A 72,089-nucleotide genomic window follows, 5' to 3' on the forward strand; every position below is an offset into this window, starting at 1 on the left:
TACCAAATTTTCTGGAGGTCTAGGACGATGACGAATAGCTGGTGAGGTCTAGCATTTTAGTATATTAATTTAAACTGGTTCCCAAAAAAGGTATCAAGGGAACTACCATATCTTGGACAACTTCTTAGTACAGAATCAGTACGTGCTTCACTACAAATGCCTATCCAAATCCTAACGGAACTGCCATGATATTCTCTTTGAAATGGTGCAGTCCGTAAATGCTTCATTTCGACATCTGTAAACACGCTCCCGATCATCGGTGACCTCAAACAAATCCTTTATTCCTCGGCGAATAAAACATTACATGATTGTACAGTCTAGTGGATATGTAATATTACAAACTCCAGTCGCTGCTGTTGACACCGAGGAAGTAGTTATGATGCTGTCGCTGGTCTTCGTGAATGAAGCTTTACTTAACAGCAAATCTTCTTTGTATAGTTCTTTCACTAAAATTTACATGAGAGAGGCATTCTTAAAGAAACAGCAGTATCTCTTTAATCTCTCAAGGATCTAACAATGATAAAGCGATTATCAGCTGTATTAGTTTATCTTCTTCGTTTGTCAGAGCCCCGGCGTCTTGCGAAATTTACAGTCTACAGAAACCGATCCCAAGCATATTGAATTGTAGAACGTGAAAACCCCAAAGTTTTTTACAAATTAAAATGTAAATTGCAGTCACTCTCATTTAATTTTCATTGACGTGCCAGGCAAGAGATACATGTTTATGAGTCAACCAGTGTTTTTATTTACATAATTATTCCCTAAAAAAAGAAAAGATATCTGAATAACTCAAAAAACAAAATCTTAGCCTTCGAGATAATACGAAAGGACTATAAAACAAAATCAGCTTTTCAATTTTTCCACAGAATTTATTAAAGTTATTAGAAAACACAACGCTTCTATTCACCTGCGTATAAAGCCATCTAAACAAAAATTGTTTATCACGAGAATAATAACAAACGATGTCAAAACATGTACAAACTGATGCAAGAATTTTAAAAATCAGAATACAAATAAAAAAGTTATAATTTCTTAACCTTCATCAACAATTTTGAGTGGACGAATTTTGTGCTGGAGAGTGTAGAATAAAACCATTTTAAAATACTATATTTATACTTTAATAACATTTTTGTACAGTTGAAAATTTTTCGAAATTTCTTCATTTCTATCATAAAGTTTTTGAGTGAGTTTTGTAAAGTTAACTTCGTTTTCGCCACCATACTCTGTAGGAAGCACACTTTTGTCTATATGCTCATATAAAGTTTCATAATTGTTAAAATGGCAGTGTACCTAAAAGAAAAAGTATATTATTAACACAAAATATAATTTTTTTTTGTTTTTCTATTTATAGAGTTGTCTTTCCAATCTGCACATTTTCCTATTTGTCATTACAATCGTTAATATTGACAATATTTATAGATTATTTCTATGTTCTTAATTATTATAGACATGGATTTTGTATTGTATTTAGATATTCTTCATACTTATCTTACCGTTTTCTTTCGTTCTTCTGGAACAAATGGCCACACAAGTTTAATTGCTACATCCACCATAATGGCATGGTTAACAAGGTGCACCTGTATTTCCTTAAAAGGTAAAGTGTCTGTTTTACGTCTTCCATTAGTTAGAGCACTTGGCGTTAACCATTTAAAAAGTTTCCAGTTATATCCACTAACATCAACAAGCATACATAGACCTTTTTCCGCTTTTTCAGGATACCTGCTTAAAATATATTCAAACCAAATTTCTTCAACTGCTACTGCATCCATGGAAGTCATTTTTGCTGGATCAAGTCTCTCTATAAGGTTAAATAATATTTATTATTAACGTAGTATAAAAATCTTGAAAAATAATATGAAAATATAATTGATAAATAATGAATGAATAAATATATGTATATATTGATTTTGAATGCCTGGAATGAGAAACAAATCCCGGAAGAATGGTAGGTGTATTATTGGGATGTTTGCCCGCTACACAAAAAGGGAGATCAATTGGAATGTAGAAACTATAGGGGAATAACCCTCCTTAATAGAGCATACAAAATATTTTCAAATATTTTATATGGTCACCTGAGTGCATATTCAGAGGAGCTTCTTGACGAATATCAAAGTGGTTTTAGGCCTGGTCGATCAACAACAGACCAGATCTTTGTGCTAAAGCAAATACTGGAAAAAATTAATGAATTTAATATCGTGACATACCATCTTTTTGTAGATTTTAAATCGGCCTGTGATAATATCCTAAGAAATATATTGTATGAAGCCATGGATGAATTCCACATCCCCGATAAACTGATAAGATTGGTTAAGACTACAATGCGTAACGTTGTTTGCAAAGTCGAAATACAGGGCGAAATATCGTCTCTCCTTTTCAACATAGCTCTGGACAAGGCGGTCAGAGATGCCCAAACAGACAACAGAGGAAACATTATATTAATAAATCTTTCCAAATTTTGGCATATGCAAATGATATTGCCCTAGTTGCCCGCACAACACGCAAGCTAGAAGAAATGTATACCATCTTGTCAAACGCCTCAAAAAATATGGGCTTGCAAGTAAATGAGAAGAAAACTAAGATAATGGCATCAACACCCAACAATAGAGCCAGAAATATCGGCCACCAATTCACGGTTGATAACTCTACCTTTGAAGTGGTGGACAAATTCACATACTTAGGCTCCCTGATCACCAAGGAGAAGGCTCCCTGATCATGACGGAAGAAATCAAGCGAGGAATAATCCTAGCAAACAAATGCTATTTTGGACTGAGTAGACATATGACTATATATTATACAACCAGTGTTAAAATATGGGTCGGAGACATGGACCATTTCCAAGGCAGATGAAAACCTCCTGCTTATATTTAAACGAAGGATCCTCAGAAATTCTTCTCAGGATCCTTCGTGGGCATCTGTGAAAATGGTGTTTGGAGAAGGAGGTACAACTACGAGATATATCACAGATATAAACATATATTTGGTGGTAAAGACGTAGTGTCCCTTATAAAAATAGGAAGACTAAGATGGGCAGGACATCTGGCAAGAGCACAGCAGAACAACCCACCTAGAAGAAGTCTTATGTCACAACCTGTGGAAAGTAGAAGTAGAAGTAGGCCTAAACTCAGATGGAGGGATGGTGTAGATGAGGATGATAGAAAAAGAGGCATTTATTATACTTCTATATTAAAAAAAATTTAATACCTTAACTGCGCCGATTAAATACTTAATATACTAGTTCTTGCGTCACATTCCCCCGGAGATACGCTATAGTCTATTCTGTCTGTGCGTCACATGCCCCCTATGGCATGTGTGTACATGTAAGTACTTCATGCCCTCTTGTACACAGAAGTATATAAGAGATATTGAAATTATAACTTATTTTTTTTTCTTACAGTAGGGCAATTGTTTTATTCACAATTACCCTACTCGAGGTAAGTGCAATTTACACATTGCGAAAACCAAAGGAAGGCTTCAAGGAGCTCCTTGTTGTTTAAGGGTTTAAATCTTTTTAATAAGCTTCCTTAAACAGTTAAAACTTGTTCATCTGTACAAATGTTTAAAAAAATGCAAATTAATGGATCATATTAAAAGCACTAATAGTTAGAAAGTTGTTTTGTAGTCATGTTTTATGTTATATATTATTGTTTTATATTTTTAATAAGTGTAGGTACTATATTTTAAGTGTAATTGTTATTTTTGTCTTATTATTTATTAATGTTATAAATTGATTGCTTTTGTATGTATCAGGGCTTTTCCTATTTTTGAATAAATAAACTTCTATGTTTCATGATTTTTAAAATGAAGAAGTTTCAATAAAAGCAAAAAGCGGTCTCAAGTTAAAACTTTTGCGATAAATTTATTATAAAATATGTCATCTTTAGACCAATATAAATTTAAATGTGGTACCTGACTGAGACTTATTCCGATTATTACTTCTAGGAAGGCTCTTATTTCTTTGTGGCTGTCCATAAATTTAACCTGAATTTTCTTAAGTGTCACATACTTAATTGTTGAACAGCATAAATGTTGGTTTCATTAACAATAATATCTAATGTTTTATTAGTTACGAAATGACTAAAAACGTCTATTGGTTTCTGTACCGCATGTGGTTCAGCACCAACTAATGTATTCTTTCTTACTACAAAATCGTCATCAACTACATCTTCTTAATCTCATCATTCATCACTATTACTATTCTCAGCACTCTATTCATTATTATCTGATGGAACTTGCTCATATGGTGTACTAATAATTTACGTCATCACTATCAATAGAAGAATTTAAATCGGAGGATGAAGAAGATTTAGGAAAACACCTTTTATCTAGCAATGAATCGTCACTGTCAAAGGGATCTTTGATACTGTCGGCATCAGACGAAGATTGAGTTGCTGTCTGCTCATTATCCATATCGAGTTTATCAGCCTGTTCGTTATCCATTTCGTATTCTACTTCTGTTCGTATAAACTGTTGTTCGTTTTCAGTTTTAAAATTTTCCTGACTTTCAATCAACTCTGTGTTATCATTTAATTCATTTAAAATAGTATTTGTTTCAGAACTCTGTCCAAAGACTGATTGTTTGCTCATTTGACACTTCTATCACCTTTTGTTTTACTATATAAACTATATATCTTGCCCTTTTTAACATTTTAACAAGTACATCGAAGGTAATGAATTCCAATAAACTGAAACTGAATATATACAGCGACAAGCACCAACAAGTTGGACAATGGCAATGACACATGCCTTCCGGGTCTGTGGCGGGGTACACGTAAACTCATCACCAATTACCATAAATACCCTCGTACATAGTACAAACTCATCACCGCCATAAAAATAGGAATTTTAATATAGACCCCGAGAGATTGGTAAATCCATCACTGGCCTACCGGACGTGTACGAACTCATCACTATATAGCCCCTCATAAAATTATTAGACCCTCGGAGATATAGTAAACTGATCACCGGCATCCTTTGGAGATTGGTAAACTCATCACCGCAGATAGGTAAACTCATCACCGGGATTTTTGCCTGGTTTCTAATGCGAAAGATTGCCTCTTACCTGTTATACTTCTCGTTTATGTGATAATTTAATAAAATCAGAAATTATTTTAAGCAAGTTGCTTTAAAATTTAACTGAGATATTAATATGTCTCACGGTGTGGCCTATTAGACGTATCTGCCAATCTAAATGGTTTTGAGATCTTAAAATTTAGTTACATAGGATTTCGATAGTGAACTTTAAAATGAAAATATTTGTCAACATTTGCTATTTTTGTTTATATCGGAAGTAGTCCCAACTTCGTTATTTGATTTTCATTGCATTTTTATATTCCTCATTGAATTCTCGAAATAATTTGTTAAGCATATATTCGGTCTAAGTCTTACTGTTTTGGCGTTATTTGACTATCTTGAAAATACTAGACGATTTTGGACAGGAAGTAAATATAAAATGTCTAAAAAATAAAAAAAGCTAAAAACTTGAGTGTGCTATTAGTGCATTGAAGTCGAAGGAAACTTAATTTTTTACACGTGCAAAGCTTTATATTTTATGGCATCATTGGCGGAAATTTTTAAATTTGAAGTAATCAGCAACGCATATTAGAGTGCTTTTAAAAGCAATTTTTTTACATTTTGTGGTTAGTTTTCGCCATTATTTGTAGGAGTCAGATGAGTTGTTCATTTCATTTTATAAACATCATGACAATTAACCTCAATTAGTGTAAGATACAAAATAATTTTGATTCTGTAATTTGTACTAATTTTGTTTATTGTAGCACCCTGATGATGCAAATAAAGATTTGCGAAAGCTTGGTAGACTAAACATAGTACTTCTTTGTCCTATCTTCAGCTGCACACCCAAATAGTTGTGTTTTGTAGTCTAACTGATCAGCGTTGACTACAAGCGTTTATCGCTTTTTCATATATATATATATATATATATATATATATATATATATATATATATAGTCGGTACCATATGGAAAATTTTTTTATTTTTAGTTTTATGAAAAAAAATTTATTCTCTAGTTCTGAATGATCTAAAACTTCAATCATCAGAATCAGATATTAGTATTCTTCAGTCATTTACGCGGTTCGTTAAACAACATGAATTTTATTAAGACTTGAGAATATCCACAATTCATTTTTTTGACAAACCGCGTATACAACTAAAAAAATTTAATATCTGATCATTGTATTCTAGGTTTTAGATCATTCAAAACATTCTGTGTAACATCATTATTTTATATAACAAAATTTATAAAACTAAAAATAAAAAGGTTTCACATATGGTGCCGACTTAATTGGATACCATGTATATATAATATATATAACAATGTGACTTTAACAATTTAATTAGAAATCTCAAAATGTAATACCAGAAAAGGTAATCTACAGCAACAAAGTAATATTATGCCTTGCTTACAAGAAACATCTTATACAGTTAACTTAAATAACTTAATTACGCTGATTTTTTTCTGTTTGATTAGGATGATTCGCAAAAACTAGTGCGAAACAACTAAAATACAATACAATAAAATTTCTACTCACCAGTTGTATGACATTTAGCCTTACACACTTTCGTCGCACAAGTCCACAAAAGGCAATTCGATTTTTTTTAGAGTTTTATTGAAATTTGAAATTATTGATAATCATTATTTTTTGTCCGCGTTGGCTCAAGACGTAATCAATTAGCAGTTCACTATCCATGTTGAAGAAACAAGGGCAAATGAAGAGAAATTTTGCATTTCGCATAATTTTAGGTAGCTATCAATAGAATTTTGTGGAATTCCCAAATAAAAACCAATAAATTGCAGTTGCATTTAAGACATCTGGATTTGGATTATACTGTGAAATTACCAAAAACTAGCCGTTTGCTGGGATTTTATGGTCTATACCTGATCCGGAGTGCAGGTAGGCCAGTGATCAGTTTACCAATCTCTTAGGGTCTATTTTGAAAACCCTACTTTTATGGCGGTGATGAGTTTGTACTATGTACGAGGGTATTTATGGTAATTGGTGATGAGTTTACGTCTACCCCGGCCTACCTGCACCAAGTGACAGGTATAGAGCCCTTGCAAACCGCTAAGGTTTGGTAATTTGACAAAATAATCTCCAATAGAATGTATTTAATGCAAATGCAATTTATTGTTTTTATTTATGAAGTCTACAAAATTCTATTCTAAAATCTATCTAATTCTAAAAATTTCTCTTCATTTGCTCTTGTTCCTTTAACATGGATGGTGAACTGCTCATTGATTACGTTTTGAGCCAACGCGGACAAAAAACAATGGTTATCAATAATTTCAAATTTCAATTGCGAAAGACTCTAAAATCGAATTGCCTTTTGTGGACTCGTGCGACGAAAGGGTGTAAGGCTAAATGTCATACAACTGGTGAATAAATTTTATACCGTTTTTTTTTCAGATCATCCCGATCAAACAGAAAAAAAACGACCACTTGCAAACAACCTAAATCATGCCACATACAACATATTGTATAGCCGAAAATAATTTTTGGTGATAGACCACTTGATTCTAGAGAACTTCGCTATTTTTCTTATTTGACACAATTTCCATGTTTCGCGAACGGTGGTAGAGTGAAACACGCTGCATGAACTATAAACCTTTGCGCGTGTAGAACATTAAGTTTCTTTCCTCTTCTATGCAATAATGGCACACTCAAGTTTTTAGCTTTTTCTTCTTTTTTAGATATTTTAAATTTAATAAGTGTCAAAAATCGCTTATTATTTTCAAGAAAGTCAAATAACGCCAAAACGGTATCACTTGGACCGAATGTGTACTTAAAAAATTATCTCTAGAATTCAATGAGAAATATAAAAAGAGAGTGCAAATCAAATAACTAGGTTGGGGACTTTTTCCGATATAAACGAAAACAGCACATGCTCACAAACATTTTCATTATAAAATTTACTATCGAAAATCTATACAACTGAATTTTCAGATCTCAAAACCATTCAGATTGTCAGATACGTCTAATAGACCACTCACCGTGAGACAACCGATATTAATATCTATTTTAAAGCAATTTGCTTAAAATAATTTCTGAATTTTGTAAATTATCACATAAACGAGAAGTATAACAGGTAACAGGCAATATTCTGCATTATAAACTAGCGCCTTGGGTCTGAAATGCTGGTGATGAGTTTACCTATCTGCGGTTATGGGTTTACCGATCTCCAAAGGATGCCGGTGATCAGTTTACTATATCTCGGAGGGTCTAATAATTTTATGGGGGGCTATAAAGTAATGAGTTCGTACACGTCCCTGTGGCGCATAGTAACAATAAATTTGTTTATGTGCGGCACGTGTCTCCGGAGGCATGTCTCATATTACCGACATCAGTAGCGAGAATTAAAAATTTATTTCTAATATATATTCTAATATATATTTATTATATATAAGTGTATATTTAATACACTTAAAACAACGTACAAATACCATTTTTATCGCTACCGCAAGATGCGACGGTTTGACCAATTTTACTACAGCACAGTTGAAAATTTACGCACATGCCCCTGGAGATACGTGACGCAATCAAGGTGTTAAGTTAAAAACTACTTGACTTCTTTATCCATGACGAATCTTATATGATTTTTGCCCTTTGATTATAATTATATAATTATATTATAATTAACAAAAGAAACTAGCCGAAAATTATCTATTCTTAAAGGTTTCACTTATTGGAAACAAAAACAAAATAAAAAAGTTCCAATACAAACCGCATTTTGTTAATTTTATTCCTTTTAGAGTTTTTGAAGTTAAGACCGCTAGTATGGACTTAACTTAAAATAAAGAGTTTAAACCTGTTATGCAAAATTATAAATTTTAAATAAAAACGTGCCCATCTTTTCATAATAAATTGGTCTTCCTTCTTTATCACACTCATCTAAAACTACTGAGAAATTCATATCCAAGATATGCTTTTTGTCTTTAGGGCATAGTTTGGGATAATAGTCGGGAATCTTTACCATAGTTTCGTGATATAGCAACATCTGCAATACAAACATTTATTTAAGGTTTAAAAGTATAATATGTCATCAAATTTGAAAATTTACTTACTCGTTTGAAGGCTTCTTCTGTATCTAAACCAGTACTGTACAGAAATCTTTGTATGTATCTGTCATCAGTGTTTATATTTGTTAAATGTTTGACATCTACAACGACAAGAATAAGTGGTGAGGTATAATAAGGTAGATGCATAGAATATATATGTATATATATATATATATATATATATATATATATATATATATATATATATATTAATACATTCTATGTATTAGTGTATGGAAAATAAGACTTTTTTTGTTCTTAGGTTCGAGACCTATTTAGCCAGACAATTGGTTGGATAAGAAAAAAAAATTAACCTTTATAGTTGCTATAATTATACTTATATTAGACAATTTCCTATTTCGTTTATTCACTCAATTTTCTAACCTTCTGAATAAAAACACTATTGGTGACTGTACAAAAAGGATTGAGCAAGGTCACATCTTCACGATAAGGTGCCCTTTATAGCGTTTTTTTCTTAACAAACAATACAGGCAATAGTTAAAGTTAAATGGCATCTCAGGAAAGACAATTGAAAATACTACAACTAAAGTTCTATCATGTAGCATTCACACACCACTGCTTGGAAAAGGCGGATTAAATTTGGTACTTTTGAAAAACTCCCATAAAATCGATCTTACAGTTGGATTTCGACTATTTAACCCGGCGTCACCCAGGTGGGGTCTAATGGTACCTACCCCCAACACACTTAGAACTAGCGTTATTCTATGGTTAATACACGGATGTTTTATTGGTTGCCTATTGCTTCCTAAAACATGGTGCCGTTGGGTATTGTGAACCAATTTCAGTTGTAAGTTGATCGTCAAAGTGAGTACAGTGTTCTGCAATCCGATTAGACCCCACCTGGGTGACAAAGACACAATTTTAATTCGCAAGGTAACTAAGAAAATTTTAATTCGTGGCGTTATTTGTTGTACACATACAGTTTTTTCTCTAGAATAAATTAAGAATAAGAACAAGCCAAACTATTGGCACTTTGGCAGGAACTCGAAGACGATGAGTACGAAATTATGAACTCCGACGATGGAAACGAAATTGATCACATAAGTAATCAGTCTGATGGTAAACAAAATAAAGAATTTAAGGAACTGGAAGTATTGGAATCTGAAAATAAGCGAAAAGAAAATAAAAAATATCTTTATTATTTAGGTAGGGATTCCAAAACAAAATGGAGAAAACACCATAGTAATAAAGCAGTTAGAACGAGAGCAGAGAACATAATTTCGAACTTACCAGGATCCAAACCATATGCTAAAAACGCTAAGACTCTTTTAGATTGTTGGCTTCTTTTTTTTATGAAGAAATGCTTAAAGGTATCACGGCCTGCACCAATGTATTGATAGATGAAAAAGCGATAGCCTTCAAAGATAAAGCATATCGTAGCAGGACCAATATTTTTGAAATAAAAGCAGTATTTGGCCTTCTCTACATAGCGGTTGTATATATAAATGGTCATCGTAATCTAAAAGACCTTTGGCGAACAAGTGGTACAGGAATCGATATATTTCGTTTAGTGATGGCACTCAAAAGATTTACTTTTTTATTGCAGTGCTTATGTTTCGATATTGTAGACAATCGAAAGGAAAGGCAACAGTCTGATAAGTTGGCTCCTATTTAAGAAGTTTTTAAAAAATTGTTTCCAATTGTCACCAGAACAGTACTTGACAATTGACGAGAAGTTAGTCTTTTCGTGGGCGTTGCTCATTCCGGCAGTACATTCCAAACAAGTTCGCGAAATATGCAAAAAAATACAGAATATCAATTAGAAATCTATGCCGGTACACAACCACCAGGTCCATATTTTATTAGTTCAGCAGCCTACAATGTGATTGAGCAGCTTTGCAAATGAATCTCCAAATCCAACTGTAATGTTACAATGGACAATTGGTTTGCATTAATTGAAGTCGCACAAAATTTACTGACAAATCATAGTGTAACAATTGTAGGCACCCTACCGAAAAACAAAAGGCATATCCCAACCGAATTTTTATTGAACAATAGCCCTCCAAAATCATCTATGTTTGAATTTACCAAAGATATGACGATATTGTTCTATATACTAAAACCAAAAAAATATGTTGTTCTTTTGTCAACCCTACACCATGCTAACCAAATCGATCCAACAACGGGTGACGAAAGCAAACCTGAAGTAATAACGTTTTATAACTCTACGAAAGATGATGTGGACACGGTTGATTAACTTCAAGACTCCTATGCTGTCGCAAGAAATACAAAACGTTGGCCCATGGTCATCTTTTATGGATTGCTTGATGTTGCTGCAATAAATGCATTTGTGATACAGAGAACTAACAAACTGGATCTAAAAACATGCAAAAGAAGAAGATTTTTTTTTAAAGAACTAGGTCTTTAGTTAGTAATAAACAATATAAAAGAAAGAGCTCAATCTCCTCATTTGGCACCAGATATTATAAGAGAGCTTGCTGCTAAACTCAGTATTGTTAAACCAGTAAAAGCACCTGCGGAATTGCAGAATAAATGGGATCGTTGTGCTTTTTGTAGAGATCGTAAAGCTCGATACATGTGTCACTATTGTAAAAAAATTATTTGCTTGGAACATACCGTACCTGTTTGTCGCATATGCGTTGATAAAATGACTAAATAAGTTATATACAAGGTGTTTTTTAAACATCGGCCATATTGTAGTACGTAGTTTCTTATAAGTTTTTAGTTTTAGTATTATAATAGAAGTTAATTTTCTTTTAATGTATGTAAGTTGTATTTAGTAGTAGTTCTAATATATGCAACTCAAACCTGTTGGTACAAAATTAAACATAAAAAATTCTTAGTTTAATTTTTGGGCTTCTCAGACTCAACCCGTTCTTACGTGTATCAAAGTATCACCCGTGTACCGAAAGGTTAAATAAATAAACGTGGCGTGATTTTTGCCATTTTTTATGATTCTTGTGATATCAATAAAAGTGATTACTTTTATTGATCAGTCGTAGTAAAATTTCAATTTTTAGTAATTAATCTTTAAACCTATGACATGAACTTTTTATTTTGAGTTGTAGCAACAAATTTAAGGATACAAACATTTAAAATATGAATAAAAAACGCAGAATTTAAAGTTTTACATAACAAACGATTGCACTTACGGAAAATGCATTCAAAATGACAGTTCTTTTGAAAAACGTACCAGTGTAATTGAACAAAATGCTACAGGTTTTAAAGGTTAGGATCTAGTAATTGAAACTTTATAGTGGCCAGCCAATGGAAGGGATATATTGTATTGATCCCATGAGAATCATCAAAAGTGTCAAAAATAGCCTTTATATACCTTTATAAAATCTGAGTTTAATTGTGGCAAAACAAAAGTTCTTAACGCATCTTGACTTTTGTCGATGGGACACTTGAATTAAAAGATATCGAATTTTCACTATCCAGCTGATACAAATTTTATTGAACATTGAACGGTCGCTTCAAGCGTTGTTTGTAAGGGAACGATTGCTTCTACACAAAAAGTGATAGTAGACATGTTTGTTTAAAATTAACTCAGCTGCATTTTCTATTTAAAACATTTTTTTACGGCGTACAGATTCTTGGTTAATCGATTCTTTTGCGTTTTCACCCCTTTACGAGGGGAGTTTAGGGGGAATCCTGTGGATAAAAGTACTAAACTATTTTTACATCTTTTTTTTGGTCCCAAAATTAATATTCTCGGCAAAATTCAGCTTGGTCATATGATTTTTATGTACTCAGTAGCATTTTCGTCTCTGACGACTGGAGTAACTTGCCTCCTCTCACACGTGACTTTAAGGAGGTAACGTTACTATAAAAATGACACAAGAAACTATATGTAGAATCATTTTAACAGAGAATATTAGAAATATTAAAATCCTACAAAGAGGTGGCGATATGTGAAAAATGCAATAGTGGAAAAACGAATATAAAAGTTTCTTTTGTATGAAAAACTTATGTAAAGCAAATTGTTGACAGAGACAATTTTACCCAGTTTGTGTATTTATTGTCATATAATAAAAATAATTTCATATTTTAGAACTCCCGATACAGCTTACATGTTAATTTTGATATTAGAGTCTTTAAAATACAATTTGACTAACTATAATTGCTTACCTTTAATCTTTTTTCTTACGATTTCTGTTAACGAATCAACGTCTTTATCATACACACTCATTTTTGTAAACTTTATCGCAAACTAAATTGAAAATCCGTTCGTGAATACGTACTACATTAATATCTATGGAAATGAGAATACAAATTATTATGATTATTTATGAATCTTTTATACAGATAACGTAATTAGCTGATAAGAACTATTAGAATTATAGATTTTAGATTTTTTTGCTTCTCTTACATAATTTTGTAAAATGCAATCCGACAGAGTGCAGTGGTTTTTTACAAAATAAACATGAGCGTATGTTACTAATTTAGAATAAAACACGTGTGTATTTTTTATTTACAAACTCGCATCAGCCTATATGGTTTTTAGCGAAAAAAATGGGTTGATATATTTTTTTAACAGATTAATTCAAATTGTGACTGTTTTATATTTTCTGTCTCGCTTCTATAAATAACATGATTGTAGCCTCACACAACTTTCCAGCTTTTCCAATTATCTTATCCTTATAAGTATAAAACTTACATGAATGGGATACATTTTTGCAACATATAAGCGACCAAACTAATACGAATTCTGAAAATATTTATTTGAAAACCGGATTTCTTGAAAATTGTAAAATAATCCAATGGAAACTTATTACAGCCCATGAACTAAATGTATTTATGGGAATATTATATCACGTGGGTGTAGCTAAATTGCCCCGATTTCAAGATTATTGGAAAAAGAAACATCCTTTGTTTACCACACCAATGCAGACATATGTTCCTGTATAATTTGACTTACCAATGGGTTGTCTGTCAAAAATAATAAAAAATGAATCAGAAAATGTGAAAAAATCAAAACAGTTAAAATTTGTCCCGTAAAAAAACGATATGCAGAATTTCTGGGATTGGAGGAGTGATTACTTAAATTGTTTGAGCATTGTCGGAGACAAAATGTCAGTGATAGTATACAAGAAAACCTAAAGTATACTATAAATCATTGGAAGTAGCTAATTTCAGGGGCAGTAATGGATGGCAAGAAAAGTTCAGAAGAAGACATGCTTTTAAAAAAGTTTAGGAAAGTGCCAGTGTCAACACTTAAACCTGTATGAAATGGAAAAGTGAATGCAAAATTTGTTACATGGTTACGAACCTGACATCTTTAATGCTGACAAAGCATTTTTTAAAGGGACAGTTTTTTAAAAGTCTTTCTGTCTTCCTGATATGAATTTAACTTTTTAATAAATGCGATGGTAGAAAGCATAGTACAGAATGTTTGAGTAGTCTGCTAGTAGCAAACATGTTGAGCACAAAAAAAACTCTCACCATTAGTCATCGTTAAATCTAAAAAATCCCGTTGTTTTACAGTATGTCAATCACTAACTTTGAAATATGAAGCAAATACAAAAGCATGGATGACTTCTACAGTTTTAAAAAACTGGCTGCTAAATATTGACCAAAGAAAATGGCCAAAGAAACAATAAAAATCTTGTTATTCGTTGATAATTGTACAGCGAGAGCCATAATGATTTTCCACAAATGAAAACAGTTAAAATCAAATTTCTGCCGAACAATACCATATCAAAATTTCTGTTTAAGGATCAAGATATCATCAACTTTAACTTAATATATCAAAAATAGGTTGTCGAGAACATGTTTGATAATTTGAAAGAAAAAATCTGCTATTGCAAGCGATGAGAATAGCAGATAAATCTTGGCGAAATGTAACTACGACTAGTATAAAAAAAACTCCAATGTACACTATGGTTTTCCATCGTCGTTAACAGAGGAAGCTGAAATGAAGATATATTTCTATTTCACCTTCTGTAGTTCTGTAGAATGAAATACAGTGGTGTCTGAATCAGGTATTTCCACAAAATATTCGAAACTATCGATTCAGTGGCCCAGAAAATAAATGCTAATGATTTTGATGAAATAGAAGACTTGCATAATACTACATGCGCCCCGTTTTCATCGAAAAGGCAAGAATAGTATTGAATACTTTTTTGTACAGGGAATTTTATAGAGCAAATCAGCAACTCTAAAGAACAAGAATTTTCTGCTTTTTATACCCAGACAATGCTAGAGATAGAGAACGACCGAATTATCTAAAGCAAAAACAAATAACTGACTTTTTAATGCCATATTTTTTTATTCCAAGAATGCTTTGAAATGATGTTGATCTATAATAAATAAAAATATGATCGTTACATGTGTAACCTAAATTTCTATTTATTTTACTAATTATTAATTTATATTACTAATTTATATTACAAATTACAAAAATAAAAAGCGGTAGGTTAAGCAGCTGGAGTAGACGACATAACAGAGAGAAGATTATCAACAACAGATTAACAAATGCATCAGATGCTGCACAGCCAAGAGATCAAGCGGGTTTCAGAAGTATCCGTAGTCGCACAAGGTTTACTACACCAGTCTGTTTACTACACCAGTTTGTAGTTTTTTAATATTATTTATTATTATTATTGACATATTTTGTTTGACATATTTAAAATGTTTTTTACGTAGCACAAAAATATTCCACAATTTTTGTAATATTTTGATTTATTGTCTTTTTTACGAAACAAATTACAATTAATTTAAAATAAGAACATAATGTATCAGTCTTCAAGAACTATTTTAAACAAAAATAAAATAATATTTCACTAAGACTCATCATAAAAAAATATAAGAAATTAAGCCGGGATATTGTTACAGTCATTGCAAATTGGATTTAGATGTTCCACAAACAAAGATACTTACAAACATAAATATTTCGTTCACAGTCACCACATCACCCAATTGCTCCCGGAGTTCTTTGAACTGGCGTGACATCTTCATCCAAATGACAGATCTTATTTAGTCGAATCCTTATCGTCTTGGGTATACAAACATTTGAACTTCGATTTTTCTGGTGGTTGTACATAAGGCTAAATGCTAAATTTGTCAAAACTTCTCGTCGGATCTTTGTGGAGTTTGGAATGTTACAATTGTAAATAACAAAGAAGTTTATTGCTGTAACATTTAAAAGGATGTACAAAACAACCATAGACCATCTTCTGCTACAACGTGCCACGTCATATTGTTTGCATAATTTATCTACGGTATCAACACCGCTTTTGTGCTATTATATGCTAATATGATTTGCGATTTTCCAGTTACAGGATCAACGTCGTCCATATGGTGCATAGTGGAATATAACAGAACTTTTTTGTTATTTTTGGTTTATATGACACTGATGTTCATTTTAAACTAAACACAAATGTACTAGAGCCATTAAGTCATCCTTGATTGTTAGAGAAATATGCAGGAATTTCTACTATATATACTTTTATTGTTCCCAAGAGAGTTAAACCATTTTCTTTTAAGTTTATATCAAGATCCATGATGCTTAGATCCGTATATATTTAGACAGGCCCGTTCATCCATTGCTTTGGTACTAGTGTTGAGATAGTATGGATCATCCATTTGGTTTTTGCCAACGTATACTTCTATGTTACTGGTATAAAATAACTTTGTATCAGGCAGTGCAAATATTTTATACCGTATCTGTTGATTTTGCAAAATACTTGGATTCTGCAAAACTGCAATCTTGGATACAGGAATACTTGTGAACGGTGAAGTCATCTTGTCAGAATACTACTTGATAGTGTCGTTTAGAGTTGTAGGGAGGCAGGTCTGGATCTGAACATACGGAAAACCAAAATACTCGTAATAAGTAAACAACAGCATATAATACCGTCTATATATGTAAGTAATATCAAACTTGGGCAAGTTGATAAAATTATTTACCTTGGAGAGCAATTAAATCGTAACGCAGAAAGTCACGGCGAAATTAGATCTAGGATAGAGCAGGCTGGAGCGGCTTTTAGAAGGATGTCCAAGGTGTTGTAACAGATACCTAAAAATGGCATTAAGGATCCGCCTACTTCGCTGCTACGTCTTCTCGGTCTTACTTTATGGTGTCGAGTCCTGGACTGTGAATAAAATCGATCTAAATCGTCTTAAGGCTTTCGAAATGTTGTGCTATAGAAGAATTTTAAAACTTTCCTGGGTAGAGAAGATTCGAAACTCCGCAATACTGGAACGTCTCAGCAAGACTACTAAGATTATAAAAAGCATCACGCAGAGAAAGCTGGAGTATTTCGGACATATAATGAGAGGTCCCAAATATAGGTTGATACAAAATATCATGCAAGGATAAATAACAGGCAAACGCAGTCCAGGACGAAGAAGAAGCTCATAGTTCAAGAACTTGCGAGATTGGTATGGTGTTGATATAAGCATGCATGTAGGGTGGCAGTGAATAAAATTAAGATAGCTATGATGGTTTTTTTTAAACTTAAAAAGTTTCTTTGTTGTCCGGATATAAGGTTCGAACCGCGCCTAGAATGCTTCGATATTACGTGTTTTCTACTCTTCTTTATGGCGTGGAAGCGTGGACACTAAAACAAGTCCAACTGAATAAGTTGGCCGCCTTTAAATTTTGGTGTTACAGAAGAATCCTACGAATATCATGGATTCAAACAATGTCAAACGTGGAAGTAACTAGAATGATAGGAAATGGGGCGGAAATAATATTAACTATCAAAAGACGAAAACTAAGTACTTAGTACATGTGATAAGAGGGCAAAAATACGAATTATTACAACCCATTATGCAAGGCAAAATTCGAGGAAACCGAAACATGGGAAGCCGAAGAATATTCTGGCTTAAAAACTTAGGGGAATGGTTTGAATGCAGTAGTACAGAACTTCTTAGAGCGGCAGTCAACAGAGTCCGCATAGCCATGATGATTTCCAACCTTCGATAGAAGATGAAACTTAAAGAAGAAGCTATGATGGTAACCAACATTCTGAAAGGACATGGTACATTAACAAGAAGATTAGTTTTGCTTGGAATGTACTGGTGGAATAAGAACCGTCCTCTAAAAACCTCCAACTCTTCGTCCACGGTTACGTATTGCGAATGAGAGAAATATTTTTTCTGATTTTTGTTTCATGTTCATTGTCAGTCGGAAAGCGTTTTCCAGAAGTCTGTGTATTAAGGGACTTGTCTTTCTTACACCTGCAAGATATAAGAGCCCTAAAAGGCACTAATATCATCAATGTTTGTTGGGTATATATCTCTCGATCGCGACTGAACTTCTGCTTTTTTGTATTGGTCCCATCAACTCATTACCAGTTAAAACTTTTTCAAAAGTGCTAACTTTTTTTTTTGCTTTTCCCTTTCTGAACCTAGAGAGGTAGGCCCTAAAACACCCGTGTCCTGTGAGCACCTGCGTTATGAAATAATCCAGTCGCCTGTGACCACAGTCCACCCAATCTCTTATGTTCGGGATCAGCATTTTCGTCCACTGTGCCACATCCTTCGTGTTGTTCCATTCTTCTTGCCATCTTTCAATTGACCTTTCCTTTTCCTGTTTTCGGCCTCGGTCACAGTAAGGTTTTTGCCTCTTCTCTCATAGAGCTCTTTCTTTTCACCGCCAAAACTATTACTGAATCTGGATAAGGCTAAATAACGTTTACCAGTATGCGATTCAGTTTAACACCACATCCATTGTAATTGTTATATGTAATAATTTAAAGTTACCGTTGGAATTGGTAACATGGCCATGTTACCAATTCCAACGGTAACTTAAACATCCTAATTTTTAATAACATATAATGTAACATATTTGTAAATTTATAACATTTAAAGGGTTTTCACTCATATATTTTAGTGGCTCATAGCATGTACACTTTGTTACACTGATGATGGAATTTACATTCCGAAAACGTTCTGTATTTGTGATATAGCCCGTTTGGATATTTTATTTATACCTTTTACTAAAAATTTGAAATAAATTTTTTTTGTGATACATGGTATACAGCCAGCTACAGGAACTTAGTTTCCTAGTGGATTCTAATAGACATTATTATTTAAAGTAAAATAATTATTATTTGTTTTTGTTATTTAATATACATCTAATATTCTTGTACCAATCGCTATATTTGCCGTGATACTTTATGTAAATAAATAATAAAATAAGTGCCATAATTATTGCATTTGTTACGTCCTTTGTATATGTAAATGTTTGATAATAAAAAGGATACGAGATTTGTATTAACATTAAATTACGTATTTGACACGATTGACCTCTAAAACTAAAAATAATACTTCATTATTTTTCTTGATAATCCGCTATAGGCATAAATCTTTTTTTAAGGGACGAGTACGTGATATCTTATACCTTTATCACAATCATATTTTCTAGTCCTCGTAGCGTGTTTTTAAGTTAACTTTATTACTCGAAAACACGTTCAAAGGGTAAGGATTATAGATATAATCCATTCATAACGACTGAATCTGTCTGAAGTAGTAGATATATATATATATATATATATATATATATATATATATATATATATATATATATATATATATATATATGTATATATATATATATATATATATATATATATATATATTATTATTAAAAAAATTAAAAAAAAACACTCATTGCTCATTAAAAAATCATTCACAAACAATACATCATAACAATATATAGATATATATATATATATATATATATATATATATATATATATATATATATATATATATATATATATATATATTTGTATATAATATAATGTACATAACTCCAGTGGTTATTACTTTATGAATTGCATGAATTGTTTCAAATGAAATTTCAACTTTCGGATTTTTTTTCTGAACGTCATTTGTTCCTAATATTGCCCTTACCAATAATTCCTAATATTACCAGTAACAATATTAGGAACTAAATATTAAACTCTTTTGCAGAATGCCAAGAAAACGGGCTGAGTGATCAGAAGAAGATCTACGTTTGGCGCTGCAAATCATAGCGAACGAAATGTCAATCAAAGGGGCTGCCAAGCATTATAACATTCCTCACTCAACGCTAGGTCTTTATCACAGAACACGACATAATCCCGTAAGAAAGCTTGGAAGATCACTGGTGTTATCTGCAGCATAAGAAAATGATCTTGTCGAAAGAATTTACACATTAGTTAAAGTAGGTATGCCTATTGCAAGCAACATTTAAATAAAAAGTGTATTTTCTTACGCTACAAAAAATCATATTATACCAAATCCGTTTTCTAAAGAGTCAAATAAAGCTGGTAAAATATGGCTCAAGTAATTCTTGTGCAGCCATCCAGATGTAGCTAGGCGAAAAGCTTAACTAATGAATTTGGCTCAAGCCCAAAAAATGAATATAATATTCGTTTATGACTTCTTTCATAAAATGAGAGATGCCATAGAAAAACTAAACCTATTAGACAAACCTGGTAGCATATATATTACGGACGAAAAAAGGATGCAGATTGGTAATCCATAAGCAACAAATTGTTTTTGTTAAAATTGGAGCAAAACGGGTACATTTAACCCCGAGAAAACATGTCAGTTGTAGGTTGAGGAAATGCGCTTGGTCAACCTGTACCGCCTTTTGTGCTATTTAAAGGCCAAATGTTTAAACCTAAATGATCTGATCACTTGCCGCCTGGCTCAAAAGCTATTGTCACAAATAGTTAGTACGACATGCGAAGAAGCATTTGTTTTGTGGCTTGACCATTTCGTTTCATTCAAAAACCCTTGTCCTACGCTACTAATATACGATGGAGCTTAAAGTCACCTAGATATTCTCATAGTTAAGGCAGATAACCGCATGGACATAACTTTATTTTGTCTTCCTATCAACACGTCACACAAATTGCAACCTATGGACAAATTAGTGTTTAAAAGCTTTAAGACATTTTGGGATCAAGAGGTTCTACAGTTTTTAACAACAAACCCTGGAAAGGAGATTACAATGTCCTCCAAATGAGGTTTGAAGAAATTTTTTACTCAACTTGAGCTAAAAGCAATGACACCATCAAACATTATCTCCGGTTTTGCATTTACCGGCATCTATCCGTTTAAATCAGAAGCTGTAGCTGAAGCTGCCTTTGCACCACGTTTGATCACTCACAGAGAAGAAGACAAAGTAAAATACAGAAGCTTCCAAAATTTATCAGATGTTCTTAGAAGTTCTAGCAAGTCGGATGAACCCGCATATAAAAACGAGGCGAGTACAAGCGGATATCAAGTCTCAGAGAAAATTAATAACAAAAAAAAAAGAAGCATTTAATTACTGTCTCAAGTATCGAATAATTATCAGATTTTAGTCTTTACGATGATTCACTTTACGATGTCTTTAGTTAAGATGTACCTATGAAAAGATAAGGATGACAGTTCACTAATTAAATTAAAATAAACAGAGAGGCAATACGGTTACAAAAGAAAAAACAAAATGTAATTCGGGGTTTAATCAAGTAAAACCTTCTTACTCCAAATGCTTAAACAGTTCTTTTTAAAGATACAGGACTGCTGACTACACCAAAAATTAAATAATCCACCGTAAAGAGAAAGCCAGCTTTAAAGAGTAAGGCCCATCAAGTTACCAAAGATTTGTTAGCACCAATACCAAAATTGAATAATCTAATCAAAGTTGTAAAAAAAGCAACGAGCAGTACGACAAAAAAAAATAAGTAAAGAAGAATCTTGGTATTGTTTTCTTTGTAACATCTGCAGTAAAGAAGATATGAGCTTGTACATAGTGTGCTATCGTTATATTCACGAGGCCTGTGTAGGACTGACTGAAGACAACAAAGAAAACTTTACTTGCCCTCATTGTTCTTAAGTTATATTTTTTAGAAATGTTTGTTACGTTTATATTATTTAATTGCCTTTATTTTTTGGAAAAATGTGGTACTGTTAACTGTAGTTCTGCAGTGTCTAATATTGACATGGGTGGCAATAATAGGTGATCTATAATCCTAATATTGCCACTCGCAACGTCAATAGAAAAGTATTTTTTATTTAGTTTTTTAATATAATTAAAAAATATTATTGAAGAAAATACATTTCTTTAGTACTCAAATTTGTTTTCGTTTATAAATAAAAGTGTATGATTTATTTAGAACCAAACTGTAAGGTGGCAATATTTGGCTCACTTACCTTACAAACATTAATGTCAAACGTCAATAAACTTATTTTAACCTTCAATTGTGCCTTATTCTCATTAAAATTGAAAAAAAAATGCCACAAAAAAATAGCTTCAGAACAATAGATAATATCTAGATAAGAGAAGGGAGTGTTCCAAAAATGTCGTCATCGTTACAGCGGCCACCTCACTTTCGATGTACGGGTACGTGCAACAGTAAAGCCCAGGCATTTTATAGTCCCAAAGCACCAAAGAAGTCCACAAAAAAAAAGTGTTTTCCGATTAAATTACTTAGTACTAAACTCCTTTTGATATTTTCATTATAACGTTTTAACGTAAACTTTAATTCATGTAGTCAGCTATAGAAGGGGCCCGTCAGGCCTTCTATATACCGCATTGCGGACTAGGCCCTTAAGGCAGATCAAGTGAACTGATCTATTCACGAAATCCGAGCACTTAGGTCATGTGCGGCATACATGGGCTTTGTGGCCGGACTTCACTTGGATGCTCAGCCGAAGAGGAGAACAAAATTTATTTTGCCAAATCGGCGGCTGAGTGGCCGAGCACACACTCTTTTCCGGACAGAGAGTCGTCAGCTCAGGCTGGCGGCTCTATGAAAGGAACACACGCTCTTTTTTCTTTTTTTTTTTTAGGGACTCAAGTCCCGACGTAAAGTTAGAGTCAGTAAAGTAAATAGGGAAAAAAGCCTACATGTGGCTACCCCTACAGTTAGGTGGCATAACCATAGTCAGGTGGGGGTCAGATAGGTACCACTTCGACTAGCGAAGTGTGACCGGTTTGATCTTCGGACATGTGGATCCCACTCTTACATTGGTATACATATATTCCTAGGGGCAGGGTTGATCACTTCGTGTGTGTGTGTGTGCAACAGTAAACTGCGCACAAGTAGGAGAGGGTGGTTTTAGTTGGTAGACAGGATAATAGATACCTGAATCTTTGGCACAGCTACCTTTAGTACTTTAAATTAAACTAAAACCCAAATTTTAGGGAATCAAAATGGAGGTAGCATAAAACAATTTCGAAACCCCCCCCCCTCAGGCAAATTCTGGGTACGCCACTGTACAGAAATATAAATATCATGATTAGAATGTACTCACGAAACAAAACCAATAGAAGCAAACCAAGAGAAGCAACGAAAGACGAAAGAAGTTGTATTAATAAAAATTTATAGTATTATACCTTTACGAAAATTGACATTAATTGCTAATAAAGTAATACAGTGAGACATGTGCAAAATAGAATAATATAGTATTGAACCCATTTTGCGGTATAAACAAAATTCCGAGTTACCTAGAGATTTTCAGATTTTTTATGTTGCAATATGTATGTAGATAACCACTCAAATTTATATTATACATAATATGGTTCTTTAGATAATATCGAAGTTTAATAGCATTTACTATATTGTTTCTTATTTTCTTTGAAGTTAAGTCATTACGATTAAAAGGAGAACATACCAGGGTTATAGTAACAACTTCGAATATTTTTCAAAAGTATGCAACTAAAAATACACGTACTTGTTTTTTATAGTTTACTGTTTTAAAATTATCGATGTGTAAAGTTGGAATTACTTTGGTGGCTATTAATATACATTTCAGGATATATATAATAATTTCTTTTAATACTTCTTCGTTTCTTTTACAGGTGAGTACCGTATTAGGTGTAAAGCGTATACTAATGCCAACTCTTTGGTAAGCTATTTTTTTTAATAGATTATTTATTACATAATATACCTACTTAGTTTTAGGATTACTGAATATAAATATAAACTCTAATTTCACTATTTGGGAGAGTGAGTCATCGTTTGAAGGCGTAGAAGTGGGGAAAGACGTATGAAAATCCAGTGGCGTACACTCACTTTTATTTCAACGTTAATTATATTATATTGTTCAAATTTTTTTGTTCAAAATAGGCCACAATATATTTATCTGCAGGTTTTTACTGAAGTTTTCATCTCTATATCCAAAGACCGTTTTCAAAGATATAAATTATAGTTATATTTATTTTATTTGTTTATTATTATATATTTATATATTCTTATATTATTTTCTTTTTTTTTTCTTAACTTTAAAAACGGTCTCTGTACTAGAGATCGAAACGTCAGTAAAATAAACATGTAAATAGATGTATTGTGGCTTATTTCCAACATTCTCCCTAAAAATACGGAATACCACAAGCAAAAAGCCACAGAAAAATAAATATTGCTATCATTTTTATATATGAAAACGATCTCTTTATATAGACATCGAAACGTCAGTAAATTAAACATTTCAATTAAATATATTGTTACTTATTCCCACCATTATTTCTAAATATACAGAACGGCAAGCAAAAAGCCATAGAAAAATAAATATTACTATCACTTGTATATTTGAAAACGATGTCTTTATTATAGAGATCGAAAAATCAGTAAATTAAACCTATAAATAAATATTTTGTGGCTTATTCCATACAGTCTCCTAAAAATACAGAATGACACAAACAAAAAGCTATAAAAAACAAGTAATTTTGCAGAAAGCTTACTGATGCCACCAGGCTGTCGCGGAAGTTACGCTAAAACGTCTTTTGACGTGACCCGTCCTTAAAGAGTTACACAATGAAATTTTTTTAAAACAAATTTTAAGACAGTTTCCCCAGCACCCGAGAGGTATGTCTTGTGGCGCGTCACTTTTTAAATGGGTGTTCTCCAAGAGCCATACTGTCCCATTAAATAAAATAAACAAAAATCTTAAACAGTATAAAACAAAACAAAACAAAATCCTATAAAATAAAATAAAATTCTATAAAAACAAAATAAAAATAATTTTGGATGTAACAAAACATTGTACTATTCTATTTAAACACAAACACTATACACACTTACTATGTTCTTCTCGTTTTTTTTTTGTTTTTGGTTTTTTTATGCTAATGCTTACTAAACTATTAGAAAATATTATTCGCTGTCTAAATCTGAAGATGCAGTGCTGCTATCTCCGTCATTATCTTCACCTGGTGTAATTATAATTGGCTCTAGTAAAACTTTGACATGAGTGTCAAGTTCCCACATACGATATTCTTCTTTAATTATGTGGCCTATACATTTAGCCCATTTCTCTGGAGTTACATGGAGGACTGCTTGAAACAAAAGTTCCTTAACTTCGTTTAATTTGAGCGTTTTGTTATTGCGTGCTACTTTTCCTTTCACTTGCGCCCAGATAAGTTCAATGGGATTAAGTTTGCAATGATAAGGTGGTAGACGTAGAACTTTGACACCATAATCTTTTGCAGTTTCATCCACAACATATTTAAGATATTCACTTTTCCTTAACCGTACAATGTCAAGTAGTTGAGTTTTGAGCATTGATTCTTCGTATGCAATCCCCTTTTCTGTAAGCCATTCTTGACTTCTCCCTTTCCGCCATGCCGTCGTCGGTAATTGTTCTAGTCTGCGGCTATGATATGGCGCATTGTCCATAACAACCACAGACCCAGATTCCAATTTTGGTAAGATTCTCTTAAACCAGCGCTCAAATACTTCGGAAGTCATTTGTTTACGATAATCACCTGTTTTTTTTTTTACTTAAATTGAAGCAAACCATCATCAAAGAACCCTGTATCACTTCCTATATGGGTGATAATTAAACGCCGTCCCTTTCCTGATGGAGCTTTTAATCCTGTAGACCAGCCTTCTATAAATGCTTCGCGTTTACTTTTGACATTTAAATGTTGCCAAACTTTTCCAACTGTATGACCTTCGTTAATCCAGGTTTCATCCAAATAATATATTTTGCATCCAGTGCTGCGAATTTTTCGTATTTCTTCTAAATATTTTCTTCTCCACAGAATAATTTCATTTTTTTTGTAATAGCATACTTTTTCTGTTGCGTTTTACATATCGAAAGTTCATTTCGCGCATGGTTCTGATTAAGACCCTATGAGATATCTTGGGTAAAGAGTCATCGTTTTTGAGCTCTTGAGAAATTTTTTTCAGTGTTGGAATTTCACTTCGAAAATAAAATGAATAAATTTTTCGACGTATAATATTCCTTGTCTCGTCATCGAAAACAATGCTTTTCCTACCTCTAGTTTTACCTTTTTCTTGCTTTTTATTTTCCGATGTATTTTTAATATTGACAAACTAAAAAAAAATTAAATATGTTATGTACTATTAACAAGCAAATAAGTTAATACAAGTAATTCTTTATCGCTCAACTCAAGGAACCAAGAAATAACCCAAGTGATGAAAGAGAAAGAAATAGACATTTATGCTCTACAGGAAACAAAAAAGAAAGAAAACGGTCAATCAAAATTAGGTGAATACATACTTATCTACAGTAGAATAGCAAAAAAAAATAGGGCCAAAGAAGGTGTAGCCTTACTAATACACCAAAGGTACCAAAATCACATCAAAGGGTGTCAATACATATCAGAAAGAATAGTACCATCAAAGATAAGAATGGAGAAATAATAAGCCTCAAACAACAAGGGAAGCGTTTTATTTATGACTAATTACAAGTAGTAGATCAAGTCAGAGGGAAGATGATAATGTTGGGGGATTTTAACGCTCGAATAGGCAATCAAGTAATACTCAGCATTAAACAAAAACATAACGGGAGTGTTAAAAAGGAAAATGGAGAACTGATGATCAACTTCTGCACGAATAACGAACTAAGAATAAACAACACATTTTTTGACCACAAAGTCCAACACAAATATACATTTAATAACACCCGTGGACAAAGATCAATGATTATGTTATAACCAACAGAGATATACATCCATTGCAAATAATCGACGTAAGATGCCTCAACTCAGCAGATGTAGGTAGCAACCATAGCCTAGTATTATGTAAAATAAGAATCATCCTGAAATACTTCTCACCCAAGCGAGCGACGCCAAAATAAACAAAAATCAAAGTCAAAGGACTAAATACGGAATCCACAGAATACTTATACAGCAAAAGAATATCAGAGAAAATCGCTGGGAATGAAATATTAAAAAACGATAAGATCGAGGAAAGCTGAGAAAAACTCAAAAATAACGTAATTAACGCAGCAACAGAATCACTTGGAGAGAGGAAAGTAACGAACACTAACATATCAAAAATGAAAACACCATGGTTTAAAGAGGAAATGAAGACAAAATGTAAAGAAAAGAAGAAAGCCTTTTTACAATACAGACTACAACTAACACAACAAGAGTACAACAACTATAAATGAATCAGAGATAAAACGAATACTTTAGTTAGACAAATAAAAAAGGAACAGTGGTGGAGCTTCTCAGAACAGATTGACTACGACTTCCATGAAACTCAAAAAGACATATATAGAATGATTAGAGGATAAAGAAAAGAGATGAACGAACTAATAGAAATGGAACATATTCAGAAGGAAACATGGGTAGACTACTTTCGATCCCTATTTGCTAGAGGTAACGATAGTGAACCACCAACACCAGAGTTGACGACAAACGAAGAAATAAATATTGAGAAGGAAAAAGTACCTAAAGGAAGCATTAAGGAAATAAAAAAATAGAAAATCACAAGGAGAGGACAGAATACCGAACGGATTCCTACAGTACGGAGGACCAGATCTGACCAAACAACTATTAAGACTAATCCAAAAAATAATAGAACAAAACAGAATTCCTCAAGAATAGAAATCAAGCATCCTAATACCTCTCTTCAAAAAGGGAAACAAAGCGGACCCGGAAAATTACAGAGGAATTAAATTAATAAACACAACATTAAAATTAACAACCAAAGTGATAACAAATAAACTGAATGAAATTATAACACTAGCAGAAGAACAACAATGTTTTAGGTTGGGAAAATCATGCAACGATGCTATACTTATAATGAGGAACATGCAAGAGAAATCATTAGAATACAACAAACCGGCATATCTATGTTTCGTGGACCTTAAGACGGCATTTGACCGGGTCAAATTAAAAGACGTTATCCACTTATTGTACACAAGGGAGATACGTCTAGGAACAATTAAAACGATCCAAAATATCTACCAAAACAACACAGTAAATGTAAAAGTACAAGAAGAACTAACCGACCCTATTGAAGCTGGCAATGGGATAAGACAGGGAGATTCCCCGAGTCCTCTATTGTTCAACCTGATTATGGGTGAAATAATAAAAAAGTAAGAACTAAAAAAGGATACCAAATGAGAGAAAAACAACTTAAATTAATCTGCTATGCAGACGTCGCAATACTACTGTCTTAAAGTGAAGATGATTTACAACATGCTACAATGCTATACCAATTTAATATAATCGCCAGAAAATTTAACAATAATTTCCCCAAAAAAGACCAAATGGCTGTTTACAACAGCAAATCTACTAAGATGTAAATTGGAGCTGGACAGAGCCCCAGGCTGCCTAAATGAAACAATCTGGAGAAATTAAAATATCGGGAAAGAACTGAGAGGCAGAATTTACAAAACAGTCATCAGACCAATAATGACATACGCGAAAGAAACAACACCTGACACAGAGAGGACAAAAAGGATATTAAAAACAGCAGAGATGAAACAATTGATGGTAAGACACTATGGGAAAGAGCTAGAAGTACAGATATACGAGGTAAATGCAAGGTGGAGAACATCAAGAACTGGGTAAGAAATAGAAGAGTAGAATGGAACGATTATATAAGCCGAATCTCACAAAATAGAGTAGTAAAGATGGCAACAGACGGTTCTTCAATAGGATGACGATTAGTAAGAAGACCACGAAAACGATGGAACGACAACTTACTGGAGACACATTGAAAAACAGACAGAGTCATGTCTATATAAAAAGAAAAAGAAGAAGCAGGTAATTCTTTATAAGACATCTACAATATTTTGAGAAATTTGTATAATCTTTTTTAAATTATATGCGTAGGTGCGCCTATTTATTGTTTTTTTTTTTTAATAACTTATGGACTGAATAACTTAATACCTAAATGGACTACGGAAAATTTTAGTCAATCATAAGTTATTTCTTAGAAAAGTAACGAAAGGCTTAGAAGGATCTAGGTCTTACTACCTGTTAATTATTTCGTAGCAGCTGCAAAAACCGTTAGCCAGTATTCGGGATACAGAGCAGTGAATAACATATTTTTTGTGCGGGCTGAGTTTTGAAGAGAATCGTGACAAATTTATTTATTTAAAATAAACTTTTTTTTTTACTTTACACACAAAAATTTATTTATAGTCAAGATACAACTGTAAAAGCATTAAGAATTTGATTTTAGATTCTTTTAGATTATCAGTATAGATAATTTTTTTTGTATAATCTGCAATAAGACAGATGATACGCAAGTGTATTAAATTAAATAATCAGTTTTGAATCGCCTAGTGCAAAAATAGTGACATAAATATAAAAAATTTGAGACTTTACCATCAGATTCTATTTATCGAACTTACATATTAAAGTCAATATGATAATGGGACTGAAATAGCTACCTATAGTCCGTAGTTCAATACACATAAAATCAAAGAAGAAAAAAAATAAGTAAAGACCCTTTTACATTTAATTTTCAATCCCATTACTTTTTGTGAGGTGGGTGTTTCGGTAATATTTCAAAAGAAAAACTTCGATCCGTTCAAAATAACAATACAAGGCACTATATATCACAGTATATTTAAAAACAACACACATTAAATGAGTTGATTAAAAACATTTTTCAGCTCGTTTGAGAAATGTGCCTGATTTATTGTCAGTAAAAGCTCATTAACATACTACCTGTATGCTTACGTGTTATAAGAAAAAAACCAAAGGAAAAAGGGGTCGCTTAACATGTAAAAACACTAATATGAGTTTAGAAAATTAAATCACCTTTTTGACTAAAAAAATTGCTGAAGTCACTTTTAGATAAAATCCTACCTTTACTATTTAAAAAAACAAACAAACCCGTTTTTGTAGCTGATTCTTTTAATGTTACATATTTATGCTTCTCGTACAGCGCTTTCCGTTCTCCCAACAATATTGATATCATCAGCATAGGCCAGCATTCGCATTGATTTATTATATATTGAACCAGTGGTTGTGATTTGTGATATGCGTATTACACTTTCCAGAGCCAGATTGAACAGTATACAGGAGAGAGGGTCTCCCTGGCGCAGCCCGTTATGTGTTTTAAAAGGTTCAGACAGTTCCCCCTGAATTCGTACTCTACATTTAACTTTTTCAAGAGTTAATTTTGTTAAATTCACCAACTGATTTGGCATTACTAGTTCTTTCATTGCTTTGAACATTCCTCTCTGTTTAGCAGTTCATTCTGATCATGAACTCTGTTTAGCAATTCATTATATTTCGCCAATTTTCATAGGCATCATCATATGCAAGCTACAATTATTTAAAGTATGGTACAATTTGATAATTATTTGATATTTTATTTCTTACATGACCAAGGTTAACCGCAGTGTGATCTTTATTAACATCAAGTACGTTGCTGTATGGATGCAATGTGGATTGTAGCTAGAGTCGACATGTAACATTAGTTTTGTCAGTTTTGTGGAGCCGGAGTTTTTACCTTGTTTAAGCTTATACTTCTTCAAGGGAGGGGTACTCCTCTTTTTTTTAGGAGTAGTGGCGGGGAGAAACGTCTTGAGAGATGTTCGTTTGGAGAAGTAGTGGACTACTAAGGAGCAGTGGGGTCAGAAGGTGGCGTGCCTGTGTAGGCGATGTTTCTGAAGCGCACAAGAGGAATTTGGGTGAACTTTGGCAAGCATGTCAAGGAGGTACTTAAAGGGGTTATCAGCCATACAATGGAACGGCTTTTATTCAACGTTTTTGATGTGCAGTGTTAGCTGCGATATTTTATGGGGGTCGATTTAAGAGTTTCAAAATACTCATCAGGAAGTTCTTGTCCAGTGTTGTGTAGAAGTTTGGCTGGAGGAAACGGAACTTTTCTTTGACAAAGCCTGGTGCGTATTTGCCATCGGCGATTGCATGGAGTCTTTAGTATTTGTTTGGCTCTGTTGTTTGAGCCGGCAATGGTTCTGATGAAGGAATTTTATGTTTTTATTATGGAGTAGTTAATCTGCATTTTGTAAAATTCTCTTTTTCATTTGTTTTATGAGATTAATTTTTGTACTATGCTTATGATGATATATATATATATATATATATATATATATATATATATATATATATATATATATACATATATATATATATATATATACATATATATATATATATATATATATATATATATATATATATATATATATATATATATATATATATATATACAAAACCACCAGTTTATTAATGCTGCAGTCAGAAGGTTGGCCGAGATGTTAGAGAAACACTCTTTTGACTTTTTGTCGAGCTTTCGGAATGGTTTTATTCCTTTTTCAAGACACTAATATATATAAACAGATGTGTAAATATTTAGAAAATATCACAATTCGTCAGTGCAACTTACTAGTCGTTCAGATTATTTAAAATAAACTTTGACACTCAACATTAATAACACAAATATAAAATATAATAATGGATAATACATTCTTAATATTGTAATTGTTTTTAACAAACAAGAGGCCCATATTTGGGTAGTTTTGATTTTTAATTATTAAAGCTGTCTTAATGGTATGCAACCAGTTATGCATACAAGAATATGTAGAAGTTAACTTCTACTTTTTATTTTAAGATATGAATACCTACTTTAAATAAAATTGATTTATTGTCCAAATATTCTCCTTTTGTTTACTTCGAACTGGATGGATTTTCCTATGACAACTAGTGTACATTTTGAACATCAGGGGCGTTTTTGTATACAGAACAACACTGTTTATTGAGTTCTTGGTGCACTGTCCATTCAATCAGAACATTTTTCCAATTTTTAGTTTGAGGAGTGAGTTTTGAGAACATTTTTTTGAAAAATAAATTATAGACTAGTATTAACAAGAATCGCAGTTAATTCGTCGTAATCAGGCCTTATATTAAAACTTTTGATAGACATGGGATATTCAAGGCTATACAGAAACATAAAAGTAATAAATTGTTTATTTTCACTTCCATTTTAATTCTTAAAAGTGCCACCAATATGACATAGTAACTTAGGTAAGGATGTAACAATATATAGAGCAAATTAGACTGACGAGCAACATGAAGCGCGAAATAAAGTTGAATAGAATCAGTGGAATCAAAATCAACAACGCAGAAGTGTCGTGTTTAATCCCCATCGAGCAGCATTTCGAATTAACGTGGCAATTGATTACAGTTTACAGAATATCATTGATATTGGATAAATGAACGGTGCGTCTCCACATTTCAATGCGCTTAAGTATAAATGTGGAGCCTCTGGATTGTGTTACGCTAGTGGCCAAGTTAAATTGGCACCAAATACTAATTTTCGGAAACGAATCAGATGTTTGTGCCTGTAGTACAATATTAAAAAGTGTTAGCTTTTTTATATAATTAATCTGCATTTAATTAAATAGTTGTACTTAGTCACAAATAATATTTTTTTATATTGAATAAAATTTATTAATGTGAAATAATGTGAAATATTTTGAAATAATGTAAAATAATGTAAAATAATGTGAAATAATGTGAAAAATGTGAAATAATTCTATAATTACAAAAAAAAGTAAAATAGTTTTCTGATGTTTAATCGTTACTGACTCTTACAAAATTTATCTTTTTTTTAAGCAACTTGTTTAAAGACAACATATTTTAAATTATTTTTTGTATTATCTCTAGCTCGATTCCACAGCTATTTTGATTTCTCTAAACTCTTTTTTCTTTGTCGAATATTTCTGTAACTCCTCAAAATGTCATCGTGCATATCGTAGTAGCTTTTGTGGATACTTTCGTAATCAATTTCTTTTGTTCCACCATATTCCTTTGGTAAAACTTCTGGGTCTATATGTTCATGTAGAGATGTCCAATCTGCGTGAAATCTCACCTAAAATATATTTAAATTATATTACTTTCGTTATGTTGTCGGATTATAGAAAGACTAGTTTTCGATCTGTTGTTGATAAAAGATCGTCTTGGTACCATTATAAAATAGATAAGAACTAATGCTCTTTAACAGTAAAACAGGTGCCAAATAAGAACTCAATTTCTTCTTTTAAATAATTAAAAGTGGCCAAAGAACTTCTTGAAAAGCTCCTAATGAAAATTAAATAAATTTATGAAGATGCAAACAATTTAAAGTGTTTGAAATGGAAATGTTCCTTTTAGATTTTATTTTCTAAATCAGATTTCTTGAAACTGGCCAGATGGTTTTACAGGCACAATATACTTTAAACAACTTTATATTTTTTGTTTGGACATGGTGTCGATTGATGATCGACCACGTATTTGAAAACAAGTGGAGTCTTGCAGCATATATGTGGTCAAAATATTGACATATTTGATATTAGGGTAGTACCCTTGTACAATATGATGGCTCCACTTTCTCGATAGTAATTCAAATACATAAATCCCAGAAGATATAATCCTAGAATAATATCAACAGATCAGGTATTCGAGGTAGATCACCGGCGAACTCTAGGAGATAACAACCCTGCTTCATCTCCTTTCATAATGTTTGCTGCAGTTGCAGAGAAAACATTAGGAACAAATCATTCCAGACTACTATTTATATACAGTGGCTCACAGCTTAAATGATGCAGTCGCTACTCAATGAAACTAGCTTGTGTCAATGGATTAATATTTATTAGAAAAAAATTACATACTGAAATTAAATTACTGTAAGTCTTCTACCAATCGGGATATTAACAAATGCGGATGGTACCACTGTAACTGAAACGCAAGGCAAATTACGTAGATGAAAAGAATACATTGAACACCTATTTTTTGACCAAAAAGTAGAACAATTAGAAGGTGACAACAAAAAAAAACCACAAAATGTAGATAACCTAATCATCAATAATACAACGATCGAAAGAGTAACAATATAAATATTAAGGAACGTGGCTAACCGAAGATGGAGATTAAACAGAAGTATAAGATCTAGAATAGAAATGGCAAGAAACACGTTCATAAAATTGAAGAACTTACTTTGCAGCCGTAACCCTAATCTAGAGATCCGTACAAGAATGCTACGTTGTTACGTTTTTTCTACTTTACTATACGGCATGGAAGCGTGGACAATAAAACAGTCTGAAATCAAAAAATTAAACTCCTTTGAGATGTGGTACTACAGGAGAATCCACAGAATATCGTGGATTGAAAAAGTAACTAATATAGAGGTGTTACAAAGAATGAAGAAAGAATGTAAAGTCATAAAAACTGTTGAAATTAGAAAGATTCAATATCTGGGTCATATAATGAGGGGCGAGAAGTACGTATTACTTAGATTAATTATGCAAGGGAAGATACAAGGGAAGAGAAACCCAGGACGACGCAAAATATCCTGGCTAAGAAATTTGAGAGAGTGATTCGATTGTAGCTCATTAGAATTATTCAGAAGCGCGGCCAATAAAATTAAAATAGCGATGATGATTTTCAACCTCCGATAGGAGAAGAAACCTGAAGAAGTCTTCTATAATAGCATAAGCTATTTTTTTGGTTTCAAATATACTAGACTTAAATGACAATAAATATTTAGTTATTTTATGTATGATTTTGATGTCACAGCTAAAATGATGCGGTTAAGATGAAGCATTACATAACATCAATTTGAAATTTGCGAAATAGGCGTTGCATTAAATTCATATTGTAGTTAATTTTATGTTTAATTTGACATTTCAAAGTATTGGCAAATAACAAAATTATTTAGGAATGGATCACCGAACTACGATTAGGACGAAATTTAATTATTACTCACCTTAAAAATGGATATAGCCAAACAGACATATTCAAAATTGCACATTGTTGCAGCTCGAAATAAGATTTTTACCGAACATGAAGAAAGATGGAATATCTGAGAAATAGCAAATAATTCTTAAAAAAGTGAACCAACATTGTGAGATAAGGTAGAAAGACAGTTTGGAAAAAGATGTAACCCCGAAATAATTGGACGAATATTACGAAAGAATAATTTGCATGGTCAAACTGCTAGAAATAGACATTTTATTTACGGGGCACCTTAACAAAGATTTAAGCTTTTAGAATTCAGTAATATTTGCTAATGAAAACCAAAATAAACTTATTTGGAGCCAATGGAAACACATCGGTGTGGGGTAAGCCGAACGAAGAACTAAAATTAAAAAATATGAAAGCTACGGTAACTCACGGTGAAGGTGGGGTCAAGATATAGTGGTGCATGTCATTCGCAGGAGTAGGTAACATGAATTTTATGAGGAAATTATTAATATGAACTCGTTTATGTATTTGGATATATTAAGGCAGCATCTCGCTGCTCGTGCTCAAAAATTAGGTATCAATAACAGTAATAGAAAACCCATAGGTAGCAATAGATTCATAAGCTACCACTCTCACCATCCTCCCAGGATGAAAACTAATTTAGTCCTAGCGATGAAAGAACGTGTCAAAAGGTTATCTCATCCGGATTATCTCCAACATGATCTCAACCTCTTACGTAATATTTTTGTTGAAAATTCATATCCTCTAAGACTGATTAATAAATTAATTTTTAATGTTCCCTTTGTTAATAGAAACAACAGACTTACTATGTCACAATCAGTGCCCTCAGCACAAAATAATTCAGCTTCAACAAGTGTGTATTTTTATGCCCTTCCATATATTCCAAAACTAACCGTTGAACTCACTAAGATTTTTAAAGACTTTAAGAATATCAAAATAGCTAACAAGAACATCAAAACCATACGTCAGCTGTATAGCAAAATAAAACAACCCCTAACCACTCTAGAGACTACAGATGTTGTTTATTGCATTCAATGTACTGAATGTCCATCCACGTACATTGGTGAAACTGGAAGGAATCTGTCTAGCCGTATTATTTCTCATAAGAGTGATTGTAGATTAAACAAACCTACTTGTGCTTTGGCAGAGCATACTATCGATCTAGACCATAAGATAGATTTCAACAATGTAAAAATATTAGCCAGAGAGAAAAATAAATTTAAGAGAACTTTCTTAGAGATGGTACATATCAGCAAGAGTGATAATAACAATCTTAATAACAGATCTGAGATCCAGAATCTTAGCAAAATTTACAATTTTATATTGACTTTTGACTGAGCTATTTTGCATCTCAGAGTTTTCTTTGTTCTTTTCTTTTGTTAAAAATTTCAGTATTAATTGAATACTTGTGATCAAACTTCAGTTACTAATTTAGTTTTGTTTTGTTTGAGTTATTATTTTTCCTAAACCTATTTACTAAATACTATTTTCTTTCGATTGCTTATGTCATAAATAACATTTTTAACTTCCCGCTTATTTTTAAGTTCGTAATACAGTTGGTAGTACTCAAAATTCATAAACAGTATTTTATGAGACGTTAATTTCAAAGTTGTTTTTTGTATTTTCTCCTAACTATTTAAACAATAATTGTCCACCCACGTTCTCTTTCTGCTCGTGAAATGTGACTAAAATCAAGCCTGCAGCGACGACTGTTTTAACATGTCGTCCTTCATTTTGTTTTTAACTTTTAACGTATTTAGTAATTTTAAAGTGTTTTTTTAACAGTAATTTTTAAAGTGTAATTGCAACTTCAGTATATCATGTTATTTAACGTTGTTGTTTCTTCTACGAATCTTACATTCGGGTAAGTTTTTTATAGTTCTTTATAGCCTTTTTTTGGCACCATTCAAACTGTTACAACATAGTAATTTTCTTTGTAGACCTTGATAAAGGTGGCAAAAAACCACCGAAAGCTTGGATTCAAAATAAATAGTACGCCTTAGCAAAGCTCTGTTTTTATTGACTACCACACCCAAAAAGAAAAAAGTATTTACATATATATGTATATATATATATATATATATATATATATATATATATATATATATATATATATATATATATTTGAAACCCAAAAAAGCTTATGCTAGTTTTAAAGACTTATACTAATTTAATTTCAGTATGTAATTTTTTTCTAATAAATATTGAGCCACCGACACAAGCTAATTTTATTAAGTAGCGACTTCATCATCATCTCTAAAACATGCACCATTACATAATCTCCTTGGTAAAGCCCGCAACTCATCCGTACTGCCCGGCGCAGTACGATTTTGTCGAATGCAATTACAGTACAATAATGATGTTGAAAATTGGATGGGAACAGACACTTACTGATTCTGCAGTAAGAGTTTTACTCTCAAATCAGAAACATGTCAGATACCGCTATACGTTTAGCGGCTCTTGGTGTTTGTATAAACGAAAAAAATACAAGAACTGTTACGTACATTTATTAGAAGAATTGCGATTATATCCAGATAATTTTAATTCCCTTTCGTAACATGTTCGAAAATTAATAATTTTCTATTTTACCACCAACTCTTCATTAGTATACGCTTTCACTTCTTGAAATTTAGCAACCGAAATATTCTCAGCTTGTTTTATACTGGTTTTATCATGATATGATCGATTTTATTTTCCAAAGACAGTCTTGTTCTTTATAAATGTCAAAGAAATATCTTAACAACTTTTAGCTATAAGCCGTTTTCGAAATTTACCAGTAAATGATTTTTTTGCAGTCATACGATTTTGTCGTCACAATATACACGATCAAATTTACAGCCCAACCAACTCTGTCGTTCTGCTTCAGACTGACTTGTTTGTCTGCCGTCAAATCGCACCGATTTGGTCGAATGGTGTGCAAATACACGATCAAATTACGTTCAATTTTGTAGCATTCGACAAAACCGTACTGCGGCGTTGGAACATAAGTGGCGGGATGAAGATACAACATTGAAATAATTAAGTAATATAATTTAACTCCTTAATAACACCACAAATAGTTAGGTAACCAGGCATGTAAAAATATTATTCAAAACGGGAGTACTCAAACACATTTAGGAAGAAAGTCTGAGTAGAAAGAGACGATTAACTTCGTTTATCTTTTCTTAACATATGGTGTTTATATTATATATTTTACTTTAATAAAATAAAGTTTTATAATTTATTAAACTATTAAAATAAAGACGAACTTACATTTTTTTTGCTCGATTCTGGAATTAATGGCCAAAAAACCTTAACAGAAATTTTCAAGAGGTTAGTTTGATTCACAACATGACATATGAAGTCTTTGAATGGTAAATAATTAAGTTTATTTAATCCCATATTCATATTGGCTACAGACAACCATCTCATAAATCCATATGAATGATCTTTTGCATCTAAAATATAACATATTCCTTTTTCTGCTATTTCTGGGTTATGGACAAGTAAATATTCGAATAAATTGTCGTCTAACGCTGCCTGCTCAGAGAATTTCATTTGGCTATAATTAGTATTACCTAAAATATATTAAAAACAGTAAAGTACATAAAAATTAGTTAAAATATAATATAAAACCTTTTATGGGTATTACCCCAAAAGTCGTTGGAATAAGCAAAATAAATAAAAGTACAATAATGGGTACAAATATGGATTTTACAGAGAGCAGAAGCAAGTACTACATCATGAAAAAAAAAAGGAGAGTTCCTACTCCTACTTCAACACCACTCCTTTAGATACATGGACAGTTTTAAAATAGCAAACGAAAAAGACTCTTTCTCTTGACTGTTGACTGACGCTAGCAACAGACGTGCTCTCTATTGAATGTTGACTTCCGCTAGTAACAGACACACTATCTCTCGACTGTTGACTGATGCTAGTAACAGACATTATATCCCCCTCTTTCTGATAGTTACGAGAAAAATACTGCGAATCCTCTTTTGAATCATATAGACAATATTATACACAATTTTTCCCTATATCTTGATCTTAGTGTTAGTATCGCGAGACACGTGTGTAGAAAATAGTAAAGATAGCTCCCTCAGTACGAAAAACAACCGAGAAAGAAAGCCTGTAAATACCGTGAGTGTGTGTAACAGCAATATTGATAAGGCTTTTCATTAACTTGATTTGACTATTATTTGTATAACCCTTTACTAACTCTCCTAAATATTTTGAATTAGTCCTATTTAACACAGTTCTCATACTCTAAAATTATATTAGAAATTTCACAATTATGTACACCCTCTTTTGTACACTATCTATATTAATATTTTATCTATAATAAGTTTCCGTTCCGTTTCGTGGTCTTCTCACCTATCGTCTTCCTGTTGGGAGACTGTTTCTTTCTTTTGAGGAACGGAGGGTAAGAACGAATGGACCTACGATGGGGGTATTAATTCCAAATATTGTAGACTAGATGAAATGCAGCGACAGAGATACAAACTATTGTTCACACAGTTTCTAACAGGGCACGGCTTCTTCAGGGCCTACCTAGAAAGGACAGCGAAAGTAGCGGATGGAAACTGCGCAGAATGTGAAGTGTCTGATACGGCCGAACACTGGTCTAAAGTGCCAAATGTTCAATGGCACTTCAGACGCACAAGACGGTAGTTAGAGTAAGCTTAAAGACAATAATGCAAATATCAATGAGGGGAAAGACTGAATACAAGGCAACACTGCAGGCAGTAACTTAAATTATCAGAAATAAGAAAATACTAGAGAATAATCTGCAGCAAAGGTAAGAGAGAGAGAGAGAGAGAGAGAGAGAGAGAGAAAGAGAAAGAAAAGACGGATTATTCATGTACTGCACTGGTCTGGAAAAGACCGACCGCATAATTAGTCCGGTTAAACGGGTGGAATTTAGTTGGTAGGTAAGTACCTATATTTTATGAAATGGGTCAAGACACTCTCCGACCTTGGCGCTATTTTCTGTGGCATCTCTGGTGGGAGTAGGTAAAAAGACGAAGACCTGGAATATGTAAAATTTATTAACAACAATTAACATGGACATGTTAGACGTATTGGGGAAAAGACTACCAAAAAAAATATTAGAATAGATACCACCAGAGAAAAGAGGACGACCACCAACAACATGGATGCAAGGAATTTCAAAAGCAATGTCAGCAAGAAATCTATCTGAAGAAGACTGGCAGAATAGACAGGCTTGGCGAACGGGAACCCAAAGGCGGATTACGCTATGAAAGGGATATATATATATATATATATATATATATATATATATATATATATATATATATATAATTCTTATTTAAAATCTTCTTGAATGTTTTTATGAGTGTATTGAATGATGATATATATTATGATATACATAGGGAATAAAAAAATGCATAGCTTACGTGGTTTAAATATAAATATAGGTCTGCCACTTCTATCACAATCTGGTAACAAAGTACTGATGTTCCGTTCTATGATTGATCTTCGATCTAGTGGGCCTGTTAAAGGGTATAATTGAGGATATCTTTTAACATTATCATGATATCCTTTGAACTAAAAAACAACAAAATAATTAATAACGTACTGTGTGTAATCAGTTAATTTTTACTATATGCACAGTATGTGTTAAAATAAATTGATTATGAGTAAGTAGTTCTTTTATGGCTCTTTACCTAAATTGAAATGGACTCAAATAGGCAACATATTCAACGTTTTTTAATTTTTTCTCTTTGTACTACGAATTCAAGTAATCGCATTTTTTACACCAATTGTGACACTTTTCTAAAAACTAGTTCTAGAACATTCATTCTTTAACATACGAAACTGAACTAACTTTATTGCACAAAATAGGAAAATTATCGTTTATTTATTCTTGTCACTGAAAATCTACTTTTAAAGCGTCATATTTGAACTTCAGCTGATTTTCAAAAATGTCTAGTGTGCTAATCTTATGTACCTTTAAGTCGTTTCTAGAACATGTGTGATCCTCTTTTTGTGCTATTTTTGATATTTCTCATATCTCGTCATTGTGCTCTACGACATTTTATTTTTTATGAGAGGTTTCGTCCAAGCATGATCATTACAATACTTTTCTTTTTTTGCTTTGGGTTTGTTTATGTAATTGTTAATTTTGTATGTTTAGAAAAAAAAAACAGTAGACGGTACAGTAGACTAGCGCGAAGCTTTATACTGTTTTCGATATTTTTAAAATTTAAAATATTATTATTTATTTACTATTTATATTTTAAACAAATTATGATATATTTAAATAATTCAATATATTATTATGTTTTCTCCTAACGCCACCTGTTGGCGTATTAACAAAGCATACATCGTTTACTTGTGACAGATCTCTCAAATGCAATAATAAATCATATTAAAATACAAATAAATATCATTTGATAGTGAATTTAATTATTATATAAACTAAAAAATATGTTTAAAAGAATAATAATATTTATATAAAGTTATTTTAAATCGACAAGTGTGTTAAAAATTTAAACAAATGATTTAATATTTTTATTAATTTTAGAATACGGGTCATTCGTAAATTTGACGACGCTCATAATACATCGGGTATTTTCGCCCACTCTTGTTTATTTTAACGATTTCTCCAATTGAGTACCTTCCTGATTAGGTTGATTAGTATTGAGCTTGATAGTGTCGCAGACGATTGTTATAATTTCCAATTCTAAGACCATATTTCCCGTAAAGTCCCGTGTTTACGTCATATAATAAATTAGCTGGTTCTTATTGTTTGTATTTTGATTTTGAGTGTTTTAGTAACAAAAAATTATGGTAAATTGTTTTTTCATTTTCATTGCATAATATGCTACATGAGTTTTTCTTATTAGGATGTCAAATAAAAAGTTTTTGTCCGCAAAAGAACTGGAGGAGGAAGCGGCACGTATTATGAATGGGGAAGACAGTTATCCAGTATCCAGACCCGTTTGAAGGTAATGGTAGTGACGGGAAAGAGAACAATTTGGGAGCTGAATCCTCCGGCTCCGATAGCGAGGTTGATGTGGAAAATAATTCCAGTCCAGTTCAGTCTGAAAAAGAGGTAGAGTCTAGTTCAGATGAAAATGATATTCCTTTATCACAAGTACGTAAACGTTCAAAATATGTAATACACTTTAAAAACAGAAGCCTCAAGGGTAAAAATGGTCACAAATGGTCAACAGAGTTGCCTCAAAGGTCTAAAAGAACAGCTGCTAGGAACATGGTTCATTTTATATCGGGTTCTAAAGGGACTGCAAAAAACTGTTGTACGCTGGATGATCATTTATTAAATTTTTTTCTGACAATATATTTGATATAATTCCAAAATATACAAATGCAGAGATTGCCGATCAAGCTCGAAAATACAGTGGCCATCAGAATGTTAGCATAACGACAAAAGACAAATTGAAAGCTTTATTTGGTATTTTCTTTTTGTGGCAAAGAAAGACAATCATTTATCAGCAAGCCATATGTTTGATGCCACTATTTCAGGCAAATTTTATAGATCTTGTATGAATTGTGATCGCTGTTTATTCCTACTAAATTGACTTATATTTGATAACAAGAAAACAAGAGAAGAAAGAAAGATAAATGATCTGTTTACACACATTCGAGAAATTTGGAACATTTTTATCGATACTTGTAGAACATCGTATTTTTCCATCCTCAGACGTCACAATTGACGAACAACTTTTGGCATTCCGAGGACGCTGCCATAATAGGATGTATATTCCTAACAAGCCAGCGAAGTATGGGGTAACATTACATCTACCAAATATATGGTAGCTCTTGCTGAATTTTATGTAAAAGAGTTGACTAAATCAATTCCAGGTACTCAGAGTAGCGTAACTATGGACAACTAGTTCACATTGGTTTCTCTTGCTGACCAATTGTTACAAGATTCCTACAAATTAACCATGATAGGAACCATTTGTGAGAATAAAAAGGAGATTCCTAAGGAGTTCTTAAACGTAAAAGACCGAAACTGAATTACATCAATGTTTTGTTTCGATCAAAAAAAGACGTTAGTATCTTACATGCCAAAGAGAAACAAAGTAATTTTGTTACTTTAAATAATGCATGAGGGAGCAGAAATCGCAGAAGAAATCGGCAAACCATCCATAATTCATAATTATAATGAAACCAAAGCTATGTGAAGAAGCCTGTGAAGAACCGATATTTCATGACTCTACTCGTGATGATTCCATCTTGTGGCGCTAATTCCGTGATGTCGACATCTTGTGGCGCTAATTCCGTGATGTCGACATCTTGTGGCGCTAGTTCCGTGGCGTTCTCCGCAGCATTTTATCATATAAAAAAGGTAATAATTTGCTTCAAAATTACTTACTCGGTTGAACGCTTCATCAATATTAAAAGATGTGCTGTATAAAAATCTTAACAGATATTTGTCCTCTAGATTAACATTATCCAGTATTTCCAAACCTAAAAATTTAATTAAAATTATTACTTAGTTAATTGTTATAATTTGATACATTTTTTTGTACTGTTCATATAATATTACCACAATTGATTGTAATCAGAATAATTATATTTTACATTGGTTTTGAAAATAAAGTTATGAGTGATTTTCACCGGTAGAATTTTATAATTGGCGGTGGTGGTAATACAAATTTGACACTACTTAGAATAGATCTTAAAAGCATGTTTTGAGTTAAGTTAGCAGAGGTATTGTTGTACCCTCATATGAATTTTGATCTTTCTGTGCTTATGTAGTTATTTATAGATACTGTATCTCTGACACGCTATTAACTCGTTAATGTTGGTATCTTCTTATTGCTCACTGCTTCTTTTAGTATTGGTATTTTATAAAAACATTTCTTTAATCTATCTTTTATGTTGTTGTTTAATTTTGGATAGTATAGCTGTGAGTGTATTGGTTGTGATAAATGCTGATGTACTTATTTTCTATCCTCTTTATTTTTTTCTGATAAGCCTTTTACATATGGGATTTTTATTATCCTCAAATACCTTTTTGTAATCATTTCTATATTGTTTTCAATGTTTTGTTGTTTTCTTTTTTCAAGCTTGTGGAGTTTCTCGTCTATAAATAATAGTTTTAATATTTATGTTATGGCTTAATTGATAATTTAAATATATGTTGATGTGGGATGGTTTCTATAGACTATAGTTACATAATCTTATATTCTCCTTTGTGATTAACAAATCCAGAAATCGGGGTACGCTGTTGCTTTTTTTTCATATATTATCTGAGCATCAATATGGGTATACAGTGTGTCAATTTCAAAACTTACTATAAGCTTTATCTTACAAAGAAAAGCTGATGTTCACTGAAAAAAATGCTTTCTGGGATATTAAGGGGGAAGTGAAATGACATGAAAGTGGAATCACTCACTTCAAAGTGGGTTTAGTTGTTTTGTAACGTCTATTTTTAAATTCTTTACGAACTTGCAAATGTTCTTCTAGTAATACCGCGACATGCTTGCGTAATTCTCGGTGGCCACTCAATAAAACCTCTCTTTTCAGTCCATTTGTTCGAGTAATTAGTATCTAACCAGTGCCTAACTCTAGCTGCATAGAGAAGAGGTGCACCATCTTGTTGGAAGTACAGCAAATCTTCGTCTAGAGCTAGGTTGCCTTGATCGTCACTTTGGTTCTCTAATTCATGCATAATTAAAGGTTCGATGGGGTTTTTTAGCATATCGGCATAAATGTCGCCACTTTAATTGCCTGGGATGAACAAGAGGCCAATTATAGCATCGCCTAATATTCCTGCTGAAACATTTAGTTTTTCAGGATATTGAGTGTGACCTTCTCTGAATCGATGCGGATTCGCAACACTCCAGTACCGACAGTTTTGTTTATTTACATTACCATTCAGCATAAAAGTACATTTATCAGTGAAACAAATATTTGTTAACATTCTCGGTTAAACGCGAATTCTTTCAGTCATGAGTTCGCAAAACTCAATTCGTTGGTCTGGATCATCATTGCCTAGTTCTTAAAAAATTTGTGTTTTCTACAGGTGAAACTTATGTAATTTCAACACCTTTCTGTTTTCTGTGACTTTTCTTTCATGTCATTTTAGTTCTCCCTTACTATCCTAGAAACGGTTTCCAGCATTTTTCGATATTAGCTTTTGTTCGTGAGATATAGCCCATTGTAAGTTTTAGAATTGACACACTGTATATTATCTAACCACTTTTTAAAAACTACCTATCACTTGTCTTAAAAGTCTTGTCATTTTAAAACAATATTTACGTTCTTGTGTTTACAGTTGGTTATTGCCGCTTAGGGCGTACGGTCTCTTTTTAGAGCCGCGAACTTGTACTTACCCTTAAAAAATGTAATCCCTTATCATCGACCTTGTGTCTTACTACTTATAATGTTTGTTATCGAATTATGCAATTTAGGGATTATCTGACCTCATTATGTGGCTAGTTCCAATTGCTCTACAGACAAGAGTATTAACCACATTTTCAATTTTAAAGTAAAAATTTAAAACTTTGTTTTCATTTTTGACGTTGATTATTCGTATTTTCTTAATATAGTAAGTCAGCAACAGTAATACTCCATTCGTGTGAAACGATTTACCAAGAATCTGTATGTAACGTCATAGAAAAAATAATTCAAATAAGAAATTTAGTCAAGATAATTTTGAACTAAAATATTTATTAGCACTTTTTATGTATAATGATCCATTCTATCAGAAACAATGCTTGAAGCAACCGGCGATTTCTAATGTCAGTTGCGCTCGCGAAATCAATTTTTTTAAATAAAATTTATATCAACTCGACGGTTAAAATTCGACATCTTTTAATCAGAGTATCGTATCGATAAAAGTCCAAATGCGTTTTAAAGTTGAAAAGTGCGGCTTTCGTATGAAATTTTTGCATTTTGCCGCAAAAGGAAGTCAGTTTCTATAATGCTGCTAAATATATATTGCGCGATTTTTACTATTTTTTACGATTCTTATAAACTCAATAAAATGTATTACTTCCTTTGACCGTTTGGTAAAGAATTTCCATTATTAGAGCTTAGTATTCAAAACTTATAACACGAAATCTCGATTTTGAGTTTTGGCACCAAATATACCTAAAGCTTTTGAAATAGGCCTAAAAGCGCTGAATTTAAACTTTCACATCACAAAAAATCTTCCGCTACAGAAAATACTTCAATGAAGATGACAATAGGTAGAATTTGTTACTGAGGTTGTGTTGTTTCGAAAAACGTATTTGTAAAATTTTGAAGAACTTTTAAACATATTAGATTGTTTGTAATGTCAAAGCTTAAATTGAGCATTTTTTAAGTATATTTAAATACTTCATCTTTGTTGACAAAACTTTAAATCGAAATTTTATGCTATAAAATTTTAAAGAGTGGACTATATTAATGAAAATTCCATAGTGACTGGTCAGTGGAGGTGATAAATTTTATTGATCTCAGATCTCATGAGAATTGTAAAAATGGCAAAAATCGCGCAAAGTTTATTTATTTAACAGCTTTGATCTGTGGTCCATTTAAAATCAACGATAAAATAATGTATTTACATTTTGACTTACCCTATATTCGATTTATTAAATTATATCAAAATTAAATATACAATATTGACTGAAGGATTGGCTGACTGTCTGTTTGATACAAAAAAGCTTTTGATCAAATACAGTTAGATAGAATACAATATAATGTAAATACTAAAAGAAATACGAGTTAACAACAATGATGTGGAAATAATTAAAAACTTCTACTGGATTCAAACCGCAAATCTCACAATTTAAAGTGAACACATGGAAGAATCATGCCTGAAATAAGGAAAAGCTTTATTTTGTCTCCTCCAATCTTCAATATCTTCTCTGAAAGAATACTTGCACACATTTTAAAAAAGCATTCTGCTAAACGGGTACTTATTGAACGACAGATATGTAGATAAAACCATTGTTTTTACGGACAACCTAGAAGACTTACAAGTCCTTATGAACAAAATGACATACCCACAATCAAAAATATGGACCTAATATAAACGTAAAAAGCCAAAGTTTGTGGTAATTATCAAGGAAAAGATAGCTAAAGTTGAACTCTACGTTAACCAAACCCCTGTAAAAAGAGTAAAGTAATACAACTACCTCGGCACCATAATAAATGAAGAGTAGAACAACAACCATAAGATGACAGCGAGCATCGGGAAAGCTACCTTCAACCGGATGAGATGCTTAAAAAGCCACAAAAAAAGTCAAAAAGTGTGATCCTGAGTCTTCTCTATTCCGATTTTTGGTGTTAAATCGTGGACTTTAAACGAAGATATGTGCAAGAGATTGGAAGCGTTTGAGATGTGGCTGAGTCAGAGATAATTTAAGGTCTCGTGAACTGACCGAATTACAAATAAAGAGGTCATCAGTATAATAAAGATAAATTGGAAGGTAATGAATACCATTAACTCTCTAAAGCTTTCTTTGAACACATTAAGAGAAATTATTTTAAATATGCCCTCTTACAAGTTATCGTGCAAAGAAAAATATTTGAAAGGCGAGGTGCAGGTAGAACAATAACATTGTGGTTAAAGAACCTCAGAACCTCTAAAGAAGAAAACATCTATGCAGCTTTTCCACGTTGGTACAAACAAGATAAAAATTACCATGATCCAAGGGTAGGTATATCAAGAAAAATAATATTGAAAATAAAGTAGTTTGTCCCCACTTACCTTAAAGAAGGAGAATATTTAGTTCTGGACAACCTGACAAAACATACCTTTTCCATTCATCTATTTCTCTCTAGTCCTACGTTATGCACCTCCACTTATTTCTAATTGCTCTGTCATACCGATCTTAGACACTTAAACTATTGCTTTTCATAAAATTTTTACAATTCAAAAATAACCATCCCATTGTAGCTTTACTTTCTAATTTTGAAATGGCTTTTCTAGGTAATTTTTTTTGAACGATTTTGACTATTTATTTTCAATTATTATCACACTTTTTTGTGATTACTTCATTTAACTTTTATTAAGTTACCAAAAATAATACTATTCACCTACCTTTAATCTGTTTCCTTAGTTTTGATAGGCAAATCGTTATTGTTTCATTCTCGTTCACGGTTGCCACTGTAGACGCCATCATTTGTTGTTTAAATAACAACAATTGCTACAACTAATAATCACAAAATAAATGTTTGTAGAAACTACACCAAAATGCTTTTAGTTTAACTTGGCATTAATTTTTATTTGCATTGACAACAGCGTGAGATAAAAAATTCAACGAATTTATCAATACTAATTAAAAATTTAAATAAGATATTAGTTTTAAGGCAGTTTAGCATTTAGCACGTTATACTAGATATTGCAATTTTTCAGTTCACAGTGACGGCTCTTTATGGTGTATTAATAAAATTTAGAAATAACAAGTAAAATGATAAGTAAAAAATAGGTCAAATATATTTGCAAGGAATGTATTTTGGATAATATGTAAAAAGTTTTTTTCTTTTCTATGTATTAACAATATCTTAAAGTGTTTTATATACTTTATGTACGTAAATTTATGTGGGCGGCGTGATACTGCCGATAAGTATCCCGATAAGTTCATCCATACTCAATATAGTTTGCCGGCTGGAAAGAGCTCATGTGTTACCTCGAGCTTCATGTCCTATTCTACGGGAAGTTTAAGGTGCCCTATTAAGAAAAACTCTACGAAACTAAACCTATCATGAGAGTAATAGTCTTGTTTTATTCATGGATGAAGTACAAATTGTTGCGTACAATCAACTACTTTCACTACTTTCACTACTTTCACTAATCATTGCATACGACAGTTTACAATATCCTTTTATTTTTAACTTGTTAAGGAATTTGTCAACCAGTATCGACTGCATTACATCTGGTTAAACTTTTGCTTGAGGACAATCTGTTACTGTTTTTATAGTGGCCGACTGAACTCTTTTTGAAAACCATTGTTGACAAACCTGCTGTTATCTAGAGTCCCTCTATTTCTCTTTTTCTCTCTCTTTTTAGAAATTCAATATTGACAATACAATGCAAGACGTATCTATGGTGAATTTGCTCGGTTTATATGCACATTTTTTTCATAAGGCGTTATACCTGTCAGCTATTTACTTTAATGTGTATCTTCAGTAGTTTTTTCGTAGTTCTTAAAAGAGATGACGTTACGCTAATACGTTCGTTCTCTTAGGAATAAAAGGGAATTTAAATGTTACTATTTTTTAAAATATAGTCAAAACTCTATCTCCTTATAAATATTTTTGATAGGCAAGGTAGTAGCATATACATTTCCATCCCCTCATCCTTGATATTTTTGATCCTGCAGGTGAATTTATTAAGCTCAGTCTTTGCTTTATTTTAAATTAATGCTGCCTTAGGAAAGTTAGCATTTAACTCTTATTCTCTGAAGGTAATTTGGTGTATCGCCAAATTCTGGTATCCTCAAGGTGCTATTAACACCTTCAGCGACAATCTCTATCATTAAATACCATGAATTTGGGATGATTTTTTTCCTATTATTTTGAGCTTTGGAACAATTTTATGAAAAATTTAACAATTTTTCGACTTTTTTTTATTTAGAAACCTAAAAAATGTTTCTCGGGCCACAGACCGGTTACTTTTGGAATTTGATTAAAAAAATCGTTTAAACAATTTCTGCCTAAAAAATTTGACCGGTACCCTTTTGATTTAATTTAATTAATTGATTGGTAAACTTACCACTCCCCTGTGTACTCACACATGTACCGATAAAAATTAATGGCATAGTTTCTTAAGTTGTTATTATATATTGCGGTATTGATTTATATGTGATTTATGCTGGGTCAAATGACCCCTTAAAAATGTCCGACGGGCTTGTAGTGTATTACGGCCTAGAAAATTCGGCTGAATTTCTCTTATGCTTTCCTCGTAGTTTTCTGTAAGCTCACCGTTTTGATTTCTAAAGTAGTTCAAACAGTTTAAGCTGGATTTCGACCATATTTACGTAAATAGTTAAGAGTTAATCTTACTCAGCTGCAGCCAGCAAACAACAAGAACCGATCTATCCATCCAAGATACAAGCAATAGTTTTTAATTCTCTTAATGATGTTAAATTAGAAGAATACTTGTTAGCGGTAGGATCTCTAGTTATTCCAAAACACACTATCCCACATAAGGTAATAGAAAACAAGCTACTGATCGTAGGGCTAAAACCAACTTTATTAATGTCATTTTTGCAAATAGGAACCAATAATCCTGAATACAAACATATACTCAGTTTCCGTCGACATATTTACGTATCTCCACCCACATGTCCAATTCCCGACTCCATTTTAATAACTCATGAAGATACTAACAATCGAATTTTTTTGACACTAGACAACTTATATTTCCTCTGCAAACAACATGGCCATATTTCTAGTAGTTGCTCAGTAAATCAAAATCCCTCAGACACAGCTGTCCCAACTGCTACACTTTCAAACAGAAACGAATCTACTACAGTGACTTCAACAGAAACAACTGCTATTACACCATCAACAACATGCACCTCTACAAACATATCAAATAATTCAACGTCAATAACAAAAATATTACCTACAACCAACCTAACATCTTTTGATCCATCAACTACAGATAATACAATGCTAGTGATATCCAAACCAAATATAACCACCTCATCAGCCCTATCATCTAACATAATCATAACTAACCATCCTTCATCTTCCAGCCTAAATATTAATTCTTTCTTGGTTAGTATAAATAAAGAGAATCCAGCACCAAAATTATTTAGCTTATCAAATGAGGAAAATACATCTAAATCGTTCTCCAAACGAACTATATCTGAAGCAATATTACTCCCGATTGAGACTTCAATGACGATGTATTTTTAAAGCCAACTCAGAAACAAAAAAGAGTTAAAACAAGCAAATATTAACTTTTGAGGAAACAGTTGATTTATTTGAAAACACTGGAACAAAAGATGTTATCAGTGACATAAATAAATATGCAGTAGACACTTCAGGGTTAGACAACTCTTAACATTTTAACTATTAACTCTTAACATTATAATATATATATATATATATATATATATATATATATATATATATATATATATATATAATATATATATATATATATATATATATATATATTTATATATATATATATATATAATATATATATATATATATATATATATATATATATATATATATATATATATATATATATATATATATATATATATATATATAATGACTATACACCCCAGCGTGGGGTTAAACCGCGAATGCTTTCTAGATCCTATTTTTTGGGTGGATCAGTCCATTTTGTTTATGGTATCTTCTTGACAATATTATCTCTCCATTTTTTTCTGTCTTTAATTTTTCCTCTCCATTCTCTGATTCCTGCCCTTTGGAGGTCTTCTTTAACTTCTTGCAGCCACTTTGATCTTGGTCTTTAACTTCTATTTCTTCCTCCTGGATTTCATTCTATCATTCCGTATGTCACTGCCTTATCGCCTGCCAAATGTGACCTAACCATCTAACTCTGCATTGCTTTATTTTGTCAGAACTTGCTTTTTTGATTTTTTGTTTCATTGGCTTTTTCCCTAATCTTAATATTTTTGTCTTTTCTTGATTTAATCTTAGTCCCATTACCTCCCCTTTCTCTCTTATTTCTTTTACCATTTCTTTCATTATTTTCCTGTTCTTTGCAATAATAGCAATATCGTCTGCATATGCAATTATTTGACCACATCTTGTTCTGAGATTTCCTTTATTTATATTTATAATATAAGTTTGTAAATTATATACCAAATATTAAAATACGTGGTTTATCCTGAACCGTGTCAAAGTAATGATAACGTAAAGTATTGCATTTTCTAAGTATTGGATAATAAATTATTATTTTTTTAAAACCATTAACTGCGTTCGTGGTTCTAACTGTATTTTATATCTCCTTGTTTTGATTAATTTCTTATCAATTGTTATTATAAAAGTAAAAGGAAAGTTTTATTTAATTTTTTTATTTCAAAATTTGAGGCCACGCCTTTAGATAAAAATTTTTAGACCAAATTATAAATGTTTTAAAATGAAAAATAAAGATAAATTAGTCTTTGCCCTTGAATTATACCATCAAGTTAACTTATATTGGTTATAAACCATATTTTTCTAATTATAATATTTAAAAAATATGTAATTTAAACAAAGAATTGATTCTGAAATTGTTTTCTTGTGGAATGATTAAATATTTATATAATAATTAACCACAATTGATTGTAAACTTAATTGTAAAGAATGTAAAGTTAATTAGTAAAGGGAAACTTAAAACTATCAAAGCTCTAAAAGAAGATGAGTCAATAATAATATAACCAGCTGTAAAAGGCAAGTCAACTGTAATTATAAGCAAAAGTCAATTGTAGGAGAAAATTTAAGAATTTTTTACAAATGGACCTTCCTCCAAACTAAAAAAGGATTCAACTAAATTACTGAAAAACAAAATATATAAAACACTGCATATATTTAAGGGGGTAGGGTATTTTTTAAATTCTTTTTTTGTTACGTGTAAAAATGTGTAGCAAATCCATCAGCAAAATGTAGCAGGCTTTGGTTGCCAATACTAAAAGAAGAAGCCAATACCAAGGACATAGCAACAATAGCAGATTAATAGGAAGTCTGAGACATACCATCTTAAATCTACACTTAATATGCAACCGACAAAACATAAACATATAATCGACGTTAATACACTTTACACAAATATAATACAAGAAACATACAAGACAGTCAGAATTTGATAATCCGAGTGTAAAATCACCACCCTTTGATTTTTTTCAATCACAAGCATGCTGTTACCTACAAGATCGAGGCAAAGTAAGTCAATTATCAATTTTGAAAAAGATAACCTACAAACAACAACTTGTTCGTTATAAATTTTCGCAGAATTTATATATAAAGTAATTTTTTTTTAAAACTATTTCCGGAATGGAAATCGAAACGTCAAACATTATAATAGTTAAAAATGCAATTTTTATTTCAATTATTTAATGGCTTAATCCCATATAATCATCATATTTAAAACTAAGAATATATTTATTAGAGAAAGTCTACTGGTATCCCAACCGATGCCAAAGTGGGAGATCATATGAATCACATATGATCTACTTTTTAATAGCAAGCTCAAAAGAAATTATTCTGTGTAATATTAAAGAAGTAGCGTATCTCTTAACTCCAGTCTGTCGTTTTCATGTTGGCACAACTTCGAACTCCCAGTTGTCATGTTGTTATTCTACGAGAAGCATCTAGGCTGATCGTTCTTTTATTGTTGTTGTAATTTGATGTTATTTAAGTGCTCTTTTGAATTTGAAATATGGAGAAGTAAGTACAAAACCATTTATTTTTTAAGCCTAACATGTACCATGCAAAAGTAGTGAGTTTATAATAATGATTTAATCAAAGCATGGAGATACGAGATTTGCTAAAATTTTATAGGTTATGTCAGCTCGTTAAGTAGCTGGAGTTAAGAGTTTTGCATTAATTGTAGGTAGGCGTACTGCACAAAATTTTGTAAAATAATTTCAATTAACCCAGATAATCCTGACATAAGAAATAGTATTAAAACTGCAATTTTTTGTTATTAATATGTTTTATTTGGAACACTTGAATACATTACTGTAATAATATTGCAAAAAATCGCAATGTACACAAAAAAAATTAGCGTCCTACATCTAGGACGTCAGGATCAAGCACTACCATTTGTGTGGTAACTCACAAAGCAGCGTACATGGATACCAACATCACATTTTTGACATCTTGTAGTTGTTTTTTTATGGCAGTAGCGACATCTAGTTTGTTTTTCTTGATTAATCACATAATGATGCATTCCATCGAAACGAGAATCGGCATTTTCTCTTCGACTTGGCCGTCCACAAGAAGATGAAGTCGCTTTTGTATAAAGCTGAAGAAGTGAAGTTGCAATGCGTCGTCGAAAAGCTAATTGATCCAAAGTGCCCTGATTGCTTCGATGTAGTTGCCAAGCATTCTGTATAGCCAAATCGATACAGTGAGTAAACAAACAGAAGTACCACTTATTTCCTCTAATACCAGTTCTATATAAACTTACGTTTTGATCGCATCGATCTACGCCGCCCATATTTCGATTATATAATTTTACCATAAATGGTTGAGGAACAAGTATCGTTTTTTTTTCTTGTCGCGAATATCGCTTTACTTGATGAATAGGATTCGTACCAACTGCGTTCGAGCAGAGCGATACAACACTATTATCGTGCCAGCTGACAATTGTCAATTTCTTATTACCGTCAAACTTAGCATCGTACGAACCTCTTTTGTCTTTTTGTAACTCCTTTGCCGATTTCAGCGGATTTTTTGGTATTTTGTTACTTCTTATGGTTCCTGTTCCTCTGATATTTTTTTCTTTCAGCATTTTAAATAAAGTCATTGTACTAAAAAAATTACCAAAAAATAAATGAAATTTTTTCAGCTCCCACTTTGATCTAAGAATGTCAACATAACTGAGTACCACACCTACACCGACACCAAAATCCTTGTATTTGGGCGATACGTGTGTTGATGCTCCCTGGTATGGGTCAAACCACGTTACGTACCCATTTTTGTTACATCCAACCCAAAGTTTATATCCCCATCTTATCGGTTTACCCTTTATAAACTGTTTACAGCCGTGACGCCCGAAATAAGGAACCATGGCTTCATCAACACTGTGGTTCTCTTCTAAAACTGCATGTTTTAAAAAATTTTGATTTAGTAACCTAAAGAGAGGTCTAACTTTACTGAATTTATCAGAATGATCCAAATTATTATTATCGGCTATATGCAGAACGCTCATTATAAAATCAAACCTATCCCTAGCAAGTGCCCCAGAAACTAAGGAATTACAGACGTCTCTATCCTTTTCCCAATACATCTTCTTCCTTGGGTATTGAGCATAACCACTAAGAATAAGAATTCCTACGAATGCTTTGATTTCTTCGATACATATAGGCTTATTTTTCTTATTTTTTATACTTGCATATCTATTGGATTCGACAACCAGTAAATCAAAAATTTCTTCATCGAACAACTTCATGAACCAGTCTATGGGAGTATCTTCTGTATCAATATTGAGATCATTATCCTTTGACCAATCAAGTATTTCTGCTTCCTCTGAGGTGGTTGCTACTTCAGACCAGTGGTATTGCCGTGGAATTTTCAAAACTTTCTCAGATTTAACAGAATTTGATAATGGAATATCATCATCCGAGTCTGAGTCAACCGAACGAGGTACATGAATTTCAGCTACTGAAATTGACAACGTATTTGAAGGCAAATTATCCGGAGACACGTTTTCTTCATCACCAGAATCCTCATCTGTTTCAGCGGCATCTTTCGGAGGTAAGAGAACTATATTAGCTTGAGAATGAGGAAATTCATCTTCTTCTAACATCTCCAAGGCCTCATGTAAAGAAAAACCCCTGAAACAATAAAAGCAGTATGTTCATAACACTATCAACAAATTCTTTTGGGCTAAATAATAAGTAAAATAAACAAAGAAATCCAATGATTACAATAATTACTCAAAATTTTCATGCCATAATAGTACATAATCCTGACATCCTACATGTAGGACGGTCAAATTTATCACCACCTGGCAGCCAACTGGCAAACATTTTGGATAAAATTATGTCACGATTTAGAAAAATGAACACTTATATACAAATAACATCATAAAAAAGTATATTTTATCAAAAGTTTAATATTTATTTCTTACCTTGCAAATCTGATTCCATGCTCAGCCATATTTTACGTTTTTTACAACCGCACCACAAGTAGACGTTTCAAGCGATAGGAACAAACTAAACAACAATGGGACGATTTGTCCTTGAGTAACATTTTGTGATAGACGGCGTTATCAAATTTAAACAGGGCCGTGTTCAAAAATTATTGAAATTAGCGTCCTACATATAGAACGTCAGGGTTATTAGGGTTAAGTGAAATATTGTGGCTAAATAAATTTGTAGATACGAAGGAGCCTACGTAAAGTCATATGTCTACAGTTTATTTCGGAGGTACAGTTGAGGTTCCCCAAACTCAATTGTACTAAATTTGGTTTGTATTTTTTCAGAACATCGAGAGGTCAAAGGCTGCTAAGTATGACACTACAACAAAGCAGTCCTAAAACTCATCCAAACAATAATAATGAACAGCTTACAGAAAAAATAACAGGTCGTTCGGATCATGAAAATGTTGATTCTACTGATGTAGATTGTACTGTTAATATCTCAAAGAGCATAGACATTGGCGCAATAGCACCAATAATAATTAATGTACCCCCGGAAAAAGAGGAAAGCGAAAGGTTTGTTGACCTTAATGATGGTTTTTTATTCACCTTGCCCTTAGACCATATAAGTTTAATGCTGAATCTTGAAAATATATAAACAGTTACCGAATCTCTTTAAACAAACAATTTGCCTAGTGGGATAAGCAGCTCATATGCAATGGATAAAACCTTACATAAATTGGAAGACCCAACTCTAAATATTGGCAACAGAACAGTTGAGCAGTTGGAGAATTACGAATATAATACACCTAATCAAACTGAACCTTGTATTAATACTATTAATAATAATGACATTGCTAATAATATTATTAGGGATAAGCAATCAGATAACAATGAAGAGTATAGGCTCAATGAACGTGAACATAAAATTGACGATGACTTTGATCAGAATTCGAATAAAATATCAAGTAAAACCAAATGCAAGAAACGACACCAAGTGGATCAGCAAACTTGGAATATTAGGAAAAATATTGTTCTGAAGCTATTTTCTTGTGGCATTTTAAATTAATTACCATTTAAATGGGAACAAGCCACAATTAAAGGTTAAAATACGTTTATTGACGTTTCAATTTCCACTTCGGAAATCGTTTTCAAAATACAAACATTAGTAAATTAAACAAATTTTGTTTTTTGTTACTTAGTGAAAAATTCTTCTAATAATTTAATTTTATCTGACTCATCTATATTGACAATTCAGATATACCTTATACATTTTAAAGTAGACGACTTTAAAATGATATTGCCAATATTGTTGAGTTGCGTTCCTGGGACGACTTTACTTATAAGATAGTTCATTCGATTACATGAAATCAACTTTAACTTGAGAATATCCGTCAAAAATGATCATAACATGTAATTCGTCTTTAAAAAGACAAATACATGCCATGATGACAGTACAATTCTCCTGTTAGTGATTCCATAGTAAATTATGAGGGAAAAACCAGGAAAAAACCTCATAATACTATCCCGACATGGTAAGTATTTAATCGTGCATTTAGTTTACCTTCAATAAACACCAAATTCCGATTTTATATGTTTGTTATTTAAAAAACATAAATGATGTATTCTCTATATGTTACTGACTTACCAATACTGGTATTTTCCTTTTAATAACTTCCTCTTTCAATATGGGTAACCAGATCCTACTACATTCTGCCGAGGAATTCGCGACACAATTGGTCTCATTTAGCATAATTAGAGCCGCTTTTTTAACTAACTTTGTATTTACGACATATTTATTGTATATAACTGAATAAAGATCGTACTTTTTTGAAATCAATACTCTTTATTTTAACCTGTAGTTCAACAACTCCGTAAGTACAGCGACAAAATCTCTTTGTAAAAATGCCAAAAAGAAAAAATTTACGTTTAAAATAAATTAAAATATTGTAAACCACTCATCTGCACACAAACATCTAATTAAAATTGTTCTGAAGCTATTTTCTTGCCGTATTTTATAAGTAATTACTATTTAAATTGGAATAAGCCACAATTGAAGGTTAAAATAAGTTTATTGACGTTTCAATTTTAAACTAATTTATTAAGTGGAGATTGAAACGTCAATAAACTTAATTGAACCTTTAATTTGTGGCTTATTCCCATTAAAATAGTAATTAAATCTCATTAAAATTGTAATAAATAAGAGAACTTGATTGCAAATAAGTTTTTTCCCCTACAAAAAATTATATTTGGTGTACTTGTGGGGTTTCTGAAATATGTGATTCATAACAATAGGTTAAGATGGCTATAGCAGGTTTAGTCGGAATGTTAATTATCCAATATGAAGATTTATGAAGTTTCTGAATGTGGTAAATGTATGAAACTGCGAAGAATATCGAACAATCAGCCTAATGAGCCACATGTTGAAACTGTTTCTTAGAGTCATCCATGGAAGAATTTATAAGAAGTGCGAGGAACAAATATCGGACAGACAGTTCGGCTTCATTAACGCAGTGGGTACCAGAGAGGCACTTTTCGGAGTACAGGTACTGATTCAAAGATGCAGGGACGTTAACTGCGACGTATACGCGTGCTCGATCGACTATGAAAAGGCATTTGACAGAGTTCAACATCAAAAGATGATAAACATTTTAAAAGAAGCAGACCTGGATGACAAGGACCTCAGAATAATTTCAGAACTCTACTGGAATCAGACCGCATAGATGAAAATTAACTGAGAAGAAACAGATCACATAACAATACTACGTGGAGTTAGACAGGGATGTATCCTATCTCCGTTGATATTTAATATGTACTCAGAGAAAATTTTTAACGAGGCTCTTTACGGAATAGACGAAGGCATCCTTCTAAATGGTGAAAAAGTAAACAATGTTAGATAATGGACAGAATAAACGAGTACAGTCAACAGTACGGACTAAACATTATTACGCACAAAACAAAACAAATGATTATCAGCAAGGAGAATATAAATGGGGCTCATCTATACATTAATGGGACGCAGATGGAGCGAGTAAAACAGTATTGTTACCTCGGAACTATTATAAACGAACAGTGGAGCAATGTACACGAAATAAAGTGCCGCATAGGAAAGGCACGAACGGTCTTTAACAAAATGAGCGCCATCTTCAAAAGTCACAACATATCCCTAGATACAAAAATAAGACATTTGAGATGCTATGTTTTCTCTGTGTTGCTGTACGGGGCGGAGGCATGGACGCTTACAGACACCACTATTAAAAAACTTGAAGCATTTAAGATGTGGCTTTATAGAAGAATGCTGAGAATGTCATGGACAGCAAGGATCACGAACAAAGAAGTTCTAGAAAAAATGAAGAAGGAACCAGATATTGTGTTTACGATGAAACGCATAAAATTGCAATATCTAGGACACGTTACGATAAATCAGCATCGTTACTCCCTGCTGCAGTCTATATTGCAAGGTAAAGTCAAAGGTAAGCGAGGACCCGGTAGAAGGAGAATATCATGGCTGCGGAATTTAAGAACATGGTTTAAGAAAACCTCAACGGACCTTTTTCAAGCCGCAACGAGCAATGTCATGATTGCCAATATGATTTCCAACATCCGAAACGGATAGGAACCAGAAGAAGAAGAAGAAGAATGTGGTAGGAAAGACAGACCAAAGGAGAAAGGGAATGATATAAATATGACGCAAGAAAGAGTCGTATGGAGAAATGTGTCAAATATAGTATAAGGGTAAACGCATAGTTGGAACAAAAATGGATAAAAAAATCTGTAAAATGATGGAAGGCAACCTAAAGTATATATTTCTCGAGCCAAAAAATTGTACTGTTATGAAACTATTTTACAATGTTGAATCATTGCTACTTGTTTGGTCATGAAAGTTAATTATTAATATGTCTTTTATACGCAATAATTTCTAGAGTTGCCAGAAAAATGATTAAAAAAGTTCGTTATATTACACATCCAGGTTAACATAAAAATGATAATTTACCTATATTATAACTTCGGCTTTTATGTCATCTCTTGTACTGCCAATCAAACTTCAGTAATATTAGATACTAGACTCATAGCTATCTATTTATCATAAATTAACTTTATAAAAGAACTAAATATTTTAAAACAAATACCATCCTATTATCTTTACAATGTTAACACAATTAATAAAATAATTTCTAGAATAGGAAACTCATTCAAAAATTCGGAGAGTAATCATCATTTAGTAATAAGTGGTTTTTAATATTGACGAGATTATAATTATTATATCAGAAATAATTTTAGGAGAAAGCGGTGAAGTGTCAAAATAGTGTATCGCATATTATTTGTGAGGATTAAATTTACATCATAATATTATTAACATCAACAAAAATCAATAATATCATTCCATTCACCTGTTCCGGGGGCTTTATCTATCAACTAATTTTTTTCTCACATTATCGACTAAGGTTTTCCATCGCCAGAGACGGAATTAGTTTTGTTTTGGAAGAAACTTCGAAAGAAAACAAATAATAAATAATCTTATTTAAAATTCTTCAAATGTTAATATTAGTCCACAAAATGTCAACAGTATTGTTAAATCGTACTCATCAGTGCTAGCTCAAAACTCCACTCCATTACCAAATAGAGATCAAGTTATAGTTTTTACGTCAATAAATAGTTTCAAAATTAAAAACTATCTCTTAAGATTGAACGAATAGTTAAATCATGAGATATATTGTTCATGTATATCTCACAATCGAGTTTGCATATATTTGAGAAATAACAAGGTTGACATCAGAAAGATTCCTAGTATCTAATGTAAGACCCACAACTTCTAATGAATATATCACACGACATTTACAAAACTTGGACTAACATCTTTATCGCCAATGCCTCCACTGATAATTGGATCTACTGATCCAGCTTAAAGTCACTTATTAAGTTTCAGAAGACAAATCTACATTTCTCCTTCTCTAAATACACACATTCGTTAATATATTCAAATAGAGCAAGATGGAGTAGTAAACAGGCTATTTTTAACATGAGACAGCTATAAATGTAATGTAGATGTAAAAAAGATATTTCTAAAAGTCATCCACAACCGAGTTTATCAAAAGTTGGATTCAGACATTAGTGATGCACAGATGGGGTTCAGAAAGGGACTAGGTACTCGAGAAGCTCTCTTCGGTTTGAATGTTCTTACACAAAGATGCCTAGACGTTAATCAGGAAGTACATGCATGTTTTATCGATTTTGAAAAGGCGTTTGACAGAGTACGCTATGATAAGCTAAGAGACATTCTTGAAAGAAAGGACATAGATAATAAAGATCTGCGAATAATTTTCAATTTATATTGGAATCAGAAAGCTAACATCAAAATAGAAAATAAGATATCACAAGCAATAGAAGTACGTAGAGGAGTACGAAAGGGATGTATTTTGTCACCGCTGCTATTTAATGTTTATAGTGAAAGCATCTACCAGGAAACCCTTCTGCAATCAAACGAAGGAATCGTAATTAATGGAGAGGTCGTAAATAATATTCGATACGCAGACGACACTGTACTAGTTGCAAGAACAGTAGAATAATTACAACGATTACTTAAAAATTTAAATATTACCTGCAATAATTATGACATACGTAAAAATATCAAAAAAACCAAGTATATGGTCTTCAGTAAGAACATGACGCAACAACCAGCACATATTAGTATAAACGGCATTCAAATTGAAAAAGTATCAAGTTACAAATACTTGACGACTTCAATAAACGAAACTGGAGACCAAAACAATGAAATTAAAACACGTATCGAAATTGCCAGTACCACCTTCATAAAGATGAAGAAATTCTTCTGCAACAGAGATATAAGCATCCCTCTACGAATAAGAATGCTAAGGGGCTACGTATTTAACACGCTATTATACGGTGTATTGACCTGGACTGTCAAACAGAACAACATAAAAAATATTGAAAGTTTCAAAATGTGCTACCGTCGAATGCTGAAGATAAGTTGGGTTGAAAGAGTCACAAACTTTAAAGTAATGCGAAGGATAGGAAAAGACCCAGAAATTTTGTCAACGATCAAGCGAAGAAAACTCGAATATTTGGGTCACCTGATGAAAGGAGATATATACGCATCACTTTAAAATATAATGCAAGGAAAAATAGAAGAAAAACGGAATCCAGGCCGTAGAAGAATGTTATAGTTGCGTAATTTGAGAGAGTGGTTTGGCTGTACCACTAATGATCACTTTAGGTCAGCTGTAAACAAGGTCGGGATAGCCTTGATGATCTCCAATTTCCGATAGGAGTGGCACAAGAAGAAGAAGAAGCTATAACTGTTTGTAATGCAAGCAAGTAGGACATAATGCTTTATAATGCACTGTTTAATTTTTAATAATAAATAATAGTCTCCCGTTTTATACCGCTTCGCGGCTTTGGGAGTATAGCAGGGTAGTCTGCTATATCTAGGGCCTACGGTATACAAGGAAGGTAACATGGCCAGTGCTACGCTTCAACCGCCTACTAGTACCCCTGGTTTTACCCAAGGTACTCATTTTATTCAGGCTGAGTCGACTTGGGGCCTATAGACATTTTTAAAAAGTCTAGTTGTTCTTGCCGGCGGTAGGATTCGAACTCTGGACCACCGGGATGCGAGGCAAGCATCCTACCGCTTGCGCTACGCAGGCCCTAATTTTTAATACCTTTGAATATAATACCTACACTAAGTAATATTCAATCAGGTAACCTATCTCTTGCCTAAATTCCACAAACTCATATTGCTGGAATAACTACAGCTTTTCCTTTTTTCTTCTTTTTGTGGCACCTATCCGTTTCGAATATGGCGACCATCATGGCAATCTGTATTTTGCAAACTGCTGCTCTGAAAAGATTTGTGGTTGTTGTGTTGAACCACAGAACCATTTTCAACCAGAAAATTCTTCTTGGTCTCCTTTTACTTTTAGTTTTCCATGAAGAATTAATTGCAGCAATCCATATTTTTCACTGTTGCCCATAATGTAGCCGAGATATTCAATTTTGGCTGATTTCATTGTGGTTAACAACTCTTTTTATTTTTGCATTCTTAATAAAACGTCCTGGTTAGTAACATGGTCGGTAGGATATCTTTAAATTCTACAATAAAGCCACATTTTGAAAGCCTCAATTTTCTTACAGGTAGCGTCTGTGAGAGTTCACGACTCAACTTCGTACAACAGTATAAATGAGATATAACACCCATTATGGGTACTGATAAATCGTGGTATTTTAATAGCTCATCCATTTTTTTTAAATGCAGATCTTGTTTCCTCTATCTTAGATTTTATTTCTTAAAAATGGTCCCAACTTTCATTAACGTTCGTAACAAGGTGGGTGTATGTTTTTACTCTTTTTATTGGTTGACTATTCACACTGAATCTTATAATTTGCTGTTCCTTCTTAGAGATTATGATTCATTTTGCGTTCTTAATATTCAGTGAAAGTCCATATCTTTGACTCACTTCTGTAATTCTATTCATTAACTCCAGGAGAGCTTCATAACTGTCAGCGAATATCAACGTTTCATCCGCCTATCTGATATTATTGATACATTCTCCGTTAATTCGAATTCCGGTTTTAACGTCTTCTACTGTTTCTTGAAAGATTTTCTCAGAGTATATGTTAAACAGCAAGGGTGATAGTATACATCCCTGTCAGACTTTACGTTTGATTTTGATATCATCAGATTCTCCTGCCCCTGTACGGATAGACGATGTTTGATTTCAGTAAAGATTGCTAATAACTCTTAGATCATAGGTGGTTATTCCAATATTTGTTAATGTCTCTATCGTCATGTTTTACTGTGTCAAATGCTCTATGGTGATCAATGAAGCATGCATAAATATCGGAATTTACATCTTTACACCGTTAAAATAGCACTTTTATGCTAAGGAGAACTTGTCTCGTACACACTGCGTTCTGAAAACTAAACTGTGTATGGTTGATTTTTTTCTTCGCATATACGGATTTTGTTTTCTTTAGTAGAGCAATAATAAACGTTGACTTCAGCCATCATCTTGGTATTACTCCGTTTAAATATATGTCATTGAATATTTTTGTTAGTCGTTAAGTACCGTCGGTGTCAAATAGCTTTATGAGTTCAGCATATGCATTGTCAGGTCCAGGAGCTTTGCCATCTCTTAGTTGTGATATTGCTTTTTCCACTTCATCTGACGTGATTGGTAAGTGGTCATTACATATGTAGGACGGAGGCTGTTGGGACCTATTATCATCAATGAGTTCTTGTATGCATTTGGCCATATGCATATTTTTTGATTTTTATCTGTGATGATGTTCCCCTATTGATCTTGCAGATTGCTACCTGTGTTGAATTTTTGAAGACCAACTGCTTGTTTTACATTTTTATGCATATTAAATGTACAGTGTTTTTGGTCCAACAACTCTATCTTTTCATACTGTATTTTTAACCAATTTTCTTTGGCCTTTCGTATTTCGGTTCTCATTTGTCTCTGATTATTTTTTTACATTCTTTTGCTATTCTTTGAGTTTATTCTTTCTTCCATGAGTTGCAGTATATTGTCATTTATCCAACTTTTTCTCTTTTCTTTATTTTCTATTGGAAGTTAATCTATGATCTTGTTAAAGGTTTCACATATATTCTGGAGTGACTCTTCTGCATCATATGTTTGCTCAATGTTACTTAGCTTTTCTCAAAGAATCTGTGTGACTGTCTCCTTTGTTTCTTTATCTTTTAAGCTTCTTATATCACATTTTTTGTTTAAATCTAAATCTAAATATACTACTAACTCTAATATGATCTGACGATACGTCAGCACCGGGGTAACTTTTAACTGATAGGCATACATTTCGGAATCTCTTGTTTACCATTATGTAATCAATTTAATTCCTTATTATGTTTCCCCAGAGAGACCCAATTATACAAACGTCTTGGTGGTAGTTTGAAGAACGTATTTAGTATTGCAAATCCTTCTTCCTATGCAAATACATAGTTTTAATCTTTCTCTCCTTTCATTTCTCTTTCCTAGACCAAAATCATCAAATAATTCACCGCTTTTCTCTTCTTCCAACAGCTGACATCTATCAACGCACACAGCTCGCAAATTAAACAAAACATCTTTGCAGATATGTCTTAGTCATCTTCGGTACAAAATCCAGAACTGTCAAAGCCACCCCTTTCTCAGTCAATTAATATCTCTATGAATTCCGAGATAATCAAAAATGTCTTGGTTGATAATATATTGATTTTTCCAAACATAAAATAATTTAACATAAACGTACTGCTTCTGCTGGGTCTCCTCCTACTTCTGAGGATGTCCATTACGCAATTTAAACTTTAACAGAGAAGAAAAAGAGCATAACAGAAAAAAAAACGGAAAAAAACAAAGTTTTTAGACAATATTAAAACATATATAGGCACACTTTCCTTTTTTTGCCTCTACAATCAGCAATTTTAAAATCTACTCGAAAATTGCTACGGCTTCTCTGCCATATACGTACTAACATTGGCGAATGATTATACCCCATACACCGTAGATCTTATCAATATGTTGGAACAAATAAATCACCATTTAGAAGATAGAACAATAGAATATCGCTCCACAAAATTCAGAAGAAAAATTGGCTGTATAGTTGCCAACAAATTGTAAATTGTATTTGAATGGTGTCCACCATACACAAATAGTCCAGTAAAGGGATAGTTTTAGAGGGGAAGAATCGATATTAACATTTTTACATTAATACATATTTTATATTCTTATCTTAGCTGGTAATATCTATTCTATATCGGAATTATATATGTGTCGAGGTGCACCAAACGTACTATTTCGGAACTCAAGAACCGGAAGTCCAAGGTAAAGTTTCTAAGCTTAAATAACATCTTTGGGATAAAACCTCTCATTAGACACCTCATTTGTCATTTTACCTCTTCTAATCACGGAGAAGTTGTGTTTACTAATAATGGATAATGGATAATTTTAGGTTTTTGAATTTTATTGTTGCAAAATAAGTGAAAACAATAAAAAAGACAATGTTGATAATAGAAAACTATATCTCTATATATTCCACAAAATCCAATACATTTTCTTATAGTCTTCTTAAATATTTTATTTTACTTTAATATTAATTAAATTGTATTTTCCAATTTCAAGCTCACATATATATCATTAGCTAAAATTACGTTTAGTGTGAATTAAGTTTAAGTGGATAAAATAACATATTTATAATATTTCCTCACCGTCCAATTACAAGCGCTCCTTTAGTGTGCCGATATTGCCAACCAAAAAATGACGTCACCCCTTCTGCAACAGCAACTCCTAGACGTTCACCCTACATTTTAAACTCTTATAATTATCGGCAAACTTCAAGAGTCACGTAACATTTCATTCACCGTGTAAACCATGTAAAATTTTCTTAATCCTTTATACACTCCTTTACAGCGAGCCGTATCTCTCGTTTCACTAGCAGCTGCGTTCCTTGGCCGGAATTTTACTGGCAGGTTAAGTTTTATCCTAAGTTAGGCACTACGTTTATGAATAAATTATACACCTTCCATCTTAAAATCTTTGTTGAAAGTTAACCAGAAGGATTTTAGTAGTAACGGAAATCTGTTGATGAAATTGTGCTCTAAATACTCTAGTTCGAAGACATATAAATCTATGTGTTAAACAAAACTCGTTATATTCATAATAATGAATAGCAATTACAGTAAACGCCAATAACTCTTTTAATTATTTGTAACAAAAATCGCAAATTTAAAAGGTTGTCTAATTATATGAGAAAAATACTTCTATTTGCAAGCTATCACTGAATTTGATCGCTAACTAAAAGGTTGTTTATACATTTTTTCTTTGTGGTGTTAATTTTAAGATCAATTGTTTTTAACAATTTATAGAGTATCTACAGCATTTTTGTAGTTTCATCATCAGCACATAACTCAGATATATCAGATATAATAACGATGTCATCGGCAAATCTTAGGTAGTCCAGATCCTCTCCCTTTACATATTTTCTCATAATATTATCCTTTCGTTCCCTTCGCTTGAACATATATTCTAGTACAACTGTAACAATTTCGAAGGGATAGTACCACCCTGTCTAATTTCACGTCCTATTTAGAACTTCTTGGTATTTTCATAAAGTCAAACACAAGCTATACCAGTTTTGTAAAAACTTTTAATCGAGGCAATATATCGGTAGTTAATGTTGCAGTCAGTCAATGCTCGAAGCTTTTAATGATGATCTATAATATCAAATTTCTTTTCATAATCTACAAATATAAGAACGATAGGCTTGTTGTATTCTGTGCAGTTTTCTATTAGCGTTTTAATAATTTGTATACGACTATTTTTGTTCCTTATCTGGAGCGGAACCCAACCTGTAAGGTTGGTAACAATCCAGTTTTTTCACAAGCCGTTTCGTTATTATCTTAGTTAATAGTTTGTATGTATGGGAAAACAAATAATAGGTCTGTACTTCTTTAGGTCTAAAATGTCACTTTTTTGTGCATTATGGTTATTATTGCATTATGCCATTGGAAGGGGGTTACGCCTCTCATCAAACAAATATTGAACATCTTTTTAATATGTTTATTAACGTTTCTCCTTCTTCTTTGATTTGTTCTATGACTATCCCAACTTTTGAACTTAATCCCTTAACGGAATTAAAATAACTCTTACAATCGCTTCTCCGGAGCACCATCAACGCAAGTACACATTATTAAAATGCTGGAAAATTGTCTATTAAAAATATTTTTAAAACAACATAAAAAAAACTCAAAATAATATATAACCTTTAAAAAATAACGAAAACATTACTCAAAATTACCAACAAGTAATATTTGTTTTTTGAACACCTTTAAAAAAAATTCACAATTTAAATCGTGCTTTAAAAAAAGATTTGTAAGACTTGGGAATTATATTACTTGATAATAAATTTTCTAGATTTCTTTTCTTAGTTCCAGAAATAGGAATTTTTGAAATGTATGCAGGGGTTTTCGTAACATTTTCTACATTTCTAGTTCGTGTTACTCTGATTCCAATCCACCTGTTTGTAGCTGGTTTTGTAATAGTACCTATCACTTTCCTTCTCAAATCGAATCGTTTTTTTATCTGACAATTTTATTTAGCCGTCGTGTATATATTTCTGGTAGTTGAAGTCGATATCGTTAGCCAGCGTTTTCAAATCAATGAAGTCATTCTAACTTCTAATTCTAAGTAAATCTTTTACTATAAAAAGGTTTCCTTTTTTTTTTCTTTACGTTTCTAATATTCGACACAAGTTGATCGGGAACGTATACAGTTCCTGACATTTCAGCTCTTTTCATAGCTTTCGCGATGGTACTGTGGACTATATCACTTTAGTTTTATGTATGACCTCGGATGGGGTACTTGTGTAGCATTTTCGTTTCACCTCATATATCATAAAACACAGAAAAATAAAAAAATATTCTTATTTCTTTTGCCTCTCTGAGATTAGTAGTGTAAACATTTTTAAGTCAGTTTATAATAAACAACAACGAATTGACGAAAACGTAACAATCAAAGGAAAGGATAAATTCAAATACTTAATGTTTATAATCACGAAAAAGGCAACAACAGAGAAAGACATTAAGCAAACATTAGGACAAACAAGAACAGCAATCCGACAACTTAACTCAGTATGGTGCGATAGACACCTAAATATGAAAACAAAAATACAGATTTATAAAACATTAGTACGAAGTATTATGATATATGGGACTGAAAATTGGATAATAAACAAGAAAAACAGCAGTAATATAGTAGCCACAGAGATGAAATGCTTGCGAAGATGCTGCAGAGTAACAAGCATGGATAGGAGAAATATTGACGAAATAAAGCAAATAACATCAATAGAAACAGACGTACTAATATATATATATATATATATATATATATATATATATATATATATATATATATATATATATATATATATATATATATAGAACCAAAAATATTAAAGTGGAATGGTCATGTAAAAAGAACTAGCGACTATTTATTAGCATATATAAATAAAGAGAATAACCGCATGGAGCCCCATTGGAAGGAGGAAAAGGGGACGGCCCCGAAGATCCTGAAGGAACGAAGTAGACGACGCCATGAGTAAGAGAGTCATAAATAATGGAGAATGGGACAACAGAGAGAGATTGAAACGGTTGAGTGAGGGACTGCAGTGAATACTATAAAATCTCTTTCTCTCTCTCTCTCTCTCTCTCTCTCTATATATATATATATATATATATATATATATATATATATATATATATATATATAATAATAAACAATTTGCTCTTTCGTTTGATCTTGACTTTGCTTAGATATTTGCGCAGGAAACAAACAGGAATCTTTCTGCTTATGTTTATAATAATTCTTAAGGATGATGTCACTTCGCGATGGAGCGTTGTAAGAGACGGACGCTTTCATTGCGGAAGTCCGAATTTAGTCATTGGGACTTCTATATTATTCAATACCCTGAAGCTTTGAAAACTGGCAAGAGTTTTCGCTTAATTCCATGAGTTTTGGAGAGAAGATGAGCCCAAAATTTCACGTGACAGTCTTTGCAAAGTGAGTTAATCACCGTTTGTTGTAAGCTGTATCCCGTGACAGGGTATTTGATAACAGAGTCCTGAGGGTTAAGTAAGCTGACATGGTTTTAAGTGTAAAATAAGCAGCCGAGTTTTTTGTATTCAAATCTAAGTTAATATACTTATTTAATAATTTAAAAAGAAATAATTAGCCAGTGAAGCGAGAAGTTGTTGTTAAATTTTTTTTAAATAACTATTTATTCGTTAATACAATAAAATTTGCTCTGATAACAATTTAAAAGTTTATAAATAACTATCAGTTTTATGGATCAGCGAATTGTCATATTGTAGTTTTCTTTTAAATAAAATTAACCTTTGCTAATTAATTATAATAATTTAGAAATATTGGGTAGTTTCATTTCGACATAAATATGACAGTTAATGTATCTTTCTTTACCATTTGGTATATAACCATAGTTTTAAAGTGTGTTTTTAAAGAGAAGGTTTAATTTAATGTTTGTTGATAAATTTAGATATACAGTGTAGGTAAAAGTTTATGGTCGGTATGTACCTTATGTACGATGAAGTGAGAACTATTTAAAAAGAGAGAGGTATATTAGGTCAGCCCATTATATCGTCGAAATAGCATTAGTGGAACTAAGAAAAGAGGAGTTCAACGTTGCCAAACTTATTGGTTTTATTTGACCTGTTGTCTTTTTAGCATTTTAACAACGTTCTAAGATAATCAAATTTGGGCGAATTGATTTAAACGGCAGCTTACTGTTTTTTATTTTAAATTTGCCACAATTTTTCTTTACAATAAGTTTAATTTAACATTTTGATTTCCACTTCGGAAATCGTTTTATGATTTATTAATGTTTCGTATTTTAAGTACGATTTCCGAATTAAAAATCTAAACATCAAAATAAGCTTATTTTAAAGTCACATGGTGCCTTATTTCCAATAAAAATAATAAAATGCATATAACTCCACAATAAGTAAACCTTCATACGAAATTATTTGGCAACGTCTCATGTAGCGTAGTCAAAGCACCGAATCAAAGTAGGAACACAGGTAACGAACGAGTAGAGGTGGGCATTCTTTTTTTTTTCGAATACTGAGAAAACTAATAAATATTTTTGAAAAATTTAAACGCAGAATGAAAGAATACATTATTACCGAGGGCCGAAAGTCCCTGAAAACTTCTATAATGTTTATTTTAATAAGTTACAGGGGCGAAAAAAGAGAAAATTTAGTGTGATTTTGAATTTTATGTATCTCATTCAAAAAAACTTTTTGTTTATTTCGGCACTCGGTAATAATGTCACCTTTCATTCTGCGTTTAAATTTTTCAAAAATATTTCTTAATTTTTGTCAGGATTCGAAAAAAATAAATACATTTAAAAGCATTGCATATTCGTTAACAATAACTATGATTGTTTAACAGTAGTTTCAAGTAAGAGAGTACCTACATAAACAAACACAATGGCTAGTATCGTTTATGTGTATATTTATTGAAGTGAAAGAAACTAATGAAGGATATATTTATTATAATTTGAAAAATAAACTAAACAATATAAAGAGTAAATCGTAGTTACATTTACATTACACATTATTATTAAATCGCGAATCGTCTAAATTGACATTTAAAAACGTAAGTTTTCCTACTTTACTTCTTGTTAACCGTGTTCTTCTTTTATTTAAAATTAAACCAGATTTTGAACATGTGTTCACATTTACAATACTTTTTGCTAAACCCGATATTAGTAATTGTACTACGTCGGATACTATGGATGTAAGGTTATCGTTTGATAAAATTTTATTGCAAGATTCTTGAAGGCAGTGTACCATAACAATCACTGAACTACCCTTTAAGTATTTTTTGCCACTCATTGTACTTGTTATTTCTTTAAAAGGCCGTAAAATTTTGGAAAATTGAGAACAAATAATCCAGTCTTCATTATTTAGATTTGGTCCAAGTCTAAGTCTGTATTAACTAATAAAAAAGTGGAACGGATTGCCTCTTCTAACTCGGTCATTCTTTTTAACATGTAATAAGTGAAGTTCTACCTAGTTTCCACGTCTTGAATTGGCCGTTTCGGAACTTTGTTATGTTGTAATTGATATTTTAAAAGCCTTTCAAAAGATAAGGTACTTTTTTTGAAATGTGTTTTTTTTAGAAACTAAAATTTGAAATTAGTGAAATAATTTCACTAGTTTCAAAAGCGATCTTTTCTGAATTATGGTTTCCAGAAAAAATAATAATAAAATCGTTTTAGATTCTAAATTTTCCGTTTAATATTGTCCTGTTAATGCGATGTAACTGTCAGCTACTCCATATGTCCAAAGGTCAGTAGTAATACAGATATTTTCTACTTCTTTAATAACTTGTGATCTAATAATTTGCTTAGTTTTGGTATAACATTCCTGAAGTAATGAGCCTGACGTAATGAACAAGTTTTTCTTGTTGGTGGTTTATATCCAGGAATCCACCCTGCAAACTTTTTAAAAGCTCGTTCTTCAACTATGGAAAACGGATGAAACGAGTCTTTGCATAGGTTTATTAAATCCATATCTATTTGTTTCTTTTATTCTAAACTAATACTTTTATTGATGGAAGTATCCATCACCTTTTGACGCTTGGGTGGCGGTGGCAGTATGTCAGTACTTGTAGCAGAAGTAGTCGAAACGGACAGAAATGCGTCAGGAGAAGTTTCAATCATTGCAATATTCAGAAAGTGGACCATAAAAGCTGCATCTTCTACAAATGCGCATTTTTTGAAAATAAAATTATTATTCTTATACTAGATCAATAATTTTGACTAAGAAAAATAATTCATAATT

General features: G+C 32.2%; 2 protein-coding genes across 2 annotated transcripts; both read right to left on the reverse strand.

Moving 5' to 3' along the window:
• Positions 1–1,094: 1,094 nt before the first annotated feature.
• Positions 1,095–13,324, reverse strand: LOC140445741 (alpha-tocopherol transfer protein-like). Its single transcript, XM_072538044.1, has 5 exons — positions 13,188–13,324; positions 9,081–9,175; positions 8,863–9,013; positions 1,494–1,798; positions 1,095–1,290 (listed from the first exon to the last, which is right to left on the reverse strand). Exons 1-5 carry the CDS (start codon positions 13,246–13,248, stop codon positions 1,111–1,113), a joined length of 792 nt encoding a protein of 263 aa, XP_072394145.1. The 5' UTR covers positions 13,249–13,324; the 3' UTR covers positions 1,095–1,110.
• Positions 13,325–32,713: 19,389 nt separating this feature from the next.
• On the reverse strand, positions 32,714–59,865 carry LOC140446945 (alpha-tocopherol transfer protein-like). The gene is made up of 6 exons (XM_072539540.1): positions 59,700–59,865; positions 47,972–48,083; positions 43,310–43,404; positions 40,362–40,512; positions 38,218–38,522; positions 32,714–33,094 (listed from the first exon to the last, which is right to left on the reverse strand). Exons 2-6 carry the CDS (start codon positions 48,051–48,053, stop codon positions 32,903–32,905), a joined length of 825 nt encoding a protein of 274 aa, XP_072395641.1. The 5' UTR covers positions 48,054–48,083; positions 59,700–59,865; the 3' UTR covers positions 32,714–32,902.
• Positions 59,866–72,089: the final 12,224 nt, after the last annotated feature.

Source organism: Diabrotica undecimpunctata, chromosome 7 (genome assembly GCF_040954645.1).
Source record: "Diabrotica undecimpunctata isolate CICGRU chromosome 7, icDiaUnde3, whole genome shotgun sequence".
In the NCBI taxonomy this organism is placed as follows: domain Eukaryota; kingdom Metazoa; phylum Arthropoda; class Insecta; order Coleoptera; family Chrysomelidae; genus Diabrotica; species Diabrotica undecimpunctata.

Bases quoted from the DNA above. Each gene is read 5' to 3' on its own strand.
- LOC140446945 (XM_072539540.1), bottom strand. From the start codon at position 48,053: ATGATGGCGTCTACAGTGGCAACCGTGAACGAGAATGAAACAATAACG. The intron at 43,405-47,971 runs GTAGGTGAATAG...TTAAATTTTTAG, and splicing joins ACTAAGGAAACAGATTAAAG to GTTTGGAAATACTGGATAAT. The intron at 40,513-43,309 runs GTAAGTAATTTT...GTTGTTTTTTAG, and splicing joins TTGATGAAGCGTTCAACCGA to TTCAAAGGATATCATGATAA.
- LOC140445741 (XM_072538044.1), bottom strand. From the start codon at position 13,248: ATGAGTGTGTATGATAAAGACGTTGATTCGTTAACAGAAATCGTAAGA. The intron at 9,014-9,080 runs GTAAGTAAATTT...TTTGTATTGCAG, and splicing joins CAGAAGAAGCCTTCAAACGA to ATGTTGCTATATCACGAAAC. The intron at 1,291-1,493 runs GTAAGATAAGTA...TTTTTCTTTTAG, and splicing joins CAGAAGAACGAAAGAAAACG to GTACACTGCCATTTTAACAA.